At 33.6% G+C, this 72089-nt stretch overlaps 1 pseudogene; it reads left to right on the top strand.

Annotated features, from left to right (window-relative positions):
* The first annotated feature begins 58561 nt into the window (after positions 1-58561).
* On the top strand, positions 58562-59356 carry LOC143401879 (dnaJ homolog subfamily B member 6 pseudogene; annotated as a pseudogene).
* The last annotated feature ends 12733 nt before the right edge of the window (positions 59357-72089 follow it).

Below are 72089 nucleotides of genomic sequence, written 5' to 3'. Positions count from 1 at the left end.
CAGAGAATTCACATCATTGTAAATTTTTGTTAGGCATGCATTTGAATACTCTTTGATATTAAATAACTATATTTTAAACCTAATAGCTCTAATAACAGTTTTGATATATGTCTTACTGCTTGAATCATTCAGCATTTTACTACTGACTAGAAATTTCTGGTTAGCAATATAACTGTCATTTAGTTTCTAGCTCCACAGTTTGAAATTTATTTTTTTTTGACTAATACTGAACTCTTACTACTCTGAAAAGCTCAAGGCAGTGAATGGCTAATTTGAATCTTGAAATATTTAGCATTACAAAGGTACAAAGAGGTGAAGCAACAAATAATGCATAGAAAAATGGAAGTAGAAGGCAGACAGTGACCACTTAAGTCCAGGTAATTCTCCAAACTCTGTTCTCTAAGCAATACACATTAAATGGGTGGGGGGAGGGGTGACAAAAGGGTCCTCATTCTTTCCCATGGTAGCTGCATTAGTCATTTACCTGGAGTCAAATTACCTTATTACAGAGTTTATCTTTCAGATAAACTCTGTGATAAGTCATATTGCATGTACTTTCCAAGAATATGCATAAGTCATATTGCATAAGTCATATTGCATGTACCTTCCAAGAATTCTCTTGCCCTTTCTCACAAAAGGACACAACAACAGTGCATTTATGGAAAAAAAAGAGCATATAATTTTTAAGGGTTCACATACACCTGAAGCTATATGAAAGTCTAAAAGTTGAGAACCCCTGATTTGAAAGTTCAGCCTGTCTACTAGCTAGGAGGATAGAATAAAATTATTCCAGGTAGATAAAGAAGATAAGCAATACTTTCAAGTTGCCTTAGCTACAAGTTGCTCTATTTGAGCACTGTTGATAATTTTCTATTTATTTCCAAATAGCAGGTCTTGTAGGAGGATTGTGAGGATAAAGGAGTGGATGAAAGGTGTTGACAGATGATGAAACCAGGCTGTATTTTGAACTTTATTTATTTATTTATGTATTTACTTTATCAGTGGAGAGAACTGCTGATGAATTTCTAAGTTGTCCTGCAATAAACTTATTTTGTCTTCCCACTATTTGCTATTTCCTTTTGTGCCTTATTTCTGCCTATGACTGGGAAGTTCTGCTCACTGAGATCTCTTCTCTAGTAATAATTTTCCAAGCATTAATCCTCTCCTGAGCACTTACTCAACTAATGCATTTTCTTGTTAAGTACCCATATATATTTAGTTTTGCAAACTCATAGATAGACACCAGATGTCGATCAAGTGCTGAAAAAGACAAGCCCAATTTTAGCCAGATTACCTTTCCCCAAAGAGTGGCAGTCATTAAATGACCAACTTAATAATAATTTAATAAAGGCTGGAGTTGTGGCTCAGTGGTGGAGCACTCGCCTCGCACATGCAGGACCCTGGGTTCAATCCTCAGCACCACATAAAAATAAATAAATAGATATTATAATAAATAAATAAATAAATAAATAAATAAATGTATTGTGTCCAACTACAACTAAAAAAATAAAATATTAAAAAATAATAATTAGTGACTTAGAGTCATAGTGAGTATTATAAAGAGAAAGTTTAAGCCTGAAAGTTTAAGGGCTGCCATAACAAAATACCATAGACTCAATGGCTTAAACAACAGAAATGTACTTTCTGAGAGTTTTGGAGACTAGAAGCCCAAGCTAAGCCCATGTGATATGGTCAGTTTGTTTTGAGGGATCTCTTTTTGGCTTATAGATGACTGCTGTCCCACCATGGCCTTAAATTGCATCTCCTTGGTGCATATGTAAGGAAGAATTTAAAAAGTCAGGTTTTCTAATGTCTTCCTTATGGAACACTAATGGGTAGGGCTCCATTCTTATGGCCTCATTTAACCTCAATTACTTCCTAAGAGGCTCCCTCTCCAAATGTAGCTATACCTATGCTCAGAGCTTCAACTTAGGAATTTTGAGGGGACCCAAATGTGCGGTTCATAACAAGATCTAATTAAAACATGTAAAAAGGTACCTGATTTAATCTATATCATTAAGGAAGCTTCTATGAGCAAGTAATAATTGAGCTCTGAAGATTAATTTATCAAAACATAAGGAGGTAAAATCATATAGACAAGGGACATAAGAATGCCCTGGATTTGGACATAGCATATGACAACAGGGCATTGAAGCAAGGACAATATTATTAGAGGACTGAGTGGGATAAATAGTAGTAGAGCACATAACCTGGGTTATGCCAGAGTCAGTGTGTATAGGGCACTGCAGGCCAATTTAACAATTACTTGATATTGAGTAATATTTTTTATTGATTTTTTAAAAATGACAATGAAATGCATTACAATTCTTATTACATGTGTATAGCACATTTTTTCATATCTCCGGTTGTACATAAAGTATGTTGACACAAATTCGTGACTTCATACATGTACTTTGGATGATGATGTCTATCACATTTCACCATCCTTGCTAATCCTCTGCCCCCTCCTTTTCCCTCCTACCCCTCTGCCCTATCTAGAATTCATCAATACCTCCCATGCTCCCCTCCCTATCCAACTATGAATCAGCCTTTTTATATCAGAGAAAACATTTGGCATTTTTTGGGGGGGGGATTAGCTAACTTCACTTAGCATTATCTCCTCCAACTCCCTCCATTTACCTGCAAATGCCATGATTTTATTCTCTTTTATTCCTGAGTAAAATTCCATTATGTGTATATGCCATATTTTTTTTATACATTCATCCACCAAAGAGCATCTAGATTGGCTCCACAGTTTAGTTATTGTAAATTGTGCTTCTATAAACATTGATGTGGCTGTGTCCCTGTAGTATGCTGTTTTTAAGTCTTTTGGGTATAAACCAGAGACTCTACATCTAATAGAAGAAAAAGTAGGGTCTAATCTTTATCATGTGGGATTAGGCCCCAACTTCCTTAATAAGACTCCTATAGCACAAGAATTAAAACTAAGAATCATTAAATGGGATAGATTTAAATTAAAAAGTTTCTTCTCAGCAAAGAAACAATCTGTGAGGTGAACAGAGAGCCTACATCCTGGGAGCAAATTTTTACCCCACACACATCAGACAGAGCACTAATCTCTAGAGTATATAAAGAACTCAAAAAGCTAAGCACACACACACACACACACACACACGAAAAAAAAAATCAAATAACCAATCAACAAATGGGCCAACAACCTGAACAGACACTTCTCAGAAGAGGATATATAATCAATCAACAAATATATGAAAAAATGTTCATCATCTCTAGCAATTAGAGAAATGCAAATCAAAACTACTCTAAGATTTCATGTCACTCCAGTCAGAATGGCAGCTATTATGAAGACAAACAATAATAAGTGTTGGCGAGGATGTGGGGAAACAGGCACACTCATACATTGCTGATGAGACTGAAAATTGGTGCAACCAATATGGAAAGCAGTATGGAGATTCCTTGGAAAACTGGCAATGGAACCACAATTTGACCCAGCTACCCCTCTCTTCAGAGCAATATTTTAAAGACAGAAATAACATGCTTAAAAATGCTCTTTATAAAGAAATCACTGGGGCTGCAATATGAAGTACCAATTAAAGAGGATCATTTAGAGACCAGTTATTCCAAGTGAGAAGTGATGGTGGCTAGAAGGAAATGAGGACTCTAAATGGAGAAAAGTCGAATGAATTGGATATGTTTTAGAGGTAGACTTGAAGTAATCTGATTATTGACTAGATAAGGAAAGAGATGAAGAAAGTAGTCAAGGATGACTAGTGGAATTTGGACCCTTTCACTACCATGAAGACTAAACCATTTTGAACCATTTTGGAGAGAGTGAGGTTGTTACAGAGAACGAATCATATTCAGTTTGGCATAAATCTGATTGTTAATGCCTATGTTGCAACCAGTTGAGTTTATGTATGGCAGATCATTTTTTAAAACTTTGGAATAAAGATTTTTCAATTTGAGACTTATCAAATATAAATAGTAAATGAAGCCATTCATCTCAGCTGAGCTCTCTGAAGGATAGGGTATAAAAAAAGAAGAGCAAAATTTTACCACAGATCAATGAAAAAGTCAAAATTTAAAGTTCAAAGAGGTTGATTCCCAAGTATTTTATTTTTTTTTTGAGGATATTGTGAATGGAGTGGTTTTCCTCATTTCCATTTCAGAAGTTTTGTTGCTGATATACAGGAATGCCTTTGATTTATGCATGTTGATTTTATATCCTGCCACTTTGCTGAATTCATTTATTAACTCTAGCAGTTTCTTTGTGGACCCTTTTGGGTCTGTTAAGTATATTATCATGTCATCCGCAAATAGCGATAATTTAAGTTCTTCTTTTCCTATTTTTATGCCTTTAATTTCTTTTGTCTGTCTAATTGCTCTGGCTAGTATTTCAAGAACTAAATTGAATAGAAGTGGTGAGAGAGGGCATCCCTGTCTAGTTCCAGATTTTAGAGGAAATGCCTTCAGTTTTTCTCCATTTAGAATGATGCTAGCCTGAGGCTTAGCATATATAGCTTTTACAATGTTGAGGTAAGTTCCTGGTATCCCTAGTTTTTCTAGTGTTTTGAACATAAAGGGATGCTGTACTTTGTCAAATGCTTTTTCTGCATCTATGATCATATGGTTCTTATCTTTAAGTCTATTGATGTGGTGAATAACATTTATTGATTTCCGTATATTGAACCAGCCTTGCATCCCAGGGATGAATCCTACTTGATCACGGTGCACAATTTTTTTGATATGCTTTTGTATTTGATTCGCCAGGATTTTATTGAGAATTTTTGCATCTAAGTTCATTAGAGATATTGGTCTGTAGTTTTCTTTCTTTGAAGTGTCTTTGTCTGGTTTTGGGATCAGGGTGAAATAAAATACTTGGGAATCAACCTAACAAAAGAGGTGAAAGATTTATACAATGAAAACTACAGAACCCTAAAGAGAGAGATAGAAGAAGATCTTAGAAGATGGAAAAATGTACCCTGTTCATGGATAGGCAGAACTAACATCATCAAAATGGCGATATTACCCAAAGTTCTCTACAGGTTTAATGCGATGCCAATCAAAATCCCAACGGCATTTCTTGTAGAAATAGATAAAGCAATCATGAAATTCATATGGAATAACAAAAGACCCAGAATAGCAAAAGCAATTCTAAGCAGGAAGAGTGAATCTGGAGGTATAGCGATACCAGAGTTCAAACTGTACTACAGAGCAATAGTAACAAAAACAGCATGGTACTGGTACCAAAACAGGCAGGTGGATCAATGGTACAGAATAGAGGACACAGAAACCAATCCACAAAATTACAACTTTCTTATATTTGATAAAGGGGCTAAAAACATGCAATGGAGGAAGGATAGCATCTTCAACAAATGGTGCTGGGAAAATTGGAAATCCATATGCAACAAAATGAAACTGAATCCCTTTCTCTCGCCATGCACAAAAGTTAACTCAAAATGGATCAAAGAGCTTGATATCAATTCAGAGACCCTGCACCTGATAGAAGAAAAAGTTGGCTCCGATCTACATATTGTGGGGTCGGGCTCCAAATTCCTTAATAGGACTCCCATAGCCCAAGAGTTAATAACAAGAATAAACAAATGGGACTTACTTAAACTAAAAAGTTTTTCTCAGCAAGAGAAACAATAAGAGAAGTAAATAGGGAGCCTACATCCTGGGAACAAATCTTTACTCCTCACACTTCAGATAGAGCCCTAATTTCCAGAATATACAAAGAACTCAAAAAATTAAACAATAAGATAACAAATAACCCAATCAACAAATGGGCCAAGGACCTGAACAGACACTTCTCAGAAGAGGACATACAATCAATCAATAAGTACATGAAAAAATGCTCACCATCTCTAGCAGTCAGAGAAATGCAAATCAAAACCACCCTAAGATACCATCTCACTCCAGTAAGATTGGCAGTCATTAGGAAGTCAAACAACAATAAGTGCTGGCAAGGATGTGGGGAAAGGGGTACACTTGTACATTGCTGGTGGGACTGTAAATTGGTGCGGCCAATATGGAAAGCAGTATGGTGATTCCTGGGAAAGCTGGGAAAGGAACCACCATTTGACCCAGCTATCGCCCTCCTCGGACTATTCCCTGAGGACCTTAAAAGAGCATACTATAGGGATACTGCCACATCAATGATCATAGCAGCACAATTCACAATAGCTAGACTGTGGAACCAAACTAGATGCCCTTCAATGGATGAATGGATAAAAAAAATGTGGCATCTATACACAATGGAGTATTATACAGCACTAGAAAATGACAAAATCATGGAATTTGCAGGGAAATGGATGGCATTAGAGCAGATTATGCTAAGTGAAGCTGGCCAATCCTTAAAAAACAAATGCCAAATGTCTTCTTTGATTTAAGGAGAGCAACTAAGAACTGAGCAGGGGGATAGAGCATGAGGAAAAGATTAACAGTAAACTGAGATGAGTGATGGGAGGGAAAGGGAGAGAGAAGGGAAATTGCATGGAAACGGAAGGAAACCCTCATCGTTATACGAAATCACATATATGAGGTTGTGAGGGGAAAGTGGGGGGGGAGGGAAAGAACTGAACAACAATAGATGAGGTAGAGAGGAAAGATGGGAGGGGAGGGGAGGGGGGATAGTAGGGAATAGGAAAGGCAGCAGAATACAACAGTCACTAATATGGCATTATGTAAACATTGTGAATATGTAACTGATGTGATTCTGCAATTTGTATTTGGGGTAAAAATGGAAGTGCATAACTCACTTGGAATCAAATGTATGAAAGATGAAAAAAAAATAAAATAAATAAAGTTCAAAGAGAAGCAGCTAAGGACGTTTAGTCACCAGAGAGGGATGAGAAAATGCCAAAGGACGTGTGTGCTTAAAAAGAAGGAGAAGGCACTAGGGACAGTTGTTAAAAGACAGGTGAGGTAGGTCCAAACTCTGATAAGTGCTGGAAGTTGAACTAGAGTGGATGAAAGAATGTGTGGAGTACAATCCGGGACGAAGACAACAGCAGCACCAGGGCATTCGGCGACTGGCAATTCTAACGGTTGTAAGCAAAGTTAATTTGGAACAGAATAGCAGAATCTATCCAATTAATTAAAAGCCATACAACACTTCTTATTTCCATGTTTTGGATGCCTTGAAGACGTATGGGGACATTTCAGATTTCATGCATTTTTTGAGCAGTTTTTCAGCACCTAAAAAAAAGGACTGAAATTGAAATGCTATCTACTTTATCAGGTCATAAAAACACAATTCACACACACACACACAAATTAATTCTGTGAAGAATAGAAATCAATTTGTCCAGAGGAAAAGTGAAAATGATATTGAAAACAAATAAATAGATACATGTCTAAGTGAAAAAAGTAGACATAAAAAAATACTATGTAATCTGATAATGAAAGGAGTGACTAGAAATTTGAATTACCCTGATGAATACCAGTTATTTTATGGTCCTCACAGATAAACTTTAAAGTAAGATTTTCAGTGTTAATAGATATGTAATTATTTGAGTCTTCTTAGCACATGTATGGTGAGATTTATAATAGATGAGAGAGATGTTCTACCACTAATACCATGATGTTCCCAGACACCATGATGGAAGCATTTGGGATATTGGATATTTGCCAGTAGAAAATGAGGTAATTAACATAAAGCAAACGCATGGCAAAATATTTTAGTAAAAAGGCATATTTTAATAGAACTCTAGAAGTCTAGTTTACTAGAAAAGTCTACCACAATGCAGTTTGAAACACCAATAACACTTCTTTATTCAAACAGTCCCAAACTCATATTAGTGTGTGAAACAAGATTTTGGAGTTGGCCAAAAGCAATCATTCAACTTCCACTAAGGACAAGACAAAAGGAAATAAATACAAGAAAACATAATCAGAATTATCTGTTAAATGAATTGTTGCCAACATCCCTCGATGTTTATGAAAAATCAAGTGCTTGCAATGAAAATGTGATAAGAATTGTTATGGAATGAATTTCTTTGAGGATTTTGAGGAAGAGAAAAAACATACATTCTATGAAAGGAGTGAAATAAAGTCTTACATATAGGCCAAAAAAATGCATGTGTGCTTTTGGCCCACTCTGAGTTTTACTATATTTAGGCATAGGAGAAAATGGGAGGAAGGGAAACAATTTTGCTGGAGGAGAATAAGGGAAAGAGTTATGCTCTAGTGGAAAATTTTCTGAATAATGCTTGTGTAATTCTAAATGTTTATGTACACAGTGCCAATGGACAACTTTCCCAATGTCTATAAACAACTCTTATTCCAGACCCAAACATCTCCTTGCCGAGGAATGGTTAGTAAGCAAATACAAGCTGTCAAATAGAACCTTGGAGACAGATTCCACATACAGAGCGGCGTGTGACTGTGTATAGGCTGACTCACATGCATAACACACCCTTTTCCAATAGCCCGTCTTCAACTTAAAAAGGTATTGGGAACCAAAATCTGTTTTGCCTAACACAGTTTTTCTCAAGCTACCTTTCTCTTATTCTTCCTTCTCTCTCGTAAATGTCATAAAGAAAGTTCAATTACCAATTAATTATCTATGGAGGAGGAAATCTGAAACCGAAAAATGATGTGCATTAAGTATCTATCTCTTTGATGGTCAGAGGAAAAGATAGACCATGGATTCAGTAGGAAAGACAATGTCAAGTGATGCTCATGGGCTCCATTTCAGGAACATTTATTTAGAGACAGTTTTTGAAATGGTAGACATGAAACAAAAACAGAGACATTAAGTAAAATACTGAGTAATTTTGCCCACAATACTTACATAGAATGGCAAGGAGTAAAAATAATTGAAACAGGGCTGGGGATGTGGCTCAAGTGGTAGCGCGCTCGCCTGGCATGTGTGCGGCTTGAGTTCGATCCTCAGCACCACATACAAAGATGTTGTGTCCCACCGAAAACTAAAATAAATGAATAAATATTAAATTTCTCTCTCTCTCTTAAAAAAATAATAATTGAAACACATTCTTTTGAGAAGTTTTGAACTGTCATTTTTATCATTTGCCTCCTTAATGAAAAAATAAACAGATAAAAATGTTGGCATATTCCAAAAGTGGGACCTGGTGTGTCACCCAACTCTGGATGCACAATTCTAAATTAAGTATTTATTAACTATTAACAGAAAAAAGGTCATACCACGTCTTAGAAGTCAATCAACAAAAAGATGTATTTACCAGTTTGATACTACATCACTAAAACAGTATCTACTAACCTAGGGATGCTTCCCTGCTTTGGCCATGAAGGTTTTTAGATTTTTTTAATTGCAGTGAGATTAAAATTTCAGTATACTACTGCCAAACACGGGGCAATGGGCCTCTTGAATCCATTATTCACTACTCAGAGCCTTCCTCAGATAACATCCAGAATGTTTGAATCTTTTCCCTTAAGGTGGAAAATACCTTAATAAGAGATGCTCTGGGCCTCAAAGCTGGCCCTTCTTACCCATGTGTTGCATAAATAACATGAAGGGTTTACACAGTTCTTCAAGCAGGTACTCGTGGGTTAGATCAGAAAACAGCAGTGATGGGAAAGAGCATGAGTACCTTTTGTATTCCTCATGCCAGTCAGAAATTATGAATTTGTAATACAAATAGAATGAGCCTGTCTTGTTTTTAATTTAAAATAAAAGGGTCAATATTGCCCAAATCTATATATCTATGTCGATCTATATTTCCATGCATATCTATCTGTATTTAAACAGATATAGAAAAACATGGTAGGATAATATTTAATCACAGATTAAATTGAATTTTTAAAATTTCCCTTCAGAATAATCAAGCAGACTGAATAACAGAAAAAAAAAGCAATAGGATTCCCATTGATATTGCATTTTCATGATCCATTAATATTCTGTTTCTATAAGAAACAAAAACAGTTAAATATCTTGTCTTCTGATATTTAGGACTCATTTGGGGATGATTATGAGCAACATCTCTAACCTCACAGTTGGAAATATCGCAAACTGTGATCTCCTGCTTTCAGAGCACTTAGAAGCAATTAATACCAAGGCTAACACATGAAATAAAGTAATAAAAGAGAATACCTTAGAGAAGCTAAATTATGTTACATGCTAAATGTGCTACAGAAGTGGAAATTTAAGGAGGGAGATATTCACCAGTCTCTGCTCCATTCTTTCCTTAACCCTCCTGCGGAGATGAAAGCCATCTTTCTCCTCACCACTGAGATCCCAGCTTCCTATCAATATTGAAAATGGCTCAAGTCTCTCCTTAAAAAATAAATTATCTCTTCTGTTCAATAGCCCCTTCAACTCCTTCATAATCAAATCACTTGAAAAAAAAATATTTATGCTCAGAGTTTGCTCTTCTTCATGAGTTGTTCCCCTTTTAAGCCAGAAGGGTGAAGCATTGGGTTCAAGGATGCATAATACATAGGTTGTTGAAGCCTGAGATGTAGACGTCTCTTCTCACTGATATTGGAACATTCCTGGGAGTCTTTCCTGTGATGTTGCTATCTCCCCTGGGTAGTCTGTCTCTACTCCACAGCTTCAGTGACCACTGTCAGACTGAGGGCTCCAAGAGCTGTATCATCAGTAGTTGCCACTTTTGAGCTTCATGTGTACCTTTGTAACTGTGTATTTTCTTTGAATTTTCTGTTCATATTTAAAAATCACTATGTTCAAAACTGAAATCATCCTGCTGTTCTGTTACCAATCCCATTCACTTTCTCCTCCTCTCCAATGTACTAAAACTACTTTTGGTCATTATTTATATGTAATGATTCTGCCTAGATTGTGTTAATAGTCTCTTTGAATCCATTCTTATTCTCTCAAAATAGTTCCCACATTAGAATTTGGTTATCCTTATCTCAGTTCTCATTAGCAATATCCTCTATTAAACTCATTGAGGACAGGGCCTATGTCTGTCTTAAATAACTCTTAGCTCCTCCATAATCAAGCACAGAGCCTATATTCAATAATTGGAGATTTGTATAAACAAAATGCTTTTGACTAGAATTTCAGAGGGCAGCCATTTTGGAAAATAATGTGAATGAAAGAGTTCTCTCTCTTCTACACTTTAAAGAATGATCAAATTTAGCAATTCATTTGCAATGATTTGCAATAATCATATAGCAGCACAAAAACATGATGAAACTTTACCAATGTTAACCAAATAAGAAATAGTCCATCAGGACTGAGTGAAAAAAAAAATCACAGCACATATAGAAAATAAATACAAATGTATTAGTTTTAACTAAGATATTCCAAACTAGAATAGCAGACTCTTAGAGGTGCTAAGGCACTCTGTCTAAAAAACAAAAATGCTCTCAAGTTAGCAAGTAAATTGTAAGCACGTGGGCGTTTCTGAAAGTGTTTCAAAATCACCCATTCACTTAAGTATTTTAAGCATTCCTCCTGCAATTTAGCTCAAGCTGCAATTTAGAATAATTTAAGGGAAAGATTTGCTAAGTAAAAATAATTTTCAACCAACCCCTTCTCCAAATTATTATAAACTTTAAATTTGTAATATTAGCTGTCCTAATTAATGAGATTTCAATGTCTTAGAAATTGGAAAACAAAACTCCTTAGTCTGGGGTGGTATAGGGTTCTAAAAAACATGATTTTTAAAAAATATTATCTACAGTTATGTGAGAAATAAAATGTCAATGCAAACAAATCATAGCCTTTAAAAAACTAGTGGAGACAAATAGCTTGAGAGTCATCCCTCAATCAGGTCTGGATCAGGAAAGAGCTCTGGTCACAGACCACATGTAGACTAGTTGGAACAATTACCAGCCTTCTGTCAAGCATGTCACTGAGCAGTGATTCCCAAATAGCAACATGTGTGCAGCAAGAGGAGTGGGAGCAGGCAGGCAGGCACCCTGAGGGGGATGTTTCACAACAGTAAAGATCAATTTTATTCAGCTTATTCTGATAATGAAGTGCCTTCATTAGATTTGGGGGTAGGATCTTATATTTGTAAGGTCAAGGTATATTGTACAATATGTCTTACAATGTTTTCCTAGAGCAGTTTTTATTTATATGATTTATTTATATGATTTCACCCTTTATATTTTCATATGTGCATATGTAAAATATAAATTTATTTGTATACAATGCATGCAAACTTTCTACATCAAAATATGGTGCATTAAAATATGATATATTTTACTACATGTATTCTAATATTTGTCACAATTGATTCATAGAGAAATAAATGATACTGACTCCAATTTTGATCTTAAGAATTTAGTAAATGCTATCATTTTCATCTCTACATTTCTTTTTATAGATTTATGTGTAAACACCACCAAGCTGATGAGGAAATATTTTGTGTTTAAAGACTTTCAGAAAAAGATCTACAAACCTCTTTCAATAATGCATTCCAGAAAAAGTACCTAAAAACTTTTGCCTGAGGAAACTATTTTCTATAATAACATGAATTCCTCAGATAGCAGCAAAAGCCCATTTCCTGCTGTTAGGCTCTCAATGGAAGGGAGATGAATAATTTTTCTTCATATCTTTGAACAATGTTTAAATTATTCCCCAATCTTCTCTGTTTCACACTAAATAATTCCTCACTCCCTGAACACTTCTTCATGGGTGTTACTTGAAATTATCGTTGTTGATCTCTATTGCACCCACTTCAGAGTCTTTTTATGAGTTATAGAAACCTAGACTCAAAAATTTAATAAGAGTAAAACTCAGATTTCACATTTTTCATAGTCATATTTGTAGATCCCAATCTTCTAGTTTAAAAAAATAAAAAAGAATGTGAGAAAATAGCAATACTATATTCTGAGACTTTTTTTCTAAGGATGCCCATAGTTACTATTGTCCTAATCTATACCTGTCATTCTACCAAGCCACCCCCCACTCACCTTCATTTCCAGAAAAGGACAATGTTTTATACACTGGAACCTGTAAGTCCTATTAATATCATTCTGGAATAGGACCCTGTGAGGCTATTTAAATAAAATGAGAGAGCACCAGAGCTCTTCATTAATCAGAACAGGATTCTGTTGTAAAGAACAATACTGATTTCTCTCACAGACAGAGGGGAATAGTTTTAATTGGATTACTAATGTGACCCGTGGGTCCCATAGAGACTTATAATGGTTAGTTAGATAAAATTTTACCTAACTAAAAGGATTTGCTAAAGAGATGTGATTGTTTTAGAGTTCCCTAGAAAGAAGTGGGTTGTTGAAGCAGTGCATCACAGTCACACTGAGGGCTATGAGATTTGTATCTCATTGTGTGATCAGAACCTCCTTTAGGCTTGTAGGCATTCTCAATATGAACTTATTAATAGTTGTGCTTAATCACCCAGGAGCCCCATTACTTGCTGGATTTAATAACAGTGCTATGTAATTGAGAATATTTTATCCTCCTGAGCAAAAAGGCAGTGCATTTCTTGTTTAAGGGTTCTTGAAGGTTCTGACATTGGACTGCTTGACTTTAAATCTTATGTCCTCCATATGTTAGCTCTGAATTCTTGGGCAAGTTAAGCTCAGATGCTTTGCTCTTATCATATGTAAAATGGAAATACAAAACTTTTCCAATGGGTTGCTGGAAAGACTAGATGTGTTAATAATTACTTCATTCTGTACATAGTAAGTACTAAATGATAATGAAGATAAAGATTGATGAAGGTAAAGATGACAATGATGATGAGAAGGAGAATCACTATTTAAGTCTGTGACTTTTTTCCTTTATATATGCAAGAGTTTTATGCTATGCCTTCCTCTTACTTTACCCTAACATGATAATCACTAGGTATGGTGAACAGCTGACTTACAGGAAAAAATGTGCTGAAATTACTGAGGAAATTAAAGCCATCTACTTAGAATATGAGTATAAAATCCAAAATGATCCAATGATATAAGTTTTCTAAAAATGTTTAACAAGCAAATAACAAATTCCCATTGAAAAATAATTTGGAGAATCTTTAGTCCCAAATTTGAGAGTAGGGATCAAAATTTCTTAGGAGGAGAGAGGTGAATAGAAGTAGGCAAGAATTAACAAAGACAAACTTGCTCTATTTCATACCTGTATTCCCTTCTCACTTCCTGGAGAAAATATTTCTGTCTTTTGAAGCTTGAAATCTAGAGAATAAACTCTACATGACCTTATATGAACATCACAGTCCACAAAGTGAACAATGGAAATTCTGTGTCAACAAATTTAGGCATCAGTAAGATGGTTCTTTGCATGCAAAGTCTCCTAAGGGTAAAGTGTGTCATTATTTTAACTAACTTTATTCACATAGCTGCTTTACATGACATTCAGCTGAGTCTATATAATGGTAATTTTAATATGACAGAGGAAGAAGAATTAACTCCATATATTTTTATTGGTGCATTATAACTATACATATAATGGGACTCATCATGTCATATTTTCACATGCACATAACTTCAGAGGTCTCATATGCAATGCTTTTGGTAACCAGCAGAAGGGAATAATCATATACAAGAAAGGATCAATAGGTGTTCTATTTCCCCGTTCAAAGTCAGATGTAAGATAAAGATGATTTATGGTTCAAAGTAGACATGAAAAATCACAAAAGACCACAGATCCTATTACATACATACTTTTCTGATTAACATGGGGTCTTTAGTATTCAAGTATGAGTAGTAATATTTTCTAAACTGAGAATTTTAATATAAAAATTTTTATTTCTAAATTCCTTTAAAACTTGAGGGTCTTCAGACTGGTCTTCAAGATCTATAGCAGGAGTTTATGGAAAGCTACCTCATAGAGCACATGCTCTGCAGATGACCAAGACTCAGATCCCTGTACTGACTTTACACATTGAGGTGGTCTGCCTGAATGTTGCACACATTTTAAATTAAGGTTTTTTGCTATATATGGTATCACTTCAGAACATTTAATAACTGTTTTCTCTATGTCTAATTTTATATACTGGAGTAACTTGTGTTATATTTGTTTTAAGGCAGTGTAAGAATATTGCATGTGAACTTATAAAATATGTAAATACATAATTAAGAACAAAGCAAAGAAGTTGGAATTCTCCAAAGAGTAAGGCATGAATTAAAGTGAACTTAGAAGAAAGGGTAATATTCAGAAATCAAGGAAGTGATAAGGGTAAAGCAATTCAAGTGTAATAAACGAAGCAAGAATATTTGGCAGAATTTAGGGAATGTAAATTGTCCCTTTTACTCACATAGGAGTAGCATTTGAGGAACAGTAGAGATCTGAGGACATGACTTTAATACAATCATCAACATTACAAATAACAAATACACTATTGGGATGCAGGTAAAATGGAACTCTTACACACTGCCAATGGGAATAAAAATTAGTACAACCAGTATGGAAACTACCATGGAGGTTCCTGAAAAGACTGAAAATAGAACTACTATATGATCCAGCTGTCTCACTCCTTGTTATCTACCTGAAAAAAATTAAAGTAAGCATTCCATAGAGATATATGTATACCCATGTTTATTGTAGAAAAATTTACTATTAACAAGTTATGGAACCAGCCAAGTGTCTGTCAACATATGAATGTATAAAGAAAATATGGGTATATATACAATGGAGTATTACTGAGTCATAAGGATAAACAAATTATGCCATTTTTAGGAAAGTGGATGGAACTAAAGATGATGTTAAGTGCAAAAAGCTAGACTCAGAAAAACAAGGATCACATGTTTTCTCTCACTTATAGAAAGCAAAGGGAAATAAAATAGTTATCATGAATATAAAAGGTAGACCATTAATGTTGAGTAAAGGGATCAGGGAAGTGGAGAGGGTAAGGAGAAAGTAATTGGTCAAATTAGGCCATATCACAATGAAACCCAGTATCTGCGTAATTAATGTGCACCAATAGGAAAAAAGAAGAACAGAAATTAAGTTGAAGACAGAAATTGAATAACAAATTGTTAAAAATTCCATTCTTTTGGAAAAAATACTTCAGTTTATAGTTTGAAACAATATACTCAAGAAAATTATGTTAAAACTTCTTAATAAATTCATCTATCATCTATTTCTCTAATAAAACAATACAGAAATATTTCTGTGTATAATTGACTTTATATTGTTCTTCCACTTATTTTTTTTCTCTTATTAACTGTCCACTCCTGAAAGTGTGTTTCAAACTCATTGCAATTTCATTTTACATTATTTTACTTATGATAGTATTTGTTTTATATATTTATTTGTTTCATTATTTATACCCAGAGATTTTAAATTGTTCAGTTTTCTCCAAAACATCACACACACTCATCTTGATATTTGGTACTTTTCTCCTTAAATTGATATTAACTGATAACAACATCTGCTCTTTCAAAGTTAGTTCTAAAATGATTTGTTGCTTTTGTACTCTAAAAATGTTAATGCTTACATATTTTTTACTCATTAATTCAATATTGGTAATGGATATCTCCCAGGAAATTATTTTTTGTAAGTTTTATACTTTTAACTTAGTATTTAGAGGAATGCAAATTAAAGTTACAAAGATATCTCACATCTACTAGAAGGAAAAAAACCCTCAAATATTAATTCAAATTGTTGCTGAGATTCCCATTGATAATGATACAGTTCATTGTCATTTTAGAAAGCAGACTGGCAAATATTAATTCATTGAAAAACAGTAACTCCACGTATAGGCATTTATTCCACAGGAAATTTGCAAATATAAGGCAGGGTGTTCAGTACACTCATAGAGAACTTTCATTAAAGCTTTGTTTCTAGTGGCGAAAAAAAATTGCATTTCGAGAACGATTTAATAAATTTAATAGCATAATATCCAGGGATGATTATAAACCCATTACAAAGAGTAGGTTAAACTTATACCAGTTTTTTGAAGGGATAGCTATGACACAATGCTAAGAGAGAGAAAAAATAAGATGCTGAGAAATGTTTATTAGCATAAGTCCTCCCAGAAGCAGAGGTTAAGATGCATTAGATGTGGAAGAAATTTATAAGGAAGAAACCTGAAAGGTAAGTGAGATGGTTGCTGGAAGTGTGCGGGAAAGGAGTGAGGGAGCAAAAACCATGTGATGACAGTGACTCTGTTGACAGCACAGTTCTGAGAGAGTTTGGTGAGACCGATAGGGTGTCCTCCAATCCAAGTTGCCCATCAGAGTTCCACATTTTGCAGAAATGAGCCTGTCATGGTTTCCATGCCACTATCAATCACTGGCGAATTGATTATATGTTATTTGATTGAATCTAACTTTTATAATCACTAGATAAAGTGGAATTATTTAACCCCACTTTTCTTATGAAAAGGCTAGGCAACTTGCTAACAGAACAAAATTAGTACATTGTGGAACTAGAATTTAAACACCATCTGAACACTTCCAAAGACTGGAACTTTTAATTATTCATGGATTATTCCTTTAGAAATATTGCTGCAACTTAATAATAAAATTAATTAATAATAAAATTATTACCACTGTAAATAATAAAAAAAAATCATCCAGAGATATTTTTCTAAAGTTTAAATGTGTTAATTATCTAATCCTCAAAATAACCCCATGATAAATGCTAAACGTATCCACAGGATACAGTTAAGGAAACCAAAATAAAAAGGTTAAAAGTCTTTTCCAAAAATTCTGAGCTCATACACGATGAAACAATACTCTGAGCAGGAGTATGGAGGCATCTATTTTGTTAGGTATCACAGAGGCTGTGGAGATTTGGAGGAGGAACTATCATAATCCAAGCTGCATACAAGGAATGTTAATCTTATACTGATACCACACAGGACTGAGGGAAGAAAGATCTAAGTTGAGATGTTATTATCAAGAAAACCTCAGATCCTTGTTTTTATTATGTATTTTATATAAAGAATTCTATTTTTATTTTTACTGCTTGAGCAGATTCACTGGGACACTGCTGACATCACGCTAGCAGAGGAAGGCATTTATTGGGGGATGCTCCTTACAGCTGCAAGTCTCAGGACCTCATTGATGCAGAAAATAGATGACAAGGCTCACACTCTTCTCAGAGGAAGTCAAGAAAACTAATGATTGCTGGTCTCAAGAAGAGCCTGGTAGAGTTTCAGCCTGCCTCTGGGATGAACCAGAAAAGACACCCAGCACTTCACCTTTCTGGCTTGGCTGGATAGAGATTTATTCCTTTTTTTTTTTATTAGTTGCTCAAAACATTACAATGTCCTTGATATATCATATATCATACATTTGATTCAAATAGGGTATGAATTCTTATTTTTCCATGTGAACAGATTGCAGGATCACATTGGTTATACAGCCATGTTTATACATACTGCCATACTAGTGTCTGTTGTATTAAAACTGGGCTATATAGAGACGTTGACAGGGTAAAACAAACCAGGTGAGCTCCTTTCCTGTATCAAATGCAATAATGCAGGCACATGACATTTATAGAACCAAATAATTCATTTCATCTTTAAAATTGTTGTTCTGATTTATAAATTGAAATACTTACACTATAATATTCATGTAAGATAAGGACTAACAAGTTTATTTTATGAAGTAAGGGTATAACTATATTCTTTGTTTCAATCTCTTTCAACGATTTTAGTGTATTTTCTTAAAGTTCCTCTCTATTTCTTCCCATGTCTCTGATTGGAATTATAATTAAATGAAGTTAAAGAATAATTTTCATTTGCCTGAAATGTAAAGAAATAGGGAATATAAAAAAAAAAATTTTTTTTAAAGCTTTAAGGGTGTATAAGACATGAATGGTTTTTTGAAAGAAAAAAGGCAAAAGGATGAAGAGTGACCAGATAGTTCCTTTAAAGTCTGTGGTTAACGCATACCAAGAAGTAATGCCATAGAGTAGATGGACAGTGATGGAACCAAGAGATGGCACAGGTCTTCTTGTTCTAAATATCACGTGTATAGTGATGATTATATAGTTTATTTCCTACTTGACTTCTATTGTCAGCTACTGATTGACAGCACAGACCACCTTCAAACTCAGTATGTAGACATCCATCTACCCTCTAAACCTGCTATTGTTCTTCCCTCTAGCTAAATGGAAACTCCATTATGTTGGTAACTTTCGGGGGAGGGGGGGAACCTGGGCCTCATTTGCAATCCATCAACCAATACTTTTTACTCAACTATCAAAATATAAACTAGGATCTGACAACTTCTCCTTCTCACAACCCCCACAGCTATTATTTTTGATGTAATGTGCACGGATCACTACGATAGCCCTACCTGGGCTGCGTGGCTCCATGCCTCCCTTCCTTCCTGATTACAGTCCTCTACCACACAATAACCAGAATGTCCCTATTGACACCTGAGGCAGAGCTTCTTACTTCTCTACTCACAGCCAGTTCACTCTGAGTAAAAAGCACACTCCTTGCAATACCCTGATTTACAAAGCCTATTCTTTCTCTCTCTGTTTCCTCCCATTCTTTTTAACTTGTGTAAGATTACTCTGCCCTATTCACTAGGCTGCTCCCCAGGGCTCTTGGGGCTCACTAGACATGTTCTGTTCACAGTCTTTCAGGGGTTCTTGGTGCGGTTTCCCTACAAGTCACATGATCACCCATCCCCTCACATCCTCTGGGTCTTTGTGAAGCAATAAGCTTCTTAGTAAGGACTTCCTTTGCCACTTACCTGACCCCAGTGCTTTGTAACTTTCTTAGCTACTCTTTTGCTTGCCATATAACTTAAAATAATCTAATGTGGTTTCATAATTCACTTATTTCAGTTTAAATCCATCCACTTCAATAGAGAGAAAGTTCCATGAAAACTGAATTTTTTTTGCTCCTATTCATCATTGTATGCAAAGTTCTTTAAATGGCATCAGATATATAATAGTCACTGCATAAATATGTTAAATTAATGAATTAATAACTAGTTAAGTGTATGACTATCACTAAGGAAAATTTAATCGAAGGAAAACATACCCCAACATATCTAATGACTTATTAAGTTACTATTTGAAATGTTATCAGAAGAGAAGCAATCACTGATGAAAAATATATATTACTGCTTTACTCTGCATCCCTAGAATTTTATTAGCTTGGACTCAGAGGCTGGCCTCTATATACAGGTCTCATACCTACCAAGCATCTCATGTGTTTCCATTATTAGAAAGAACATAGCTAGAATTTTATTTTACACCAAGGTCAGAAAATTCAAAGTGATAGTTGCCAAACCAACTACAACGTGGCCCCTCAGCTCATATGAATTTTTGCCATTACTTATAGCTGCTCTTAACTTTTATGCTTAAAATATATAAAGGCAATTTGTCCGCCTTACTACTACTGTGGGGATTTGTCTACAATTTATGCTTCAGGGCTCACCACAGGACTGGCACATAACAGCACAGAGAATTCTTCCCTTTCTTTGGCAATGAGCAATAGAATGCATTCCTTTACTACTGAAGTCCACCCATTAAAAGAGGCCATTCACTTTTTAAAGTTGCTGTTCCACATTCAAAGAGGAGAAAAAGGAAAATACTTTTACATTCCACATCTGCCTCAGTTCTCCCCAAAGCCTAAGTTTTATTAAGGTGCCTTCTCCTGACATATGTGATGCTCATTTTTATCCATCTTATGAGACTCAAGGCACAAATCCTCATCCTTAATCTTGCAATTCATATGGAAATTAGAGCCATACAGATTCGTCTGTCTCAGTGAGATTACTTCTTGTCTGGAGCCTGTCTTTTAGAAGAAATAATGGAATCAGAGTACTAGGATGTCACTTTTTAGGACCTTCATGGAATGAATATTTCATGGTGACAACATTTCATAACATTAATTTGCCTCTGCCATCAATATAGAAAAGTAGTTCCCGAATATAGCTTCTAAGCCCTTTATTCATTGCATTGTATTAAATTTGTATATGTTGTTTCTATAAAATTATATCCTAATTAGACGAAAGTAAAAGGGCAGGTCAAATTCATCAAGATGTATTGCTGTCAGACAAGTAAGAGGCCATCAAGAAAGATATTTTACCATTTAGCAAAATACAAATTTTGAACTCAGCAAACTGGGTTAGTAATTTGCTTGGATGAGAAAAAATATTATAAAAACTTGTTTTTTTGAAAATTATTTTTAATTTAATTGTTTGAAAAAATGTGTTTCCAGGAGTGCCAAACAACAACAACAAAAAAATCTAAAAAAGAGTACTTGACAAAGGCCCTTCTGCATCCAGTTATTTATCTGCCCAATTCTGTCTTCATTCCCCACTCTGAACTACATGTCTTTCCAGGAATCTGAGCAGAACAGCATTGGGAGTCAATTTTCAGTGTGCCACTCACCGGTTGACATGATGGCCAGTATGAAGGGAGTGAAATGCCCTTGTTCCACTCCAGTTGAGCCCTAGTTAGTTGATAATGATGCATTGATGACAACTTTAAAAAAAAATTTGTGCAGCATTGCAAATAAGGTAGACTTGCTGTTTTAATACCAGGACTGACATTTATTAGCTGTGTAATCATAAGCAATTACCTCACCTCTTTTATTCTAGTTTTCTCCAAGTAAGAATGGAATTATAATAGAACTATTAAATTTTTGGTATGTATCTTGTGAAAATTTAATGAGGTTATGTATATAAAAAATCTTCCCCAACAAAAGCCTTGTTGGAAGAAACCATTTTTCTTACCTTTTACATTTAAGAAATACTTCATCCTTTGTACAGATAGTTATGAAAGAGAAATCTTATTCTTCCCTTTTGGAAATCAAAAATAAAGATAGTAATGCTGCAAATAAAGTTTAACTGGTGCTAAATTTATTTGTACTTCACTTAGGATAATTGATTGTACCCTACCAACCCTTCTTTCCTTAGTCTCCTTCCATGTGGATTGTGACATACCAGCTTTTTCTTAAAGTGTGATAATTAAGTATTATTAGGCTCACTTTTATTCTGAGGTGGAAAACTATTTAAGATAGTCTTAAACCAACAAAAAAAATATTTTCTGAGGTCTCATTTTTCCACAACAGAAAATTTAAGAATTATATTGAAAAGTCCATTATGTTCTCTGGTACAGATTAGTCAAAACACTGAATATATAAATAGATTCTTAAATTTAATTGCCTATTTTATTTTGATTAAGGTTATTTAAAAGAAATAAATATTTTTTGTTATAGACTTTTTTATAATTTATGAGCAGAGTTTATATGAAAATATAAAATGAATTTAAATCTATAGGAATTATATTCACTTCACTTATATAGTATATAGCAAGCTCATAGTTAATTTAAAATTATAGTGCCTTACATGGTTTAGTTTTTATTTTCCTTAAAAAGAATCCAAGTTCTAGTGAAATGATAATATGATCTCTTTAGACTGACTATTTTACTGGGACTATACACTTTGATATATAAAGCAATAATATTTTCATTTCATCTTAGTGATAATAAATTAAAAACATATCTATTCTGTAAGGCAGACTGTTTTAGAGGGAGAATGATTGAATTTGAAGGAAGAAGAACATTATTTTATCTAGTTCTGCCATTCTTAATAGAGTATGACTTCAGTAAGTCATTCAGTCTTCTTCTTCTTCTTCTTCTTTTTTTTTTTTTTTTTGTAAAGTTTGGCCCACTTCAAAACTGTGCAAAATTCCTCTCAGGAAATTAGATATGAAAGGAAGGAGATAGAGAAAAGATGAATATTATAGCAAAGTGACTAAAAGCTTAAAAAAAGAAAAATGAAATGAGACAGGTAACAAAAAGTAGAGAAATTACAGCTAACAAGAATAAATATTGATATTGGCTCTTTCAGTCTTAAAGTCTGTATGTTCCCTTTGCCCTTTCTACAAAAATGACCCACAAGAAAATCTCCAGGTTTCCTTAGTAAAGCACTGATGTAGCAAGACATTGCTGATGAAAGGACAAACCAAAGGAAGAATATTAATTATTGTGTATCTATCACCTGCTGGGAACTGTGCTGGGTCCTTCATGCCTGTTTAGTTCATTCCTACTTAGAGACCTAGTGCTAATGAAGAAATTACTAAAGTCATAAAAATTCTGGTTGCCAGTTCTTATTCCACAGTTCAGTTATTACTATGATTATTAATTTTGTATGTCAACTGACTAGACCTTGAGATACCAGATATTTGGTCAAAATATTATTCTGCATGTCTCTGTGGAGATGCTTCTGGATGATATTAAGATTTAAGTCGGTAAATTGAGTCAAGAAGATTTCCCTTCTTTCCTGTGGGTGGGCCTCATTCAATCTGTTTAGGCCCTGAATAGAATAAAAAACTGAACTTCATCCTACCAAGAGGGAACTCTTCCTGCCTGACTGCCTTCAAACTGGGACAATCTGCTTTTTACCTCATTTCACACTCAAAATGAAACTTAAACTTGTCCTGAGACTGAAGCCTGCCAGGCCTCAGACTGGAACTACATCACCAGCTCCCCTGGTTCTCAGTCTCTTCTGACTTGAACTGGAACTGAACCATTGGCTGTCATAAATCTCCAGCTCACAGACTCAACCTGCACCTCTTGAGGTTTGGCAGCCCCATAGTTACAAGATTCAATTCCTTCTAAGTCTCTTTGTATACAGACACACGTTTTATTAGTTTTCTCTCTTAATTGGTCTAATACAATCACTATTATTATGTTGCCAATAATAATAACTTGTTTTATGAATTAAATGTCTGTGTCCCCCCTCCTTTGAATTCATATCTTTAAGTTCTAAGTACCAATATAAGGACATTTGGAAATGGGGCTTTGGGGAGATAACTAGGGTTAGATGAGTTTTGAGGATGGGGCTTTCATGATGAGATTAGTAACCATATTGTAAGAAGAGACACCAGAAAGCTTGCTCTTCCTCTACCTTCTACACAGCAAGTCCATGTGAACACACAGAGAGAAGTAGAGCCCTCTCTGGAAATTGAGCATGCCAACATCCTGGACTTGAACTTCAGTCCCCAAAACTGTGACAAAATACATTTCTGTTGCTCAAGCCACCCTGTCTATAGTGTTTTATTTTAACAGCCCATGCTGAGTAATATGCTTGGATTTCTATGGTATTCTATATTTTTTAATTTATCCATCATCATAATAGAGTCTTTTAACAATACTGAGAAATAAATATTTTGCTCCTCTGTAGGGATGATGAAATGGAGACACACACCATCTTGTCACACGATCTTGTCACACAGTAACTGACCTAATGTTCAGGGAATTTAAAACCATATAAATGTTTAAAATAGGGTTATGTTAGCAATATTTTAAAGCAATTACCTTATAATTCTGTGTTTTACTTTCTTTATATTCTAAAAATCTTAGTGTCAATCACAATAAGCCAAAATTCCATATCTCTTTAGCAGAAGAATAACCTTTCCCACCTTCCTGACTTATCGATAAGCAGCATTTCCAGGTTCTCTTATCTAGTATGCTAACAGTTATAGAGGGCAACTTCTGTTATTTGTAAAGTATCTGAGATGCTGATCACAAAAAGAATTTTCACATTATCATATACAGTTTGAACTTATGAACTATAGGAGAATGAAGCAAAGTTTAGAGTATTTAAAGCTTTCTAATAAAAGCAAAAGAGCAAGAAAGTTAAATATATATTGTGTTCAAAATATGAGTGATTGCTAATGAAGGGAGGATAATGCATATGCAACCTTAATGATGTCATTTCCCAAACATTTAAATCACTTTATTTTTTAATTTAACAGAGTATAGAAAGAAGTAAGAGCACATAAGGCCATGGCTTTTAATGGACAAAACTGACATGTCAATTAAATTGACTTATTGTCAGACTTTTTTTAAAGAAATAATAATTATAATATTGTCTAAAGGAAAAAATGACCAATTTTTTCAACACAAATTTGGCAAATATTAGAAAATCCCCAAATAGCAATTAACATCCTACTTAATTTTAAATTAGAGATTACTGCTATTATCAGTTTGGAAGTAATCTCCCCATTTTCTTATGTTTATTATATTTAATATTATTATTCATAGATTATAATATATCATATATTATAACACACACACACACACACACACATCTCAGAGCCAGGTTTTATGTACACAATCGTCCCAGTTACCTCCATCTCTCCCCGGGCTTACAAAAGATGGAGGGCTAGGGTCATCAGGAATGTCACATTTCCATGGGAGATGTTTAGGATGACCACAAGAAGATCATGACAATTTTCCTTGTCAAACTTATGGTCAGGCTGAGGATCTGTCCTTCTGACCCCAAGCATTTCTTGATAGGGAAAAAGAGAAATGGAGAGAAGCCTAGTGAAGCAACCTGCATTGCCACCATTTTTTTTTTCTAACAAGAATTTGTAAATTTCTCCTGAATAAGTGGTACTGTGGAAAATAACTGGTTTGAGCAATCTTGCTTATTAAGTACCTTCAAGTGGCGGGGGGCGGGGGGAGCAACAAGTGGCTGTGAAAAGTGTAACTGAAAGAAGAATTGGATAGCAGACTGTAAAATAGGAGTCCAAACTACATCTTCTGAAAGAGGGCTAGGGAGAGGGAGGTGTGCTAGTGGCTCATGCAGGACTTTTGGAAGAACCCATAGAGATCAAGAGAGCCAGCAGGTGATCCCAAGTGTGAGGTACCATTAGCCAATACAGCAACAACAGAGTATCAGATCATGGCCAATTAACAAAGAAACACTTCCTTCATTTCCTTATCCAGCTTTATCTGTCTCCAATTTTAGAAAGAGTCAAGAAAAGGACAGCCCAAGACTAGCCCAAGAGACTTCCTCTCTAGGATGCTACAATGGGAATAGGAGGAAAACAGGAAGCATATCTAGCTCCCCATTTGACCTAATAACATAGTCTAGAAAATGTAAAACTTTTTGAATTTATTGAGATGTTTTATATGACCCAGGATAAGGTCTAACTTAATCATTCATATGGTCTTGAAAGTATATTCTGCAATTATTGGGTATAGTGTTCAATAAATATCAGTTAAGTCAAATAATGTTATGACTTACTAAAATTTATTGCCTTACAGATTTGGTGTAGAAATATCTAATTATGATATGGATTTGATAATTTTTCTCACTAAAGACTGCAGATTTTGTATCATGCATGTTTATATTTCTAAACACTTAATCTTTTTGAAAATATTTTTATTGGTACAAAATAATTATACATAATAGCAGAATTCATTGTGGCACATTCATCATGTACATAATTTGATCACTTTTATTCCTTTTTGAAGCTCTAAGAGTCATGCATACACATGATGGTTATGTCTTGCAGATGAAATAATGATTTTATTTTTAAAAGTCCTTCCTTATATTTGATAATAGTCTTGAAGTTTATTTTGCTTCAAGGATCACCACTCAAGTAAACTTTGTGATGAAAGAGGATTTGTGATCAAATTCTCTCAGAGTCTGATGCTATGGAACTCCAAATTGAGAGGATTCATTTAAGCAGTTAGAAAGAGAACAAAATAACAACAAAAAAAGAAAGAAAGAAAGAATAAAGAAAGAAAGAAATTGAAATAAATTTACAGGAATAAATCTGAAACCTTAGACAAATGGAAAATTTTCAGGAAAAATTCACCATATCAAAACTCAATTAATAAAATGAAAAATCTCAGAGATTCACAACCTTTAAAAAATACTTAAAAATTTAGTTTTCTTCTTTATACATAAAAACCTATATGCTCTTACAAGTCTTCTGCTAAAATAAAAAAAGAATTCCATTCTTAAGAATAAGAGATGATATTAACAGAAAATCATAAGTCACTCCATTTGTCTAGAATAACCAATCAAGAACATTGAGAATAGGCCAGGCACAGTGGTGCATGTCTGTAATCTCAGTGGCTGGGGAGGCTGAGGCAGGAGGATTTTGAGTTCAAAACCAGCCTCAGCAAAGGCAAGGCACTAAGGAAATCAGTGAGACCTTGTCTCTAAATAAAATACAAAATAGGGCTGGGGATGTGGCTCCGTGGTCGAGTGCCCCTGAATTCAATCCCTGGTTTAAAAAAAAAAAAAAAGAATATTGAGAATTAATAAAAATCAGCCAAATTATATAAATATGGGTTTTTAAATTCTAAACAAAGTATTCAGTATATAAACAATATGAATCAGAATCAAGTTGAACTTTCTTCATGAATGTAAGAATAATTTCATGTTAGAAAATATACCTATTTAATCTATAACATTTTTAAACAACAAGATTAATGTAAATGAATACAGAAAAGCATTCAAGAAATCCAACATCTATTTGTATTTTTAAATTTCTTATAAAATTAGGAGTTTGAGAGTTTATATAACTTGATAAACAAAATGTTAGGCAAATAAAGCAAGCTGCTAAATTCAATGCTAATTCAGTATCTAAGTACACATAAATAATATTCTATATTTAGTATTTATAAAAAGGTAGTTTTAGTTTAAAAATGGTTTATATATTAATTCATAATACTTCTTCTCTTTAGTAAGGAATGCAAGTTATTGGGAACAGAAGGATGAACAAGGTATTCTGTGATGTTCTGTCATATTTGGCAGGTGCTAGTACATTGGTGCTTTTAAAAAATAACCATTTATATAACTGAAGCATTGTATAATAAAAGGAAATGTTTACTTTTATTTCTTTTATTTTATGTTAGATATTTATATTTCTAGATTGATGCTTTTTACTCTGATTGATGAGAGGCCTTTAAAAGTTAAAACCATCACCCTTTCCTGTCTCAAATTTTTTCCAAATACTTTTTTCACCATTGACCAGCCATTTCACATAGTTTTGTGGGTTTTTTTTTTTTTCAATTTTAATTTTGACATAGACAAATTGGCTTTTAAAAATCATATCGAGTGTTTCTCAGCTCTCCCCAAATTTTCTCATTTTTAGCATAGCGGGTGACAGTGATCTGCCCAGACAGCAAGATCCTGTTTGCCTGTCGGGTGCATCCATCCTCCAGCACTATAAATTTTAGCTGTTGATGGCTCACAGCAGCCCCTCTGCTCTGGAGAACTGCCCTCTCAGCAGGCCTTTCACTTGGGAGATCTCGGAACCCCATGGAGTAGGAGTTTTAGGCCATACTCAGTAACTGGCTGACAGGGGGATGCAGAAGTCTGGTTCTTATTCCAAAACTCAGTTGTATAGTTTATCCCAAACTCCCCAGTGGATCAAACTGAAGCTCAACTCCAGCTGGAAAAAAAAAAAAAAAAAAAAAAAATTCTCACCTTCTCTCCTTCCCCACCCTGTATCCATGTTCACTTTCTAATAGGGGCACACCCTCAATGATCTGCATGTTCTCAAGTGCTTGTTTCAGGCTCTGTTCTAGGAATCTAATCTAAGACAGGCATTTCAGCTTCCACATCTCATATCAGATATAAATGTAACTCTATTTTTTTTAGGTTTTGTTATTACTACATATGATAAAATATATAATTATATATGTTACTGATAGTCTCATGTCTTTCTTCCAACAGAATATTTTGACTATTGAGACTATGAACATAACCACCCATGGTCTAGCAGAAGAAAACATCAAATATAAATATTGATGAACATGTATTACTTTTACTTTATGTTTCATTAATAGTCTTATTAATGCACAATAAAAAAATAAACAATACTGCATAGTTTTGACTTTCCTGGTATATAGCTCATTGTCTTCATTGATGTGAAAATGTAATCACAATGCAATTAACACATTCTTTAGATTTTTCTCCTTATATTCAGGTCTCAAGCAAAGACACTACTTGTTAATTTTGCTGTACCTAGGCCTCCAAAAAGTTCTTCAATTTCTGAAATCCTGGGTTTGAAAAGTTATGGGATGCAAAGTAAACATTTGTTGAAATGTCTTCATTAAGGTTAAATTAAACAGAAGAAAGTGTTGATTGGATGCAAGGAAAACCTAAATGAGCAAAGTCTATGAGACTGTGAAATAGACTCCCTAGGGGCAGCCTCTCAATGGAGTCTTTCAAAATTACCCAGGCAAAATTCTTTCAGGCAGAGACTATGGTTAGTTTGTTTCTTCCCCTACAACATATTTAGAAAAACATAGTGTATAAATCAGAAATATATCTTCCAAACCCATGAAAACATTATGATCCTGAGTCTCCATTCTCATCTGAGTGTGAATGTTTCCTTGATGTGGAAATATTTTTTTTTTTTTACTTTGGCTATGCTGCCACCTCTGGACTAGTTCTGACCATATGTAGATGCAGGGTATGCTAGAAATCTTCCACAAGTAAATGTCAAGTGTCTTAATATAAGACCACATTCAGACTTATAGATGAAGTATATTTATTACCTTTCTATAGCTGCTTAAACAGTACTTGTTTGCTGTCTTTCTCTAGCAATAGACACCTAGGAACTTTCTGATCCTTTTAGTAGCAACTTGTAGAATCCATGATCCTTGGATTTTCCTTTGTGGTTTCTGTCAGTTCTTTGAACACTTAGAATCATTTCTGGACTCTGGAAACAGATATGTTACTGACCCTTATTTTTCATCTTAGACTTGTCAGATGTTAGGCCCTAGTGTTTCTGTGCTATTAAGGAATTGGTTTTACTTTATTCAGTTTTTGTCCTTGAACATAGAACCACTGACTCCCTTGATAATCTCTTGACTAACTTACATTGGTTGTAACATCCTGTTTACCTTGATTCCTGGGTTCATACACAAGTTTGTGGGGTTTGTCTCCTTCACCTCCATGATGTCTCTTAATCCACTTGTTGTTTCAGAGTGACATTAATTACATCTTCATGTAGATCATATAACGAGCTCTATGGAAAAAAAAGTATAAGGTGGATAGACGGAAGAATGACTTTCCTATTAATTGATAATTTATATATCTGTGCATTTGGCCAAGTAACTGGTACATATTTCTGATTACACAGCATGAAGAAACTCTAAAAGGCCCTGGGGCTAAGAATACTATAATGAGATTTGTTTTGTTGGTGTGAATAAAATTAATTGTTAACAGAAAAGCTGGAGATCACAGAAAAATAACCAACAATGCTTTCCCTTGGTGGTCTCTGATGAATTTTTTTTGAAACAGTGTACAAATAGATGACCAAATTATGTCATCTACAAATACGTTAGGCTGGAGGCCACAGAAGGTTTATTTTAACAGAGATATATTTAAGCTGAGCTAATGGGGGAACCCTAATAGGAACTGAAAAATCAGATTGTGTTCAAATTTGTGCCAGGGAAGTTGGTTTAATATTGCTCTTCTACATAAAAAGGAGGAGGAGAGTTTCTCTTTAAGAGAAGCTCCATATATTAAGTTCGTAGAAGCATACTATCTCATACCTAAGCTGATACCTGAAACTTGGAACGTAAGAAATGACTAAATTCAAATAAGAATAGAATTAAAGCTATACGATAACATAAAACTACCTTTAGCCTAACACAATGCTAAAATTTCAGGTTCTATATGTTATTTTTTTGTCTCCTATTCAGAAAACTTCTGATTGCCCCTGCAAGCAGAGTTTACAGATTTCCCTCTAAGTCTTCTGGACATTTTGAGTTAATTTTTGTAAATTATTACCAAGAATAGGTTGAGGGTCATTTTTAAGCACCAATTTTTCACATTACCCTTTTTCTGTGAATAGCTTTTCCTCTTTATGAAAAATGAGTTAAATGCATGTGTGTGAGGCAGTTTCTGAATCTCTATTTTGTCACATTGCTCTCTAGGTCTATCCTTTCAAAAATGGCCTGGTTTTTACTACATAATTTCATACTTAGTTTTGAAATTGGGTACTGAGTACTCTGACCTCATTTTTTATTTTTAATTTTTTTCCAAACCCAAATTGAGTAATCTAAATTAGTTGCCTTTCCATGCGAATATTAGCATCAGCTTGTCAAAAAGCTATGCAAAATCCTATAGAGAGTTTGATTTGAATCACATTAAAACAGTGTGGGGTTAACTATTTAGCAGTATGGAGTATTTGAATTCATAAATATAGTATAATACACTATTTGAGAATTCATTGATTTTTTTTTTTACTATCATTTTCTCTTTTCAGCCTAGAGATCATGCACATATTGTTAGGTCTATATCAACACATTTTCTAGATTTTGTGCTATTCCACTGGTACCTGTTTTACATAAAAAAGCTGTACATAATTAATGTATACAACTTGATGACTTTGAAGATAAATATACACCCATAAAACATCAGAACAATCTATGCCATAAAGCTATAAATTACCTCCAAAAGTCTCCTCACACTCATTTATTTTTATTATTGATTTTTTTATTAGAATGCTTTAATGAAAGATCTACCCACCTAGCAAATTTTAAATATACAATAGAGTGTTGTTGACTATAGATGGTATGCTGTACAGCTATCTAGAACTTGTTCAACTTGTGTAACTCAAGCACTGTACCCTTGACTAACATCTCCTGATTTCATCCTTCTCCCCCTAGCTCCCGGAAACCACAATCCCATTCTGTCTATGAGTTTGACTATGTCAGATTCATTTTATAAGTGCCAACATACAATATTTGTCTTTCAGGATTGGGTTTATTTCAGGTAACATAGTGTCCTCCAGGTTCACCCATGTTGTTACACATGGCTAGATTTCTTTTATTTTTAAAGGTGTAATCATATTCTTTTGTATATATATACAACATTTTATTTATCCACTCATCTGTTAACGAGTACTTAAGTTGCTTTTATTTCTTACTTTTTGTGAATAATACTGCAATGAACATGGGAATGCAGTTTCATTCTTTCGGTGCTATTTTAAGTGGGACTGTTTTGGTTTTTTTTTCCTTTTTAGGTAATTTGATGTTAGCATATAGACTTGCAACTGATTTTTGCATGTTGATTTTCTATTCTGTAATTTTCTTGAATTTGTTTTAAAATTTGAATTTTTTATTTGGTGGAGTCTGTTATGATTTGGATGTGAGGTGTTCCCCCAAAGAGCTCAAATGTTAATGAAGAATTGTTTTGAACTGAAATTACATTATGAGAGCTCTAGTCTAATCAGTGGATTAATCCATTTGATGGATTGATATCTTTCAAGACTACTACACTGGGTGATAACTGTTGGCAGGTAGGGTATGGGTGGAGTAAGGAGGTCACTGGGGCATACTTTGCAGGTTTACATTTTGTCCCCATGGCAACATCTCTCTCTCTCTCTCTCTCTCTCTCTCTCTCTCTCTCTCTCTCTCTTCCATCTGACATGAACTGAACAACTTTCCTCCATCACACCCTTTCATCATGATAGTCTACCTCATCTCAGGCCCAGAGCAGTGGAGTCAACCAACCATGGCCAAACCTTTGAAATATTAAACCCCAAATAAACTGTTCCTCCTCTTAAGTTGCTCTTGTCAGGCATTTTGGTCATAGCACAAAAAGCTGACTAACATAATCTTTACAGTTTTTACATAGATCATGTGAGGGGGCTGGGGATATAACTCAGTTGGTAGAGGGTTTGTCTTGCATACAAGGTCCTGGGTTCAGTCCCTAGCACCACACACACACACACACACACACACACACACACACATCATATTATCTTCTAACAGATATAATTTTACTCGTCATACCCCCCCACCCCCCCGCCACTTTTTCTGGGGCACTCCACCACTGAGCCACATCCCCAGCCCTATTTTGTATTTTATTTAGAGACGGGGTCTCACTAAGTTGGTTAGTGCCTTGCTAAATTGATGAGGGTGACTTTTAACTTTCAATCCTCCTTCCTCGGCCTCCCTAGGCACTGGGATTACATGTGTGCACCACAGTGCCCAGCTTACTTCCTCCTTTCTAATTCGGATACCTTTCTTTCTTTCGCCTGATTGCTTTCGGTTAGGACTTCTAGTACTATGTTAAATAAAAGTGATCACAATGAACATCCTGGCTTTGTTCTAGGTCTTAGGAGAAAAGCTCTCAGTTTTTAACCTTTGTGTGTAATGTGAACCATGAGATTTGCATATATGGCTTTTATTGTATTTAGGTATGTTTCTCCAGACCTTATTTGTTGATACACATAAAAATGTGCTGATTTTCCCAAATGCCTTCTCTACTTTTATTGAGATGATCATGTAATTTAATTTTTATTCTTCGCTGTACTAATGTAATACATTCCAGTGATTGATTCACATGTATTGAAACATCTTCATATCCCAGGTATAAATCACACTTGGTTATGATGTATGATCCTTTTAATGTGCTATTGAATTTGGTTTGTTAGTATTTTGTTGAGGATTTTTGCAACCATGTTCATCAGGGCATTAGTTTGTAGCTTTCTTGTGTTTGTTTGTTTGTTTTTTCTGGCTTTAGTATCAGCATGATACTGGGCTCACAATAAAGATTTCAAAGTACTTGCCTTTCCACTTTTGGGAAAAATTTGAGAAGTGTTATTAATTTTTCTTTAAATGGCTGGGAATAGCCACCTTTGAAGCCATCTGTTCCTGACTTTCTTTGTTGGGAGATTTCTGATTACCAGTTCAGTCATCTTATTTGTTACTAGACTGTTCATGGTTTCTACATCTTGATTCAATCTTGGTAGGTTGTATGCTTCTAAGACTTTATTCATTTCTTTTAGGGTGTCCAATTTGTTGATTTATAATTGCTCATAATTGTTTGTTGTTATTTTTTAAAATTTATACAGCATCAGTCATAATGGCTCTGCTACCACTTTGGTGATATAGATTTGGGTCTTTTGTTAAAAATAGTGCAGGTATGGGTTTGTCAAATTTTCTTCTCTTTTCAAAGAAGCAACTCAGTTTTGTCAGTTTTTATTCTAATTGTTTTTGCCTATCCTCTATTTCTTTTATTTCTCCCCTAAGTTTTATTATTTCCTGTTAAATTTGGTATTAGTTTGCTCTTTTTATTTTTTTTCTAATTCCTTGAGGTGTGAAATTAGATTGTTTAGCTCTTTCCTCTTACTTAGTGAAGGCACTTATTGCTGTAAAATTCTCAGTACTGCTTTGATCCATCCTGTAAGTTTAAGTATGTGGTGTTTTGTTTTCATTTGTCTTATTTTATAATTCTACTTTTAATTTTCTTTAACCCAATAGTTGTTTGAGTGTGTTTAATTTCCATATATGTATGAATTTTAAAATTTTCTTCTTGTTATTCATAACTAATTTCACTTCATTATTATAAAAGATATTTGAAATTATATCAAACTTTTAAAATTTGTTAATACTTGCTTTGTGACCCAACATCATGTTCAGGTGATCTATCATAGGGAATGTTCCATCTGCATTTGAGAGTAATTTTTTCCCTTCTATTAGGTGGAATACCCTGTATCTATAAAATTGTTGGGTCAATTTGCTCTATAGTATGCTGTTCCTTATTGTTTTTCTGTCTGGATAGTTGCCCATTATTGTAATTAGGGTATGGACAGCTCTTACTATTATTGTATTGTTATCTATTTATTCCTTCAAATCTGTCCGTGCTTTCTTAATATATTTGGTTCTTTGATGTTGGGTAAATATATATTTATAATTTTTATATCTTCCTGTTAATGACCTTTGTCATCATGTAATAGCTTTCTTTGTTTCTTGTGACAGTGCTTGACCTAAAGTCTATTTTGTCTAATGTAAATATAGGCACCATTCTCCATTTTATTTGCCATTTTGATGGAATACCTTTTTATTTTCTTTACTCTTAGTTATGTGTGTTCTTAAATCTAATGTGAGTTTCTTAAAAGCAGCATAAAACTGGATTTGAGGGTTTTTTTAAATTCATTAAGCTACTCTATGTTTTTTTTAACATTTACCTTTAAAGTTTAATACATTTATTATTAAGAACATTATTGAGAGGTAAGGAGTTGCTATTGCATTTTGTTAAATTGTTTTCTCTTTGTATTGTTGTTTTCTCCCTCCCTTTCTCTCTTGGTCATCTTCTTTGTGGCTTAATATTTAATGATATGGTACAATAAAACAGCTATATCATAAATGTCTTAAAGTTAAAAATGGTATCTCTTATGCCACATACACATATTCCTTTTTAAAGTAAAAAGGTGGGGCTTTTTCTATGTTCTCCAAAGACGTAAACTATTGTATCTTTTTTATCAGTGTATTTTTTACAGATCTATTCCAAGGTGAATTATAGTGTTCTAAAAATCATATTTGTATATGCATTCCAAGATATTGTGTAAATTTATTATTTCAGAGTTTTGTTTTATTGGGGATTCATTCTGTAATCAATCATGACTTCTACAAATAAAGATAGTTTTATTTTCTATCTTTTAAATCTCTAAGAATATTGTTTTCTTTTTTTTACTTGACTACTTGAGATTAGCTATTCAACATAATATTGAATAGACTTGGTAAAATCCCTTTTACTATACATAGGGGGAAATATTCAGTCCTCTGTTACTAAGTATGATATAACTACAGGGTCTTTTTGTAGATGTGCTGTATCAGATTGGGAAAGTATTTTTCTATTCCCAGTTTCCTGAAGTTATGATTAATTGATGCTAGATTTTTCATGTGCTATTTCTGTATCTAGTTAGATGAAAAATGATATTACATTAAGAACTAAAATAAGATCAGTGTGGCTAAAACAAAGCACACAAAACAAATCACACAAAAAGCTTGATCTCTGATAGTTCTGTTCTACTTTGGAGAAGAAAACACTGGCCCCTCATCTTCTCTCTTCCTCAGTACTTCTGACTATGTAATCTTTAAGACAAAGGCAATAGGATGAGACAATTCAAAATTGCCATATTATTGGCCAACTAATTCAGAAACCATTTAATCAATTACAGTGTATTTGTGAGAAGATGGTAATCTAGGTACTGGATATTTTCTTTGAAAAGTCAGCAGTACACTTAAAACAATGCCTACCTTTTCTATATTGATTGTTTAATTGGAAAGCCTGACAAGAAATAGTTCAATTTCAATAGAATGTATTAATCACCATGATAGAAGTAAACAAAGGAGTTGTGGGATAAATAAAAAAGACAAAAACTAAGGTTTAGAGGGTCAAGTATGGCTTCATAAGGAGAGTGCCAGATATTAACAGGCCACTAGCATTTTCAATGCTACTTGTGAAAACCCTATTATCCATTAATATATAAATTAATCTAACAATACAGTGTTTTTTACTTCCTTTACCCATTGCATAATAACAAATATTTTCCAATATCATTTAATGTTCTGTAAAATGCAAGTTTAATGGTTGTGAATTATCTAATATATGCATATCCCATAACTTATACTGGGCAGTAAAAATGTTTTCATTATTCACATTTGCAAATAGCATAGTGATTAACATTTGACAAATTAAACCTTCACATTCATTTTTAATTTTTTTTCAGGATAATTCTTAGAGTTTCTTTAGTCAAAAGACACAAATGTTTTAGCAATGTTGCTTATTTGTCAAACTTCCCTTTGGAGAAAACTATATTGATTCATTGTTTTCTCAGCATCTATGTCAATACTTGACATTTTCTCAATTCAGTACATCTTCATTGATAATAATGGTTATTATAAGTTTTTAAATTGCCATTTTTGTATAAAGGACATTTCATGTTTTAAGTTTGTATTGTTAGGATTAGTAGAGTTTTCTGGAATTTGGCCAGCAAAATTAAAATATATAGTGATAAAGTAATGTTATTGAATTCAGCCTGTTACTTGTGGGAATTTGTCTCACAACATTATAGTCATAGAATTTTCATTTGCCATTGTGTAACTATTAGAACAGTCCTACTTATAATGCTGTTATGTTTATATTCTAGACATGGTATTATAATATTGAAATATTTATTATTAAAAAATCTTAATTAAGCATTAAACTACATTTTTAAATCACTTGGAAATATAAACAAAATTGGAATTGTGTTTCTGGAAAGACAGTTTTCTTAAATGACAACAATTTATTTTGAATGGAGATATTTTGAATTGTACCACTGTTCAAATGAATGATATATTTTAAATATTGGCATACATCAAGCTACATCCTTTAAATTATGCTACATGAAAACAATGTAACTCTAGTTCCAATATAACATAATCAGTCCATAAAACGCATGTTATACCTGCCTTCCAACACTGAGTATTTCAGAAGAGCATCACTGGTTTTGGCAGTGGCTTGATTTATTGTTAATAACATATTCTGACACAACCAAAAATATGGATCATTGGGCATAATTTTAGAGAAAGCATCTAAATAGACTGTGCAATGATATTAGAAAGGAAAACAAAACCATGAGTCTGCCCGACCATGGTACTGCACTGTTATAGAGCAATTTCTCCTTGGATTGCACACCTGCTTTCTGGCCCATTAAGTCCTGCTGTCTTTACAAGGAATTGAGGTTGTAATGTCTTTCCCCAGTGCATATTTTTATGGGACCATGCATAACAAGTACACATAAAGCACATATGATTGTTCATGCTGACGACCTCATTTTTAATATGTTTGATCTGACTAGAACAGGAAAATATTCACATTGGTAAATAAATCTCCTAATTGCTTAAAGCTCTGTTGCAGTCATTTTTTGACAAGTACTGCAAAAATTCCCTGCAGCTACATGGAATTATTATTCTGTTCACTTATACATTCATAGAAATGTACTCTGGTATCATATTTTCATAAAGAAGTGGTATTTAGGGATAATAATGTGCACATCAGATCTGATTTTATTTTTATGCACAACCGAATTCCACTGTGCCAAGCCCCTGAAGTCACCTATCATTACGGTAATTTGGGTTAGCTGCATCTTCCTTTTCACTGATCTGCACAGATCACTTCCCAGTGATATTTTCATGGTTTGTAGAACATATCAAGAGCTAGCTAAGAAATCATCTCAACAGTAGATTCTCTTTGGGAATATGAATGAGCTAAGTATATTTTGTCTACACTGTCTGCATTCCTGAGGAGCTTTTTTTTTTTTTTTTAAATGAGGATTAACAAACTTTGAGGTAAAAGAATCACTGTTCTGTACCTGATGACACAATAGTCATTCATTGTATATATATATGTTGTAAAGTTTAGGGAACAGGTGTGAAGAGAGTAAATATTGGGTTCTAGGGCTCTTTGAGGTATAGTTTGGAGCACAAACCTGCAATTTTCATGACCTTTAATTTTTTATACAACATTTTAGAGGACATTATCATATTTCTTTTACTATAAATACATATACAGATTTTTTAAAATTTTGACTCATTAAACCAGCTAAAATTAAAAGACAAATAAATTGTAATACCTGTCTAATAAAAGTAAAAAATGGTAAATTCATTTATTCCTGTTTAAACATAACAAATATTTATAAATACAAATGAAATTATTAAATGGCAGTATTTCTTAAAATAACATGCAAAACAATTTTCTCTCAACATTTATACCATGTTGAAAAGGGATAAAATGTACACAAGAAGCCTACTCTTCAACTCCTAGGAGAGATTGTTTATTTAAATAGTGAAAACAACAATTTCTGTTGTAACTTTCAAGAGTGCAATCTTTTAATGCTAATATTTTGATTTTTGTTTAATGATATTAGTTTCAAAGCAATAACTAGGGATATTCCAGAAAATAAAGATGTCATAATAACCAGAAAATAATCTGAATGTCTTATTTTTATCTTACTGCATTTTGTTCAGAATATTCCTATTCTTATATTTTCTAGGAATACATTCTCTCCCTATTTTGTGAGCTTGAGATTGTTATTATGGGAAGGCAAGGAGAAAAGAAAGCAAGCTCCATTTAAAGAAAAAGTCAAGGTACCAAAGAGAAATCAACCAGAGAATAAGCAGCCATCTGGTCTATTTCCTATAAAATGTAAAATCATGTCATCTCACAGAACAGGTAACTAAAAAAAAGTTCTTAGAAATACTGAATAATTGGTCCAAATTTAATAAATAGTATTATCTTTTTAATTTACATTTTCCTATGTTATTTCAACATAGTAGTTGACAATTCAACCTACTAAGTCCTTCACGTCTCTCCACTACAACTTACACATGTAAAGACATTTGGGGAGAGGTTTCAAGTTAGAAAAGAAGTCTGCATGACTCCACCAAAGTGACTTGAGTAAGAAAGGTAACTAAGATCCAAAGCTTATATCACATAATCCACATGAGTTTTAAAACTTCATGATATCTTGGTCAGCACAAAAACTCAAGGGAAAAATGTTTTTAATTGTATCCAAAATGTTTTGTAATTTAAGTCCAAGGAATATCTGACTGTGTATACTGTCAGGGTTATATTTAGTTTTACAGAATCAAGGTTTCTGAATTTTTCTTAATGTTGTTTTTGAATAATTTTAAAATACTTTGAAGGGTAAAATTCTTACAAATTGCAGAAATTGCCTGATCCAGTCAACCCAACAATATAACAGAATCTGTTTTTGCAAACCAATGATTCTCAATTTCAATTTTATAATGTTCAAGTTAATCATCTAAGTTTTCCAAAGAATTGATTTTAATGTAATATATTTAAAATATAAAAACAACACTTTTACAAAGAATAGGAGTCTGAAATTATTTAACATTTGAGGGGATGGAGGTAGGTTGTTAATGGTTACTGAAGAATAAATAACTGCAAAAAATGTATATTTATCTTATTTATTCTTCTCAACAATCATGTAAAAATTGCAGTTATTTTGTGTACTTTCTAGACAAAGAATTTAAAATTCATAGAAGTGAGATAATTGATCCAATATTCCACAGTTCTGATGTGGAATATTGACTACTATTCCTGTATTTCTGGGCAGGAATGATGGGGATGTCAATTCCGTATTGTGCAATTATGAAAATGGTTCTTAGGGTGGGTTACAGTAAAACATTTAATGACTTCAGTAAGGCTTCTGCTATCTCAGTATTTTTTACATTATCTCAAGTATATTAACTACAAAAAGCAAATAGCTTCTCGTCAGAACATTGATGGGCACTTATACTCTTAGATCATTAAGAGGAGCTCTCAAGTTCTCTAGTCCAGGTAGCAGTGTAGTGATGAAAGGATCCAGCTTAGGAGACAGCAGTCTTGGACTCTAGTCCTGGTTCCAGGGCTCCCTAGTTGTGTTAAGATGGCATGCTTTTAACTTCTGCCTTCTTTCTTTTTTATTGGTGCATTATAAGTATACATAATGATGGGATTCATTGTGTTATATTTGTACATGTATATAACGTAATTTGCTCAATCTATTCTCCAATATCTCATCTTTCCCTCCCATCAATCCACTTGCTCTACTCTTCTCATCTCCCTTCTATTGTGGTTATTTTTATTATTTTTTTTATTTTTGTTATTATTTTTATTTCTATATGACAGTGGAATGCATTACAATTCATATTATGATTAAATGTAAAAGTGGGATTTTTGTGGAATATTTGTATATAGACATATGATAATTTAGATTTCATTCCAGTGACAATTCCTTTGTATATGAGAATAAAGATTAGATGTATAGAGTGAATATAAGAATTGGAAGAAATATATTTCTGTATATAAAAAATTTCAATTTTGAATCTCTAATCAGAACTGCAAACTATAAACTCACATGAAAGAGATATATAATTTCATCTCTTTTTCATATGTCTATTAATTTCTCTTATTGTTAGTAAAGAAATAAAGAAAACCACACTAAGTAACACAATGAAAATGGTTTCTTATGTTATTCCTATGATTTATGATTGTATACTGCAAGCTTACACAAAAGGAATCACCTCTAATAGAGGAAATGTGATCGGAAACATAATAGAAACATCCTAGAAATCTCTGATTTTCCTGTTGATCCACAGAGTAGCCAAGCTTCTTGACTCTTCACCATAATATGAATAGTAATGGTTAAAGCTAAAATGATCTCATGGCAAATGTTCTGAATGTGATTTGTCAGGATGATTTCATATGGCTGTGATATAGTAGGGTCATGAGAAAATCAGTTTTTTATTATCAGGAACCCATGATAAGCATGATCAACTGCAACTTTATCCAATTCTGCCCAAGTTACTGTAATAAAAATGTATCATATATTTGCACTTTTATTATGTAGATTCTTAAAATTTCTCAGGCAGAGTGATTACTTCCATCTGACATTAATAAAATTTGAAACGGTTCTAGTCAAATGTTATTTTAACAATAAATGAATATAATCAAAGAAGAACTAAAAAAATGGAGAATTATTATTTCTTACTGAGTAGAAAAATTCAATATTTTCATAATGTCAATTCTTCCTGGCTCAATCTCTATATTCAATGCAATCCAAATCAAAATTTCAGGCAGTTATATTGTGGTTATTAACAAATCAATTTTATGTTTATATTTCATTGTGCATATTTGAGGTTTTCAACATGACATTATGAAGACATATACATGGTAAAATAGTTACTATAGTGAATCAATTCAACATATCTATCAACTTGCCTACATTTTTGGGACAAGAGCACATAAAATCTACTTATTGAGCAAATATCCATAATATAATTTTATTAACTATTGTTTTAATGTCATACACTAGACATCTATACTTATTCACTACATATTTATTATTTCTTTGACTTTCATCTCCCATTTTTCATTTCCTCCCTATACCTTTGCCCCTCTATTTATGTGTATTTAACCTTTAAAAAAAGTTTTAATGTTCATACATAAATGAAATCATGCAATATTTTCCCTGTTATGTTTGTCTTATTTTATTTAGCATATTGTCATCTTGGTTCATCCATGTTGTAGCAAATGGCAGAATTTCCTTTTTAAAGCTGAATAATAATATACTGTATATATACACCACATTTTCTTTATCTGTTCATCCTTCAGTGGACACTTAGGTTGTCTCCCTATCTTGGCTACTGTAAATTATGCTGCAATAAACATGGGAGTGCAGATATCTTTATAAGGTAATAATTTCAACCATCTGTTATATACCAAGAAGAGGGATTGCTGGGTCATATGATAGTTCTGTTTTTAATTTCTTTAGAATCTCCATACTGTTTTCCATAATAACTGCACCAATCTGCATTGCACCAACAGTGTACTTGGATTTCTCCCATCCTCCCCTCCACACCCTCACCAGCATTTGTCTTTTTTTGATAATAATTATCCTAACAGATACCAGGTAACATCTTACATTGATTTTAATTTACATTATACTAATGATTAGTATATTGGACACTTTTTTTACAAGCCCATTGACTATTTTAATGTCTTCTTTGGAGTTTTTATTTTAAAGTAGATATGGAGAGGTCAAAGACACAGAATGACCAGCATAATATTAATAACAAAACAAACAAACAAACAAAAAAGAAGTACAGAGGACTGACACTACTTGACTTATTATAAATATAAAGTAATCAAGACAGGTTGGTAGTGCTGTTAGAAGAGGCCAATAGATCAATGAAAAAGTGTAGAATCCAGACATAAATCCACATAAATAGTCAAATGATATTTGGCAAAGGAGCAAATCCAATGGAGAAAAAAAGAGTCTTTTAAACAAATTATGTTGGAACAAGCTGACATCCATCAGCATGACAAACAATAAATCTGGCTACAAGAACTACTATATTCTTTAAAAAAAATTAACTCAACATAGATCATGGACTTAAATGTAAAATATTAAAGATAATATTTTAAAAATCTAGACAATTTTGATAATGACAATGGTTTTGATTGTACAACACCAAATACTGGAATCATGAAAGAAATATTTGATGAGTTGAACTTAATTAAAAATTATTTGCGGCCAAACATGGTAGCACACACCAGTGGCTAGGGAGGCTGATGCAGGAGGATGGCAAATCCAAAGCAAGCCTCATCAACTTTAGCAAGGCCCTAAGCAATTTAGCAAGATCTTGTCTCTAAATAAAATACAGAAAATGGATAGAAATGTGGGTTGTTGATAACAACAAAAAAAAGTTATTTGCAAAAGAAACTTCAAGGAATGAGAAGGGAAAAAGCACAGACTGGGAGAAATACTTGCAAAACACATCTAATAAAGGGCTTTTATTCAATATTTGCAAAGAACATTTAAAACAACAATAAGAAAGCAAACAACCTAATTTTAAAAACAAGCAAAATGCCTGCATAGATATTTCACCAAAGAAAATATACAGATGGCAAATAAGATTATAAAAAGATGATCCACCATAAATGTCAGCGAAGAAAGGCAAATTAAAATGATGATGAAATGCCACTTTGTCTATTAGATGGGTTACTAGAATGGTCAAAATCCAGAGCATTGAAAATACTAAATGCTGATGAGGATGTGGAACAAAATGAACTTTTATTTATTATTAGTAGAAATGCAAAATGGCATTGCCACTTTAAACACAGTTTGATGATTTATAACACAACCAAACAAAAACTCTTACCATTTGATTCAGCAATGACACTCCTTGGTATTTATCCAAATGAGCTGAAAACTTATGTCCAAACAAAAACCTGCACACAGATGTCCCATAGAGGCTTTATTTGTTGCCAAAACTTGGAAGCAATTGAGTGTCCTTCTGTAGGTAAATGGATAAACAAACTGTGGTACCTCCAGACCATGGAAAATTATTTGGGGCTTAAAGAAACTACCAAGCTATGGAAGAAGCTTAAATGCATACAACTAAGCCAAATAAGCCAATATGAATGGCTATGTACTATATAATTCCAAATCATGATAATATGAAAAATACAAAGCTATTGAAGAGTAAAAAAAAAAAAAAAAGAGCAGTAGTTAACAGGGTTAAGAGGAAAAGGAAGGATGAATCGGTAAAGCACAGAGTATTTTTTAGGACAGTGTAATCATACTGCACAATGCTTTAGTAGACACACATCATAATTCTTGATGAATATTCATAGAATGTACAACACCAAAAGTGAACCTTAATGCAAACTATTGACTTTGGGTTATAAAAATATGTCAAGATAGTATCATCCTTTGAAATTAATTTGTTGATAATGGAAGAGGCTGTCTGTGTGTGAGAGCAGGATATGCTTACTTCAGGATATACTTACGTATATACTGCTCAGATTTGCTATGAGTCCAAAAAATTTTTTTTTCAGGGATGTGAAACCAATGAAAATGTTATATATTGTTGATGTGCGCATAAATGGGATAAACACTCTGAAACACCATTTGGCAGCATCTACTAAAGCCAAATATATGCATGCCCTTTGACACTCAAAACAAGAACTATCATGGCCATTGCAACATAATTTTAAGCACCAAGATATGTAAACAACCCAAAGGTTCATCACTAGTAGAATAATAAATGGTGATACGGTCACACAATAGAACTTTATATAGCAGTTTGTATAAATTTCAACATAAGAGTTTGGGTGAATTTCAGAGGCATAACATTGAACAAAAGAGTCTTAACAACAACAAAAAAGGTCTAATGCTATTAGTTCATATTTATTATGCACAAAAACAAACCACTTTTGTCAGGTAGTAAGTGGGGAAAAGTTGATGGGAACTTGAGCTGCTGTCATGTTCTCTTTCTTAATCTAGGTGCTATTACATGACAGTGCATAGCAGATTACAATTTATTGGGAAGACATATAATTTTTACCACGGATTAAATCTACGGACACTTTTTAATCTACTGTCTTACATGTATATTATATTCAATAGAGAAAAATCAAAACAATAGTTTTTTTTTTCCCTAAAGTGCATGTAAAAATAAAACTGTCACAATATTTTAATGAAACATGTATTTAAGTGACCAAATGATTTGGGTCTAACATCACCTCCTTATGTCTCTCTTCTTCATTCTTAATTTTCAACAGCTTCATAATTATGTAACAATTAGGTTATAATTTGGTACTTGAATCAGCATCACAGAAGCTGATGAAATTCATTTCAAACTGGAAAAGATGGTATGTTTACAAGCATGATTCTTACTTTTACATGGGCTGCAGCATTAAATATGAACTAATGATTGCCACATAACGTTACATTTAAATTAAGATCTAATTCAATAGTTGCTATTTTCTCTAAAAATTATAAAATATTAGTGATGGTCATAATGTGGAGACATTATTTTTGCCCAGGTACCAAAGCATGTAGTTACAAGATCCTTCTCTAAATATTCTTCTTCTCTATCAAATATTTTCACACAGAGAAGAATGGATTTGATAATAAAGTGCTTTAAGAGCTTTTAAGAGGAAATAAAAATGAAAAGTTAGCTCTTGAGAAAATTTGACTTCTCAACTGAAGGACTGTATAGAAATTTTCCGAGTGTTCTATGATTAATCGATTTTCTCTGTGCTAAGATTAAGTTTTAAGTGGCCAGGTACTTTGGGAACCATACTAATTATTCAATAATTCAAAATTATTCAATAATCAACAAACAATCATAAAAATTTACACACACACACACATACATAATTTTTACCAGGGATTAATGTATATATAATTTTTTTTCATCCTCAAACTTTAGTAGATGTCCTAAGTTGCCTCCTGCTACTATAGTTTGAATATAGTTGGAACATGTTCCCACTAAAGTATGCCATCATGTGCTAGAAGCTTGGTCCTCAACGTGGCAGTGTTGAGGTGGTGCAAACTGTAAGATATGGGACCCTGTACCTTATTGGTGGAAGTGCAGACTAGTACAACCACTCTGGAAAGAAGTTTAGAGATTTCTCAAAAAACTAGGGATGGAATCATCATATTATCAGCTATTCACTCCTGAGTATTTTCCCCAAAGTTATAAAAATGGCATTCTACAGTAATACAGGCACCTCAATGTTTATAGCAATGCAATTCACAATAGCTAAATTATGGAATCAACCCAGATGCTCATCAATAGATTAAGATTAATAGAATGGATTAAGAAATTGTGGTATATATACACATTGGAGTTCAACTCAGTCACAAAAAAGATTGAAATTATGGCATTTGCCAGTAAATGGATGGAAATGGAGAATATCATGCTAAGTAAAATAAGCCAAAGTCAGAAACCCAAAGATCAAATATTTTCTCTCCTATGCAGAAGCTAGAGTAAAATAAAGGAAAGGGGGAGGAAAAGATAGAATGACATTTAGAACCAATCAAATATATATTAATAGATGAGCAAAAGAAGTTCAGTAGAATAAAGGCAGAATGGGAGATGGGAGGGAGGATGGGAAGGGAAAAGGAGAGGGAAGAAGGCAGATCATGAACTGAAACTGATTTCTGTCCATGTATCAGTTTTTCAGGATGAACCCAACTATTGTTTATCATCCCTTATAAAAAACTATAAATTTTATAAGAAAAAAGAAAAATGTGGGACCCACTGGAAGGTGATTAGGTATTTGGGAATACTGTCCTTGGAAGGAAGTAATTCAGTACTTACAGGGTCCTACTACTTAGTTTCCATAAGAACATAAATACAGCAAGTATAAGTCCCTGAATCTTTTTGCTCCCTTTATCACCATGTGACTACTGTGTCCTCTCACGCTGGTTCCCAAAAGAATGTCATCTGCCATATTCCGACATAACCAAGAGGTCCCTCACCAGAGGCCAGACATATTGGACCACTGAATTATGGACTTTCAGCTTCCAAAACTGTGAAGTAAATATACTTTTTAAAATCAAATATTTAAATCAAGTATTCAACCTTTGATATTTTGCTATAGTAACAGAAAAATGGATGGCTCATTATAAACAGACCCTAAAAGAGATATTTGTGAAAAAGTGATTTATTAGGAAATGCTCCAACGAAGACCAATAGGAGAGTAGGAAAAGGGAACTGGAAAGAAATGGAGCCAAACAAACCTGAGATATCAAGAAATATCCCTGTGTGATAACTTTGGGTCAGTTTGGTAGTGAGCGATGGAGACATTATTGGAAATACCACTGAATACTCTGAATCAAAAGCAGAAAGCAGAGAGGACCAACATCCTTAGCTAAGGGCTAGCCCCTAAGGGACATGCATTTTTAAGTATTTCTGGCACCCTGTGTGTACAGGTAATGTAATAGCAAGCAGCCTTAGGGCAGTTCTCAGAAAGTTATAGATGCTGGCTTGAGAATAAAAGCCCAACAAGAGCAGGTATGCGTGGTAACAGGATCTGAGGGAATTCAGACAGAGCACTGATGGTATCCGCATCAGTGAGTTTGCTTCCTTTTAAAACCACAGAAACTAGAGTGTTCGTTCACTTTAAAAAAATGGCCCTTTTCAGAACTCTTCTTTCTTGATGACGTGCTTTAAATAATCAGGATATTGGCTTTCTGTTCATCTTTTTTTGAGACATGTCTCTTCAGGTCTTTGCCTATTTTTAATCAGATTATTTGTTTTCTTACTCTTGAGTTATTTATGGTCCATACATGCTTTGGATGTTAATCCCTTCTCATGTATATAGTTTGCAAATATTTTCCTCTTACTCCATAGGTTGTATTTTTACTCTTGATGGTTTCTTTTGCCATACAGAGGCTTTTTGGAATAAAGTCAAGATCTGTGTTGAATAACATAATGACTGTAGTTAATAATAAATTATATTTTTTTGAAAAATATTGGGATAATGAGCATAGAATGTTCTTATAACAAATGATAATTACATGAGAAGTAATGCATATGTAAATTAACTAGATTTAGTCATTTCACAATGTTCATATATTTCAAAACATCATGTTGTACACAGTAAATACATGTTTTTAAAAAGAAATAAAATAATGAAAATTAATTCATATATTCATCCAATGAATGTCATAGAAATGTCTTAGGCATGAAATAACATAGAGTGTAGAAAAAGATAAAAGAATAAATATAACACTGTCTCTTTTTTCATCAGATGAAAATGCAACAGGTTAAGGAAGAATGAATTGATTATAGAAACATGGAAGAAACACATTACAACATACTATGGGTGGGGCAGGAAGTACTTTACTTAGTGATCAGGCTACACAGAGGAAGTAACCTTTGTTTGTGTTGATCCAGTGTTGGGAATTCACTGGGGGTTTGGGCAAGAGAGTAGTGGATTTGATTGTATGTTTCTTTAGAAATTCTTGAATATTACCATAATAACAAAGACATGACAGAATAGCAAGAATATCAAAACATTGAAGAGAGGAATGTGAGAATTAAATGGTAGAAAAGTTAAAAGCAATAATAAAAATATGTTGTTTTAGTTAACTTTTCATCACTGTGACAAAAATAGCCTATAAGAACTACTTAAAGAAGGAAAAATTTATTTGGGGCTAATAGTTTCAGAGGTTTCAGTCCATAGATGAATGACTTCATTGCTTTGGACCCAAGGTGAAGCTGCACGTCATGGCAAAAGGGTCCAGCAGAGGAAAGCTGCTCAGCTCTTGGAGGGGTCAGAGAATAGAGTGGGAAGAGACAAAGGGACCCTAGGGAAAATGCACCCTCCTAGATATACACCCAGTGACATGCCTCTTCTAATTATGCCCAACCTGTCTCCAGTTGCCACTCAGTCCATTCAAACTAGGATGGACTGATTAGGTCACATCTCTCACAATCCAATCATTTCACTTCTGCAATAATACAGGAGGTTTGGGGGAACACTTCATATCCAAATAATTACATACGTGATATTAAGCTGCAATTTGAGGTTGAATGTGAAATTATTCAAAATGAAATAAAAAAGCTAAAGGATTAAATTTTTGGATGATTTGAGTAAAAATTATTAATATTCTTTTAAATTTTTTTTTAGTTGTAAAAGGACACAATACTTTTGTTTTATTTATTTATTTTTATATGGTGCTGAAGATCAAATTCAATGCTTCACACATGCTAGGCAAGCGGTCTACCGTTGAGCCACAACCCCAGCCCCTATTATCCTTTGTTTTCTTTTTTGTAAAGAGGAAGGGAAAAGTTTGTTTTGGCTTGTGGTTTCAAAGATTCAGTCCATGGTTGGCCAACTCCACTGCTCTGGGCCCAAGGTGAGGCAGAACATCATGGCATCAGGATAGTAGCAGAGGAATGCTTCTCAGCTCATGGCAGCAGTGAAGCAGAGAGAGTGAGCCTAAATTAAAGTTTGAACTAGTTGTCACAGTGCTCACTGAGGTAAATAATTTGTCTAGAGATAGATACAGGGGAAAAAAGAAGATGATTAAAAAGTGGTATATCCAGACAGTGTAAATCTCATAGGAATAAAAGGGAAAAGAGCAAAGTTTAAGGTGACTGTGGAGATTCAGGAGAAGGTCAATGCCACTTCCAAACCCTTGATCATCCTGTACCTGCGAGATCTAAGGAAAAAGAGTGCCACTTAGAAATGCCATGCTGCAGTTAGGAAGTGTAGCTAATGAGGCATGGGAACTTGGTGCACTAGAAAGAAGATTCCTAAACGTGTATAATGAAAGCATGTTGTAGAGAGTGGGGCTAGAGAAGAATGAGCTTTGGGGAGATTAGTTATGGGAGTCAAGGAATAAGAATCTAAGAAAGATAGGGTGATGAAATAACTTGTATTAGGGATCAAGACCAGAGATGAAAGGCATAAGTCGGGTTCATTTTCCCTGGGGGCTTTAAATGAAACGTTTACTGTAGTAGCATACCATGTATGGGATTAGAGGTGGCAAGGACTGAGACAGAAGCAGTGCTAAGAAGATTGGAGGAAAAGAGCATGATTGGGATAGCTTGGTTTTTAGTTTCCATAAATTAAAATATGATTAACTTATAGTTTAGAATTTATATAACTGACTCATATACAATTATAGTATTTGATCAAATGTGGGGCAGTTACAGATTTTTTTGTGTTGAATGACAATAGGAGAATTTGGGTGCTTTAAATTATAAAATGGAAAGAGACTTTATGAGACGGCATGTAGAGGTATGCACCTATACTTGACTCCATGCTGCTAATCAGTGAAAAGCTGCTTTCATGCAAGTTCATGAGTCCAGATAGAAGTTCAGTAAAAAGCTGATTAATACTGCGTTTCTTCTTTGGCTGCAATTTTAGTATTGTTTGGAAAAAGGCTCCCCTTTCTTACTGATCAGTCTGAAATGTCCTTGACAATAAGACCAAATATCTGTGGATTAAATTTAAAAAATAAAATTAAATTAAACTAATTGAAAAAACCAAACATATCTTAGTATATGCAACCTGGAGATTATGTTGATAATTTAGGCTTTTAAATATAGTAATTCCAAGTGGCATATTCTGCTTAACTATGAAAATTGGCTTTTATTAATATAAATATTTTAAATCTTTTCTCAAAGTTGAGTATTTTTTCTCATTCACTTATTTATTGAATTACACACACATGCACACACACACACACACACACACACACACTTACACACTCCCAGGACATTCCACCTTTTTTTTTTTTTTTAATTTGCAGCTGCTATCAAAGTACCCTATGTGAATGTGAAATGGACCTCGATTACATAAATGGATTTTAGTAATTTTAAAATATAAATTTTGACTTTGTGGCAATTGTCATAAAATGGGTAATGCAAAACATATGTGTATACATATACAAATATGTATATATATTTACTGAATATATATTGATTGAATATATAATATATTATATATATATACTGAATATATATATTCACTGAATCCCTGTCATGTGGCCAAGACTAGACTAGGTAATAGGTTTACATCTGTGAAGAAACACACAGTCCCTACATTCTCATCTTGTGTAGTTCAACTCAAACAGGCATGCAAACAACATCTAAAGAAAAGCACAAGATTAGATGAACAGGAGAAAATGTTTTCCAAGATGAGTAAAATACTAAAAAAATCCCAAATCTTTAATTTTTACTAAGATATTTGTAACTGAGTAAGTATAATAGTATATATGCCTGTAGACTTTTAAATTCTTAATGCATATTCAAAATGTTAATAGTTGCCATATTCTACTATATGCAAATCTTTTAATAACCTTAATGCTAAACCCAAAGATATTTCCTCTTCACTTCAATGCTAACATAAATTTTCTTTTTATCTCTAGACAGTGCTCACACTTTACTGTGTAACCATGTTTTATTCCCTTATTTTTTATTTCTATGGCTTTCTCACAGTCATGAATCAATAAATGATTGCATAAAAAGTCCATATTTCCTGACAGATGTGATTTTTACACTGGATAGAGGAGAGATAAACAGTATATACCAGGGGTGTAATTGCCAGAGTCAATTTAAAGGGGATGGGAGCTTTGGTCCCCACTCTATCTGTTATTATCACATTCAAAATATGGTAGCTAACAAAATGTATACTGATGTCAAACAAGCAAATCACTCCCAAGGCATTTCACTCTTTTTTATTTGCAACTGCTATCATTATATCCTATGTGAAATGGACCTTGCTTACATAAATGGATTTTAGTAATGTTAAAACATAAATTCTGACTTTGTGGCAATTGTCATAAAATGGGTAATGTGAAACATACTAAAGAATTTTTTAGAAGTGACAGGATACATGTCTTATCCTAATTTGCAGGTTTTTTAAAAATCAAAGTTGAAAGAATCGAAGGATAGATTATGAATAAATTCAAGTTTATAGTCTTTGTGTTCTTATGTCATAGAAGTCTATTATAAACTGAGAAGAACCCAGAAAACAAAATAAGCCTTGCTTGGCCCTGTGAACCTGTGTGTAGCTAAAGTATTTTTTAACTTGACTTATTGCTATTGGACTTCATTTTACATTTTTAGCTTTTCAAAAGACATTTGATTAAATAAAGGACTGGATACGTTATATATGTTAATGAGTGAGTGTTTCATCATTTCATTAAAAATACTACACTTCTACATTTTTAGACTATTATCCAAAGGTTACTCTAATAATAATCTCCATTTGTATTGCTGGTACTTCTGAGATAAACTTCTCATTTACCAGAAGACTGAATTTCCTGATTGAGAAGTTTGTAATGATAAGAAACTGAGAAGCATTCATTTCTTTTAAGTCTGTTGTCAACTATATTCTACAAAAGCAAATTACGCTTAAGCAATAATGTTCAAAATGGATTAAACAAATAAAAAACACCTGCCCATGAAGTAAGCCCAATGTATTTTCTATTTTCTTGTTGATCTGTTCAAAACTATTCTGTTATTTAGTTGATTCATAACAGAATGATGTCCAAAGTAACTGTAAACCTAGTAATTTTTTAAAAAGTGAAACCAGGAGAAGCACAAATTGGCAGAGTAGAGAAGGGGGCACTCCCTGCATGCTCTTTTGTTTGGAATTTGAAATGACAGGAATAGAGCTTTATAATGAGGTGAGTGAAGAAAAAGAAGACACGAGGAAAACATGTGACTCCAAAATGGCAGTGATGCTGTCACCACAAAGGGAGACACAACACAAAGGGAAAGGACAACACAGTAGACGAATCTGGCACACAAAATGTGCTCCATGTTACTCAATTCTAAGTGAGAAATTAAGGTGGAGATCTAGCCAGAGGAGTTTGTGCCTAATCTTGTTCATATTGGATCTAAGAGTCTTTAGCAAAACTTCCACTCCATCTCAGTGAGTGCTTACTATGTGACCTAAAGCCCACCTGGCAAGTCAGAATCCCAAAACACTTATAGAAAAGAGTGGGACCAGGGGGTTTCCAGGCAGAAGTACAAAGGAGAGTGTAATCTGATCTCCTTTTGAATTCTGTGGCTTAAACTATTACAGACATGATGAAAAGGACTGGGGAAATTAATCAGGTGGGTATGATTATATTCCAAGATGGAGATTTGGAAATCTGTATTTGGGTGGTAGGTGGGCTACAAGAAAACTGATGTGCACCATCCACTCTGCCCTATGAATAGAACTCTGGGGAGACACTAGAAATCCAGATATCCAGCTAAGGTTGACATCTAGTCAGCACTAGGGGTGCAAGGATTTAATCACTTTGGAGTGCATATCCTAAAGTTCCAAAATGTCTTTCAAACATTGACCCCATCATCCCCAAATAGATATCTACAAACTCCCCAAATAGATATCTGTACTACTTTCAACCAGGAAAAACAGTGATCTGAGATATCCAGACAAAATCCCAATAGAAGGCACTTGCAGTGGCACCCCTTGCACTTGTGTGCAGAGAAGCTGAGTCACCTCAACTAGCCCCACTTCCAATCTACTCCAGCAGGTGGAGAAGCAAAAGTCACAAAAGGGGATTGGTTCTAATACCTTCCCTCTAAGAAGCACACAGGCCAAGAAGTAAGGGACAGAAGGACAGTCTGGAGCAGGACACAAATACTCAACATCAACTATCTCAGTGGAAAAGATTTTTTTTGTTTTTGTTGTTCTGGTATATTTATTGCTGGGTTCAAGTATATATATATCCCTATGTTTCTGGGTTTTTAAAAAATTTTCCTATTTTATCATTTTTTTCCTTTTATTACCTTTTAATATTTTCTTCTGTTTTTGTACGTGGTAGTGACTTTTTTGTTTTATTCAGTTTTGTTTTTAACTTTTCATTCTTTTCAGTTTGTTTTTAGCTTCTGGGGTGGGAGTATTGTTCTGCTCTACTTGTTTGCTTGTTTTATAATTCTTTCTGTCCTCACCTCTCCCTCTAATAGCAAAATATCTTGCTCACTCTCTTCTACTGCATTACTTCTTCCTTCTTTAGGTTCTTCAGGCTTGCTTCCACTTTCTCTACTCTCAGCTTTGGAATATTCCCACCTTCCTCTTACATTTATATCCTAATATCTTTACTCTTTTTTTAAGAGAGAGAGAGAGAGAAAGAGAGAGAGAGAAAATTTTTAATATTTATTTTTTAGTTTTCGGTGGATACAACATCTTTATTTTATTTTTATGTAGTGAGGAGGATTGAACTCAGTGCATGCCAGACGAGCACTCTACTGCTTGAGCCACATCCCCAGCCCCTAATATTTTTACTTTTAATGGACTATGATTTTATTTTGTTTTGTTTTTGTGGTGCTGGGGATTGAACCCAGGGTCTTGTGCATGCAAATCAAGCACTCTACCAACTGAGATATATCCCCAACTATATCCCCAGCGCTGGACCATGCTATTAAAATCTTTTTAAAATATTTAGTCTATCCCTTTAGAGAATGGAATAAGTTTTTCAGAGGAAGCCACACCACTATAGCAGCTCCCCAAGAGTGAATCAAAACAGAAGTTCAGCACTGGCAAATTGAATCTACAAAGCTGAGAAGAGCGAAAAATTCTTTGCTTGAAACAAGCAATCTAAGATCTGGATGAGAAGGCTGACTGATGTTGGTGGGGAAAGAGGAACTGAGACCATTTAAATTCAGACTGAATCGGTGAAACTTTAGTCATTTTTGTCCAAGCCTAGAAAGAGGTGGAGAACAGGCTGATAATACATTTTACTCTCCACCCTTCAGTATGTGGTCTGAGACTCCCAGAAAAAGCAGGGAGGGGTGTCAGAGCATTCCAGCCAAGATAGAAGGGAAATCCTGCAGTGAAAACTGCATGCAGACTCCCCTAAGAAGTTTGAACACTTAGGGTCCGAACTGAGAATACACTGCCCAATGACTTAAACCCCAGAAAGAAAAGTCTCTCAAAAATCTGACCAAGAAAAATGAATAAATGAATGGCTGGATGAATGAATGAATGAATGAGTGCACGAACAAATAGACTCTCAGAAAAAAATGGTTGAGGGAAGATAGCAAATATTAAATCCTCCACAGCCCAAAATCAAAGCAGTGGAAAAACAAGCTGACTAAAAAGCCAAATATATTTTTTAAAGTAATTTTTACTTTCCTTATAATCTAATTTCTCAACAAATTCAAAAATTACTCTAATTTATCACTCAGAATAGTGGACTGCAAGAGAATATTGTTAATAAGTTTTTTAAAAGCTTGATTAGTGTAACACATAATTCTGACTTGGCTGTAATTATTGGTGATTATCATCCCTTCTCAAGGTGTTGCTAGAGACTAGATATAGTGGTAAGTTCAAATTGAGAGAAAATATTGACAAACACATTTTCTCAATCCAGTATATACAGTAAAGAAAAAGTAGCTCCCTTAAAAGTCCTTTATTTATAAAAGTAGAGGAGATAATTATCCCAGAAGATGGGTAGAAATACTAACAATATGAAAAACCAAGGAAACAAGCCACCCCAAATATCTCACACCACAACTGACCCCACTGACATGACAGTGGAGGAAATATCAGAAAAATAATTTAGAAAATTAATAATTAAAATGTTCATTGAACAAAGAGAATATCTAACAAATAAACTAAGAGAGAATGTATAAAAGGTGAAAGGAAATTTCAACAAGAAAATAGAGATTTTGAAAAAGAACCAAACAGAAATCCTTGAAATGGAAATTCAATAAATGAGATTAAACATTCACTTAAAAGCATCACCAATAGATTAGACTGCTTTAAAGAAATAGTCTCTGGACTTGAAAATAAAGTATATAATTTTGAAAACGGACATTATTAAGATATATTGAGAACATGATTAGATCATTCAAATATTTGGGATAACTTTAAGATACCAAATCTAAAATTCACTGATGCACATAAAACACTGAAATACAAATTAAAGAAATGCATGCTTTTTTGATAAAATAATACCTAATAATTTTCCAAACCTGAGGAACAAGGTAGAAATTCAAATACAAGAGACATTTAGAACCCAAATAAACAAGATCAAAACATATGCACTCCAAGATGTATTATAATTAAAATAACTAATAAATAGAATAATGATAGAATCTCAAATTCTGAAAGAGAAAAAGAGCAGGTTACAAGTAAGCCAATTAGATTTTCACCTGACTTCTCAGACTAGTTCCTAAAAGTCAGAAGGGCTTGGAATTATAAAATATACCAAGCCATGAAAGAAAACAAGTGCCATCTTCACAGAAGAAAAGATAAACATGGTCAACAAATATATGAAAAATGTTCAACATCTCAAGCAATTAGAGAAATGTAAATTATACCTATGCTGAGATTTTATCTCACTCCAGTCATGATTGCAATTATTAAGAATACAAGTAATAATAAATGTTGGAAAGAATGTGGAGAAAAAGGTACACTCATATATTGCTGGTGGAACCGCAAAATGCACCCCCTCTGTAAAGCAGTATGGAGATTCGTCAGAAAACTGGAATAGAACCACCATTTTACCCAGTTATCCCTCTCTTTAATATATACCCAAAGGACTTAAAATCAACATACTATAGTGACACAGCCTCATCAAAATTTATAGCAGCTTAATTCACAATAGCTAAGCTATGAAACCAATCTAGACGCCCTTTAACAGATTATTGGGTAAAGAAAATGTAGTACATATACACAGTGGAATATTAGTCATAAAGAAGAATTAAATTATGGCATTTGCTGGTATATGCATGGATCTGGAGACCATAATGCCAAGTGAAATAAGTCAATCCCAAAAAACCAAAGGCCAAATATTTTCTTTAATATGCAGATGCTAACACACAATAAGGTGGGGAGGGGACAGAAGTTCATTAGATTAGACAAAGGGGAATGCAGGTAAAGGAGGGATAATGGGAATCAGAAAGATAGTAGGATAAATTGAACGTAACTTTCCTATGTTCATATATGTATACATGATCAGTGAAACTCAACATCATGTACAACCACATGAATGGGATCCTTATTAGAATGTTTTTACTCCATGTATGATTAATATATCAAAATATACTCTATTGTATATCTAAAAACAACAAACTAATAAAAAAACACATGTGCCAAAAAGATTACTATAAACTATCCTTAAAAATTGGAGCTAAAAAAAAACTTTCATGACCAGCAGAAACGAAAAGAAGACATAACCACTAAGCCTGTACTACAAAACATACTCAATGAAATGTTTCATGCAGAAGAAGTAAAACATAATATCAGAATCAGCATATGGATGAATCTCAGTATCTGAATTAAGTATTAGAAATAAATTGAAATGGCAGGAAATAAAAATCATCTCTATAAAAATAACAAATATAAATGTTTGAACTTCTCTAGTCAAAAGGCATATAGATTGGCAAAATGGACTAAACACCAAGGCTGAACCATGGCATTTAAAAGAGAAACACCTTACAAACAAAGATCCATGGGCTGGAAGACTGGAGAAAGGTATATCATGCATGTGGAGAACTGAAAGCAAGCAAAGGTAGGAACTAAGTACCAACTAAGTAGACATCAAGCCAAAAATAATCAAAAGAGACAAAGAAGGTCACTTAATACTGGTTAAGGGAATCATCCAACAAGATATAATGATTATAAATATTTATGTCCCAAACATTAGTGCACCCCACATACATTAAAAAAAATCAAGTAGACACCAATACAATAATACGGTGTGATTTCATTATATCTCTCTCACCAAATGATATGTCATCCAGATCTAAACTAGTAAAGACTCTTAAGAACTATACTATTAATCAATTATACCTAATAGACATGTCTAGAGTATTTCATCCATCAACAACAAAATTCACTCTCTTCTTAGTGAAACATGGAACCTTCTCCAAAATAGGCAATAAAGAGCTCTGAACACAAATCAGGTCTTCGTTTATGAGAGCATGTAAATGGTCTAAACTATCAAACCAAATAATATAGGTTTTTAGAATGTATTAAAAAACAAGATCCAACCATATATTGATTACAAAAGACTCTCCTAAACAAAGACATTCGCAGGCTGAAAGTGAAAGGATAGAAAAAGATATACTGTACAAGTACAGACTGAAAGGAAGCAGGAACAGCCATTCTCATTTCAGACAAGGTAGATTTCAGGCTAAAACTAATCAGAAGATGCAAACAAGGTAACTTTACACCACTTAAAGAAATCATCAACAATATGATATAATGATTGTAAATAAGCAAAATAGAGAGCATGTCTTGCATCCTCTCAGATCACAATGGAATGAAATTAGAAATAAACAAGATAAAAAAGAGAAACCATTTTAGCAAATGGAGAATGAATAATAACCTTCAAATGAAAAAGGGTCAGAGAATAAGCCAGGGGAGAAATAAAAAAAAAAAAAAATTCTTAGAAACAAATCAGAAAAGAGATACAACATATCAAATTCTCTGGGACAGTATGAAGGCTGTTCTAAGAGTAACCTTGAGTTCCTACATTTAAAAAAAGAAGATCCCAAGTAAATAATCTAATGTTAAACATACAAGCCTTAGAAAAAGAAGAACAAACTAATTCCAAAATCAGTAGAAGACAAGAAGTAATTAAAATCAAAGCCAAAATTAATGAAATTGAAAAAATAAAAGACAATAAATCAATGCATCAAAGAGTTGGCTCTTTGAAAAAGATAGAGAAAATTGATAAACCCTTAACTAAACTAACAAAGACACATAGAAAGAGGGAGAGAGAGAGCACCCAAATAAACAAAATTAGAGATGACAAAGAAGATATCTCCACAGACACATATAAGATACAGAGGGTTAGAAATTATTTTGAAAATTCATACTCCAATAAACTGGAAAATCCAGAGATACTGACAAATTTCTAGATATAAATGATCTATCCAGACTAAACAAGGATGATATAGAAAATCTAAACAGACAAATATCAAGCCATGAGATTAGAGTGAGAATTTTAAAATCTTCCAATAAAGAAAACCCCAGGATCAGATGGATTCTCAGTCAATTTTTATCAGATATTTAAGAAAAACTAACACCAAACCTCCTATTATTCTACAGCTTTCTTAGCAAGACCTCTAAAGCTCAAGAAATAAAACCAAGATATCAATACATGGAATGGCCTCAAATTTAAAAACTTTTGCACAGAAAAGGAAATTGTTAACAGCATGAATAGAAAGCCTGCATAATGGAAGAAAATGTTTGCCAGTTACTCCTCCAATGAAGGATTGATATCCAGAATATATAAAGAACTCAAGTAACTCACCACAAACATAACAAATAACCTAATCAATAAATGAGCAAGAAGCTGCTGTTGCCACCCAGGTAGCTGCACCATGACCTCAGACTTGTTCCAACAATTTATTAAAACATGGTGGATTACTACAAAGACCTAAGCATGCAGAGACATGGCTCACCAGATGATATTAAAAAGGCATACCAGAAACTGGCTCTAAAGAAGCATCTAGAAGCTCTGAGAATAAAAAAGAAGCAGAGAGAAAATTCAAACAAGTAGCTGAAGCATATGAGGCATCATCAGATGCTTAAAAAAAATAGGACATCTATGACAACTTTGTCAAAGAAAGATTAGACTGTGGAGGAGGAGGTGCTCGTCATTTTGATGGTCCATGTGAGTTTGGCTTCACATTCCAGAACCTAGATGATGTCTTCAGGGAATTTTTTGGTGGAAAGGACCCACTTTAATTTGACTTATTTGAAGACCCTTCTGAAGACATTTTTGGGACCTGAAAAGGTTCCTGAGGAAGCAGAGACCAAGGTACAATTTGTTTTTCTCTGCTTTCAGTGGATTTCTATAATTTGGAAGTGATTTTTATTCATTTAATACAGGATTTACTTCATTTGGGTCACTAAGTCACAGTGGCATCACTTCATTCTCTTCTGCATCATTTGGCAGCAGCAGGATGGGCAATTTCAAATGTTTATCACCTTCTACCAAAATAGTTAAAAGCAGAAAAATCACTACTAAGAGAACTATTGAGAATGGTGAAGAGAAGTAGAAGTTGAAGAAGACAGCTAGTCAAAGTCCTTAACGATGTATAGTAAGGAACACTGCTACACTTGGAATCAAGTAATTCAATGCATGCATTTAACAGAAATGTTAAATCATAACAAGAACCATTTGAGGATTAACAGGAACAGTTTTTGAAGATTTAAGATGAACTCAACTTTCAGTATAATTGTACCTAACCTAAAGAATTTATGAACAGTTCATCATTTCCCCTATTTGTCATAGACCTTTGAGTTTATTATTGTTGGGACCACAAAATAGGACCATTGTATATGCCTTCAAAATTGTTTTAATCTCTGTATGCACTTTGCTCTTTTATTAAATGTAATCCAAGGTGAGACTTGACTTTTGAGTAAAGCTAAGATAAATTATATTCTAACAGTAGTGTGCATCTGCTTTCCACTGTGTTTGACATGTGAGTCAGGTAGTGTCAAACCAGCTGCGAAGTAAACATTGCCAGGATGAGTCATCTATAGAAATGATTTTTACTTTTTTCAATTATTTAACAATGAAAGACATTAATACATTAATGGTAAGGTATATATGGTTTACTATAAGTTTAAGGATGTTTCCTAGTTGTGCATGAATGCTGGCAAATTAGTATAAGTTTTGACAATTATTTAAATACATAATGTGGTTTAAAAGGTTTAAAAGAGTTGGTAAACTGAATCTTTGTCATTTGCTTAAAAAATAAAATTTATCAAAAAACAGGCAAGAAAACTAAACAGATATTTCTCAAAAGAAAAATATACAACTAACAAATATATGAAAAAGCATTCAACATCCCTAGCAATAGGAGAAATGCAAATTAAAACTACATTGATATTTCATTTCACTCCAATTAGAGTGGCAATTATCAAGAATATAAATAATAATAGTAATTGCTGGTGAAGATGTGAGGAAAGGAATACTCACATATCATTAGTGGAACTGCAAATTACTACAACTGCTCTGGAAAGCAATATGGAAATACCTCAGAAAACTAGAAATGGGACCACCATATGAATCAGCTATCTCGCTCTTTGGTATTTACCCGAAATAACTAAAATTTGAATATTACAATGATATAGGTGCATCAGTGTTTACAGAAGCAAAATTCACAATAGCCACATTATTGAATCAGTGTAGGTGCCCATCAACAGAAGAATGGATAAAAAAAGTTATATATATATATATATATATATATATATATATATATACACACACACACACACACACACACACACACACACACACACATATATCTCTATATACACATATAACTAATAAAACATAAATATACATGCACTAATAAAAACATTAAAAAATCAATCAATATAAAGTGAAAACAGTTATAGTCATTAGGTAAAGCAAGCTCCCTCTATTCTTTTATTGCAAACTGACTCTCTAAGGTGGATGGAATTCGTGATACAACATTTCTAATTTTATAGTAGCAAGTGACTATTAATTCAACTTTAATTTTTAAGACATTTATTGGCATTACATGTCTTCCATATAGACTTATTTTTATATGGTAAATTGATGCTTATGCTCAGGTTACTAACTTTTTTGCCATATAGGAAACTGGATGAAGCTAGAGTACTTATTTCAAGCTCAACACTTCATACAGTCTCTTCATAGTTTGCATATGTTTTAAATTCCAAGCTGAACTTCCATATAGAAAATAAAGATAATAATTACATAATAGACTCCATCACTATATAACACAGCCACAACAAACTCAAGTATTGCCATTTATTTATATATTCACTTTTGAGGCCCATTTAAAACATAATTAAATCATAAGTGTGGAATTTCATTCAATATTTCCATATTTTCATACTGACTTTGAGTAAAAGTCAATGCAAAACTGAATTGATTGGTCCAGATATAGTTTTGACACATGAATAATTTCTAAATATTATAACTGAATCCCTACTAAAGAAGTAATAGAATTGGAAATAGCTTGATTTTTTTAAATACAGAAATATCATTTTAACTAAGAAAATTGTTCCTTTTTTAACAGATGGAACTTTGTCAAGACATGGCACTCTTTTCCATTCAAAATACTCCATAGTCCATAAAGACCATAAAGCAACTTTTAGGTTAAAAGTCATATGTGCATTCAGCCACACTGTGAAGGTTTCCAGTAGAAAATGACAGGCAGCCACCTATATAGCCTACTGTATAAAAGTGGGCATAGCTCCTGTCTCCATGTGGGAGTGAAGGCAACATGAATATCAGTTTTCATTACTGATGAAATATCACTTGCTCCCTCATTTTGAAGACTACATAAAAATATAGTTTATAAACATATGAAAGAGTATTCATCTCTAGGCAATAAAAAGGCACACTCAGTCTGAGAGTAGAGTAAATATACTGTATCATTTCATATTCAGCATAATCCTGTGAGATATCTTGGTATCATTATGCCAATAAATAAGGTAACCAACTTCCCAAGAGTTAAATCATTTTTAGGATATACTGTACACTGGAATATAAATCCCTTCTCCTCACTAATTTTCCCATTGAGAGAAGCTTCCCAGTTTTACATATTCGCCAAAAAGGCATACAACAGCTGCTAGCTAGTGTTTTTGAAAGGTTCTCTCAGTGAGCTCCAAGGACCACAAAGGCAATGATCCTTAATTAAATGTCTAGGACCAAGGAGACTGTAAGAGTTGAAGATACAAGGATATAGCCAGCAATATGGATATATCAAGGAACTTTGGTACTGAACAAATCCTTGTTTTTTTTTTTAATTGATTTTATTTTTTTAAATACACAACAGTAGAATGCATTACAATTCTTATTACACATATAGAGCACAATTTTTCATATCTTTGTATAGAAAGTATGTTGACACCCATTGGTGTCTTCATACATGTACTTTGGATAATGATGTCCATCACATTCCACCATCCTTGCTAATCACCTTCTCCCTCCCATTCCCTCCCACTCCTCTTCCCTATCTACAATTCATCTATTCCTCCCATGCTCCCCCTCTCTACCCCACTATGAGTCAGCCTCCTTGTATCAGAGAAAACATTTGGCATTTGTTTTCGGGGGACTGGCTAACTTCACTTAGCATTATCTTCTGCAATGCCATCCATTTACCTGCAAATGCCATGATTTTATTCTCTTTTATTGCTAAGTAAAATTCCATTGTGTATATATGCCACATTTTAATCCATTCATCCACTGAAGGGCCTTTAGACTGGCTCCACAGTTTAGTTATTGTGAATTGTGCTGATATAAATATTGATGTGGCTGTGTAAATGGGATGGAATCAAACTAAAAAGTTTCTTCTCAGAAAAAGAAACAATTTATGAGGTGAACAGAAAGCCTACATCCTGGGAGCAAATTTTTACCCCTCACACATCAGACAGAGCACTAATCTCTAATGTATATAAAGAACTCAAAAAGCTAAATAACCCAAATAACCCATTCAACAAATGGGCCAAGGACCTGAACAGACACTTCTCAGGAAGAGGATACACAATCAACCAACAAATATATGAAAAAAATGCTCATCATCTCTAGGAATTAAAAAAATGCAAATGAAAACTTCTCTAAGGTATCATCTCACTCCAGTCAGAATGGCAGCTATTATGAAGATAAACAACAATAAGTGTTGGCAAGGATGTGGGGTAAGAGGCACATATATACCTTCTGGTGGGACTGCAAATTGGTGCAGCCAATATGGAAAGCAGTATGGAGATTCCTTGGAAATCTGGGAATGAAACCACCATATGACCCAGCTATCCCTCTCCTTGGGCTATACCCAAAGGACTTAAAATCCTTAGTCTTGACCAGAAATACTTCCTATTTATGGCAATAAGAAATGTTCCAAGTTTGTTAAGACTCACCAGATAAATTTTATGTAACAAAAGGATTAACAAGTAATGACTGAACACTCAGCACAGTCATATTTCTTTTCTTATAGAAAAGTGTGTATGCATATTATATTACATATACACTTCTTAGAAATGATCAGATCATTAGCAAGGACAATATCTCTCTTACTTGGTCCAGGGTTTTGTTTTTTTCATTTTTTTGCTTTGTGTTCTGTTCTGCACTGTTAATCTTCTTAGAGAATAAGCTGTTCTCATCCTATACAGAATTAATCAAAATACTGATTAATGATTACTATCATTCTTGTTAGCCTTTGCTTATGCACTTATTTAGCCTTTACATGTTGTGATGATCAACTGATTCCCGTAACGGTTAGCTTTCCCCAACACACAGAATACTAGTTGCCTACATGGCTCTAAACTTCATCTGCTCTTTTTGATTCTTAACTGCAAAAGTAGGGTGGGTTATACTCCTGTTTGCAAAGTAATTTTTTGATGATTATAAACCAAAAACAAGGAAACAAGAGTATAATAATGGCTATCATCTACTACTGTGGCAACTCTTTTTAATCACGTGCCTAATGTCACCTGGGTCTGAATACCATGCTCCTCAAAATTTGCCCCAGGAACAACCTGCATTAGCATCACCTAATTCAGGAGCTTGTCAAAAAGGTGAATTCTGAAACCAGTCCATGTCTTTTGAGTAGAATTCCATAGTTGTCCAGAAACTCTGCATGTTTAGTACAATTTCACAAATTATCTTAATACAAAATAAGCTCAATAAGAATGGTGAGGTAAGGTAACGTAAGATTCCAAATGAATAAAATCCATTCTCAAAAGGTATTCTTTCCTCTAGTCTGTTGGGGAGGAAAGGATCTTACTGGCAGAAGCTTGATACCTGGAGCACCTTAGTCCAGGCTAAATCTCAACTCAATGATATTGGATGAGAACAAATCGCTCAGCTTTTCTAGGCTTTAATTCTTAATTCAAACTGAACCACCACTAGAGTGGAGTTATACGTATTTAAAACAGAGCTCAGAATACATATATAGAAACTATAAAACTATAAATATGCACTTGCTGAGAAATCAGTACATGAATTTAAAAATGGGAACTTGTGATTCCAAAAATTATTACTCCTAATTATGTAAATAAGAGCATTGTAAATGATTATCATTTTTCTTTCAAGTCAGATCAGTCTTTTGAATTTTGGCAAAATGAATAAATGAGGTATTAAATTTTAAGAAACTTCCACACAGGGAAAATATAGATACTAATTTACTTGACATTTTTTTCATTACAAATTATTTCTGATATGTGATCATTTATAAAATATTATAGCATTTTATGATACAACTATGTATAGTTATAATAATCATATTATTTTTAAAAGCAAAAACATACCTTATATTTTAGTTGTGGAATAAAGTGAAATATGTGAAACAATTAGAAAGCTATCAAAAGCTAAACTGTAAGGATCTAATAGGTGGTTTTCAGGAGTGAAACTCTTAGAGCTTCTATGTTAGTCAATATAAAGTGTCAGCAGTAGTAAGACTTGCCTGCCTATGAAGAAAGAAAGATTTGAAGGACCGACAGTAAGGGAGGGCAGTGGAGATGGTAGGAAAGGCATGAGCCAAGACAGAGAGGCAAAATGATTTTGCACAGAGCATGGGCAGAGACTATCTGATAAAGTTGGAGCTCAGTGTGGGAAGCCTGCTTGTAAGTTACACTAGGGAAAGCAACACAGATTTGAACCTGCTGTGGTAGAAAATAGAACCACTGTTAGCTTAAGAACCTAGAAATGACAAGATTGAACTGATATTTTGGTGATTTTTAAAATACCAATGAAGTACAGCATTGATTGACTCTCAGACAATCAAGAAACAGGAATGACAGCATCTTTATAATCACCTTAGTATGTAAAATACTTGAGGAGAACAGGTAAATCAGACATCCTAAAGAAAAAAAATAACAGATATATTTTTGTGTTTTTAACATAGTATACAAAGTGAAAGAAGGAAAATTTTTTATAAAAAGCATTAGGAGTTATATTCAACTTCAAGTTTCCTAGTACTGCCATAACAAATAACATAAAAATGTGGCATGAAACAATAAAAATGTATCCTCCTTTCTATAAAGACCCTTGTGATTACAGTTTGCCCATTCCAGTAATACAGGATAATATCTCCAAATCAAGACCATTAATCACATAGAATGTCATTTTTGCCCTGCAAGAAGCATATTCATATAATCCAGATATTGCAATATGGGCATTTTAAGGTTGCCATTGTTCTCCCTACCCACCAGGGTTGAACAAAGGAAAATAATGACTGTCATTGAGTTCTATATGCCAAACATATATTATACAGTCCTAATCTCATACATCATGAAAATTTGTAAAAAGGGGAAGAGAAATATCCCCCAGTGTAAACTCAGTTTTCTTTGTTTGTTTTCAACTTCAGAAACCAACCTTTTACTGGAAAAGTCAGGGATTATGATTTGGGATTTCTTTTTGTCAAATGAACTATGAACATTGTTTAAATTTATTTGAAGTAACTATTACATACAGTTGGAAATAAAACACTCAAATGCAACAGAAGTATTAGGAATACAAACAAACAAATAAAAAGAACTGAAATTATTAAAGTAGATGGATAATTAAAAGGATTAAAAGAGAAAAATTGGTGGTTTTAGGTGAACTAGAGGAAGAAGGAAGGCCAAAGTGGAGAACCCAGAGAGTGAACAGTAGCAGGGGCAAAGAGAAGACTCTGCTGATAGACAGAGGTCAAGAGCAGGAAATGTTACCAACTGCAAGAGGGAACTGAAGGCAGGCCTTGGCTTTGGTGAGGAGATAGTAATCTTTGGATCATTAGTGTCTGGATTCAAAGTACTTGGATAACAACTTTAAGTTACTAGAGGAAAAGAGATGCCTACATTTTAAGTAGAACCTATGAATGTTTATCATTGAGTTATCATAGAAAAAACACTTCAGTATTTTCTTCTTGTTATATAAACATTTTATTTCCTTTCAAGAGTTTTCTTTTTTTTTTTTTTTTTTTTAATAATTACGTACCCAAATTCTGGGAACCTTTATGAGGTTCTGCAGTACAGTGTGCCTGGCTCACGCCCTTGCCTGTTCCCTCTCTCTCAAGCCCCTGCTGTTTTCCCCATGCTGATATGAATACCTCTAATCTGTACCAAATCTCTCCCTGGGAGTTTGGCTCTCCAGAATTAAAATATCTTTATATTTCTTTCTTCAGAAAGACTGCTATTCTATAGCACAACACTACTCTTCTGTGGTGCCCTCAATGTATTTGTATTTCTGCTAGTGAGAGAAATTGCACATGATTCTCCTCACAATTTGTTGTAATTACTAGTACTTGGGCCCCAAATTTCACCTGTTAAAAGCTAAGAAACCTCCCATGATCTACTAGAGTCACATATCAGATAAAATCTGAAAATATTATCATCAAATTACAAATGTAAATTAAAATATTAAATAATAAAAATTAGAATATATGAGTATGAACACTGGGGTGGCTTACTTAAGCATGCATGAAGAATTAATATTATTTAAAGCAAGTGTTTTGTGTTGTTTATATAAGATATCTACGTATGGACTGGGGATGTGGCTCAAGCGGTAGCGTACTCGCCTGGCATATGCGGGGCGCCGGGTTCGATCCTCAGCACCACATAAAAATAAAATAAAGATGTGTCCAACGAAAACTAAAAAATAAATATTAAAAAAATTCTTTCTCAAAAAAAAAGACATCTATGCATAGCTTATAGTATAGATGTATACACTTACATACATGTATATATACACTAATATACATATACATACACATATGCTTTGTATAGATGTGTATAATTTACATGCAGTCACTCATCACTTAATACAGGAATACATAAGAAATGCATTGTTAGGTGGGGTTTATCATTATGTGAACATTATTGAGTTTACTTACACAAACTTAGATAGTATAGCCTACTACACAACTAAGATATATAAAATATACATATATATTATAGCCTATTTCTCCTAAGGCCATAATAAATAGCATAGGAGATTATTTCAAGCAAAGAGAAAATGAAGCAATTGAAATATGAAAGTTAACAACATGGGTACATTTAGTTCATGAATGGTAGTGCCCTCCTACACGCTCATAAGAAGACTATCACTGAAGGAGCTAGGGTCAGCAACTGTTTACTTATCATAGCCAAAAGTATTTTTATATTTGGACAAGTTCAGCTGTAGAAGTATAATGAATATAGTATAGTGAATTTTACCTGTGTTTTCCTGTAACTTGGTATATTGACTGAATAAATAAATGTTGAAAATTTTATTAAAAGTGAAGCAAATAGACTAAAGGGGAAGTTAGAGTTACCTAAAGGACAGAACTGCCAGGCAAATTCTTAGGCAGACCATGCTCTCTCTGGGATGATTTGTTTCATCAACATATTTGTTGGAAAACCCATAAGAGACTACTAGAATACTAACGAAAACAGATGAAAAAGAAAATAAATTTAGTTTACAAATTGCAAAGTCAGTACAGAGAGTACCCTTATACCCTACTCATGATTTCCTCTGCTATGCATACCTTATCGTACATGTATCAAAATTAATGAATCAATATTGGTACATTATTAGTAATTAAAGTAGACCCTTTAGTGGTTTTTTAACCTGATGTTCTGTTAGTTTCTATTGAATTTTTTTTTTTTCTTTTCCAGGATCCCATTCACAATGGCACATTACCTTTAGTCCTTAAGTCTCCTTAGGCTCCTCTTAGCTGGGGTAGCTTCTTAGACATCAGGACTTTGAAAGCCTTGACAGTTTTAAGGAGCCCTGGCCAAGTAATGTGGAATATCCCTTAATTGAGTCTTTCTGTTGATTTGTACTAGACTGGTGTTTATCAGACTGCTGGTATTTATGGAGGAATGCCACAGAGGTAAAAATGCTATTCTCATCACATTATATCAGGTGTCTGCACCTTCATTATGACTCATCTTTGTTGATGTTAACCTCAATTACTGTGCTGAGGAGTGTTTGTCAGGTTCCTCCACAATTTACTTTTTTCCCTATTTCATGCTGTGCTCTTTGGAAGAAAGTCAACGGGCACAGCCTCCCTTAAGGAATAGGGAGATTACTCCATCTCCTGAAGGTGCACATTGACAAAAATTTATTGGGATTCTCCTTGGGATGTGCATCGAAGTTATTTATTCAATCATGTATTTATATCTGTAGGAAGCCATCCATGAAATGCCTGAGGACCTTTTCTCTGCATGGCAGTCAGGGAGGGAATACGTCTGGCATTGGGACCTTTCTGTGGCTCTCCTATGGAGACAGATTGCCCAGTGCATGTGACCTTCCCCTCTACTCTGCTAGAAAGGACCCTGCAGTAGCACCAGAAACGTGGGTAACCCATTAGGAACAGAGCAGTCTACCTGCCCCCACTTCAAACCTTTTGGTGAAGAATTTTTCATAGAATTCCCTTGATGTCTTCCGATATAAATAAAGCAAACAAGGGCTCCTTGGTGTGTTAGAAGCTGGACCCTTCTGATCAGCTTGCCCATCCTGCCCCTGCTTTTGAAACTTCTTTCTTAGCCTTTATTTTCCAGCCAGCCCATTCCACCAGAGGGAACCCCATTTCTACTGCCTGTGTAGGACGTGAGTGGTATATATCAGTGCAGTTTTTAGGTAATGGTTTTAAAACTGTGGGTAATGGCACAGTGATATATATATATATATATATTTAAATTTCTTGCATTTTATTGTGTTTGGCCATTGGGAGCTCTTTCATTTGGCTACAGTTTCACTTTGGCTGCCTTCATAGTTACTCATTGTGTTTTCAACACTCCACACTTTAAGGAACTACACAATTCCTTGGGGATCATCTTGTTTATTTCCTACTGCAGTTCTAGAATTAGCCTTTTTTTTTTCCTTTTAATGGAAAATGGTATTAGAAACCAAGATTTGAGCTTTGGGTATGCTCATTGCTACTGGATATCATTGTTTCCTTGCCCTCAGCTGACAAAGTGAGGACTGTACTATGTATGTATACTAAATCATGCATATACACATATCTATAAATATTTCTAGGCATAATTTATCATCTGTCTCTATATAGAGCTGAACATAATATCACGTGATGTCTCCAATTCTAATGTATTACCACATGGTTCATTCTAGCCTCTCCTCTTCTTGTCTGTGATCCCCATTCCAACAGTGAGAAATCTGGCTCCCTATACACCATCAACTCAACTGTTGAATTCTAGAATATATGCATAGTGATTTCAGAGTTGTTCATCCATATTCCCATGAGAAGCAATTTTTCTCAACTTGTTAATGTCCTCATGTACAAATACCTTTTACCTTTACCCTTACAGGCTGCACTCATTTCTTAGATCAACACCTTTTCCACACACCCTCTTCAGTGAGACTGTTTAAACATTTGTTATACAATTGGCTTCTGTCAGAGTGTATTCCATTTCTGGGCTCCATATCACCCTAGATAACTTTTTTCATTTCATACCCTAAACTTCATTCCATGTTTTGCAAAACTCTGTGGGTTTTGACAAATGCAGAATGTCATGTTTTCATCATTACAATGTCATACAGAATAATTTCACTGCCCTAAAATATCCTCTCATCATCATTGAATCCCCAGGCAATCTCTGATGTATTAGTCATCTTTATAGTTTTGCCTTTTCTAGAAGGTCATATAAATGAATGCAATATTCCATAAATGCCAATTAGATCAAGTGCATGACACTGCTGTTCAGGTCACATATAGCCTTACCCATTTCCTGTCTACTTGATTTACCAGTTGCTGACAGAAGGGTGTTGAAGTGCAACTGTAAGAATGGATTTATCTATTTTTCCTTTCAGTTCTATCAAATTTTGCTTCAAGTATTTGATGCTTTGTATTTAAGTCATACACATTTAGTATTGTTCTGTGTTCTTGGAGAAATTGGTTCCTTTGTCATTATATAGTGCTTCTTTTTTCTTGATAATCATTTTTTTGGGTAAGGCTTGAAAATAAGACTCAAAGTTTTGTGCTGTCTTAACATTTCTAAAATCAGATGATCCTCAAACAGGCTTTACCACAAGCTCCCCTCCCCATTCTGCTTCTGCAGATAAGGTCCTCCTGGTCAAACAACTTTATCTTGGGGACCAGATACAGTTCTGATTACCTCTGTATAGAAAACTCAGTTACCTGCTAGCGGGTAGAATTACTCAAACAACCATCCACCTTCGGAAATCTGGGGAGACTCCAGTGTCTTCATACTACAGAGCCCGCTTCCTATATCCTCTGTTCCTGAATGTAATCCCCATGTGGTCTTGTGTGGTGTTCATGTCTTCTTGTCCCAGGCTATAAGTACAAGTGACCATTAAACTGCTGTGATTTCATCTGTCCAGCATCAGAAGCTGTGCTCAGCCATCCTTACAATTTTAGGGTTCATTCCTCCATCACAGATGGATAAATAGGGAATGACTAAAACACTTCCTCATTCTGAGATCATTTCTAAGATCATCAGAGCCAATTCAGCTGTCTTTTGATAATGGTAGCATAGAATACCTTTCTCCTTCTCTTTTAACCCAAGTACAATGTCGTTCTAAGTGAATTTCTTATAGACAACACATAGTCCTGACTCAAGATTGTTATCCACTGTAACAATCCTTATCTTTTAATTGGTGTATTTAGACCATTCACACTTAATAATTATTAATATAGTTAAACTAATATCTATCATGTTATAACAGCTTTCTACTCTTCATATTTTTTCCTTTTTCTCCTTGTTTTTCTGCCTTCTGCAATTTAATTTAAACATTATATATGATATCATAGTATTTCATCTCCTAGTATGTTAGTTTAAATTATTTTAAATTATTTACTGATTTCCCCAGAGTTTACAACATATATTTTTAAATAATGTCACTTTTAAATAATGTTGTGCATTTAAATCATGATTCCTGATTCCTTCCCTCACATCCATATCCTATTGTAGCTATTCCTTTTATTCTCTAATATCCTATGATCACCCAACTTCTTGTTACTGTTAATTCTTAAACACATTTTAAAAGTAAGTATGAATGATAGAATTAATTTCATATAATATGTAATACAAAATTGAGTGCAATTGGGGGTTACTTTTTTGTTTAAGAAGTATATTGTAAATTGAAAATGAAACATTTAGAAGGTTTTATGAGCAACATAGCATAACATGTAAGTATACAACACTAATATAGAATGTCAGAAATTAAACATTGTGGTTGACACTAACATGTTAGCAACATTTAAATTAAGTAGATACAAGCAAATTAGGATATAGAATTTTTATTATAATAAAATTACTAAATGTAGTGAACTGCAAATTGATAGTACAAATCTGTTTTAATCAGTTATGAAGTATTTTTGAAAATTATCATATATTAGGCCATAAAATTTTATACTATTAATTCTATGATACAAATATCCTATAATTTGAAATACTACTAAAAGGTTTATACATCAGACTCAATGAGTCAGGAATTTCAAACACTCAAATACCTATTGGGTGAAAGGTATAATCAAAGCATAATATATCTAGAAGATAATAAAAATTACATATAACTAATCAGCATATTACATGTACAGTTTAGTTTTAAAATTAAACAAATATGAATATTAAATTGAAAAAAGAGACAGAGCTATAAGTTCTTAGACTAAATACTCAAGATAAAACATTATCTATGTGCAGAATTATATTTATTTGAAATCCTAAAATTTGAATTTTTATGAAATTATGGTTTTCTCAGAAAGCATAGATAAATTGATTTGCAAAGAAGTCAACAAACACAAAAAATCAAATCATTAAGCAAATATTTCTTTCAAAAAATAAGTTTTCTGAAACTCTGAAGTAGCAATATTTTTACTCTATGTCACAGAAAGAAAAAAAAATTAAAGTGATGAGAAACACAGAGGCCATTTGAATAAGCTTGATGTTCCAAGCAATTATTCTACTCATCCTAATTCATGCTTTTTAAGAAGAGAACTTTT

The sequence above is a fragment of the Callospermophilus lateralis genome, chromosome 6 (genome assembly GCF_048772815.1).
Source record: "Callospermophilus lateralis isolate mCalLat2 chromosome 6, mCalLat2.hap1, whole genome shotgun sequence".
Classification (NCBI taxonomy): domain Eukaryota; kingdom Metazoa; phylum Chordata; class Mammalia; order Rodentia; family Sciuridae; genus Callospermophilus; species Callospermophilus lateralis.
The sequence above is the reverse complement of the archived record's forward strand: the minus strand, read 5'-3'. Positions and strand labels throughout refer to the sequence as shown.